The sequence below is a fragment of the Chanos chanos genome, chromosome 3, assembly GCF_902362185.1.
Source record: "Chanos chanos chromosome 3, fChaCha1.1, whole genome shotgun sequence".
Classification (NCBI taxonomy): Eukaryota; Metazoa; Chordata; class Actinopteri; order Gonorynchiformes; family Chanidae; genus Chanos; species Chanos chanos.
Window position 1 is genome coordinate 24,814,325 of NC_044497.1, and position 68,064 is coordinate 24,882,388.

General features: G+C 40.4%; 3 protein-coding genes and 1 long non-coding RNA gene across 4 annotated transcripts in view; 2 read left to right on the top strand and 2 right to left on the bottom strand.

Annotated features, from left to right (window-relative positions):
* Window positions 1–15,903, bottom strand: part of c1qtnf12 (C1q and TNF related 12) — a 17,862-nt gene extending 1,959 nt beyond the window's left edge. Inside the window, exons 1-7 of the mRNA XM_030770060.1 lie at window positions 15,695–15,903; window positions 10,593–10,595; window positions 4,964–5,068; window positions 4,511–4,622; window positions 3,930–4,111; window positions 2,488–2,596; window positions 816–909 (exon numbers count right to left, since the gene is read on the bottom strand). Coding sequence (XP_030625920.1) covers window positions 816–909; window positions 2,488–2,596; window positions 3,930–4,111; window positions 4,511–4,622; window positions 4,964–5,068; window positions 10,593–10,595; window positions 15,695–15,865 — 776 coding nt within the window. The 5' untranslated portion in view covers window positions 15,866–15,903. The remainder of the gene's footprint in view (window positions 1–815; window positions 910–2,487; window positions 2,597–3,929; window positions 4,112–4,510; window positions 4,623–4,963; window positions 5,069–10,592; window positions 10,596–15,694) is intronic.
* Window positions 15,904–23,591: 7,688 nt separating this feature from the next.
* Window positions 23,592–30,535, top strand: sdf4 (stromal cell derived factor 4). Its single transcript, XM_030768780.1, has 7 exons — window positions 23,592–23,767; window positions 24,314–24,665; window positions 25,722–25,858; window positions 26,163–26,276; window positions 27,423–27,581; window positions 27,862–28,037; window positions 28,921–30,535. The coding sequence occupies exons 2-7, from the start codon at window positions 24,358–24,360 to the stop codon at window positions 29,095–29,097; spliced, it is 1,071 nt and encodes a 356-aa protein (XP_030624640.1). The 5' UTR covers window positions 23,592–23,767; window positions 24,314–24,357; the 3' UTR covers window positions 29,098–30,535.
* Window positions 30,536–37,795: 7,260 nt separating this feature from the next.
* Window positions 37,796–46,531, top strand: LOC115808597 (uncharacterized). The gene is made up of 5 exons (XR_004025213.1): window positions 37,796–38,180; window positions 42,897–43,047; window positions 43,688–43,785; window positions 44,041–44,103; window positions 45,214–46,531. It is a non-coding gene; the product is annotated as an uncharacterized LOC115808597 (long non-coding RNA).
* A 2,394-nt stretch (window positions 46,532–48,925) lies between these two features.
* On the bottom strand, window positions 48,926–57,540 carry nckap5l (NCK-associated protein 5-like). The gene is given in 11 exon segments (XM_030770034.1): window positions 48,926–49,156; window positions 49,378–49,515; window positions 50,348–50,673; window positions 51,253–51,331; window positions 51,497–51,629; window positions 51,799–54,965; window positions 55,192–55,278; window positions 56,749–56,868; window positions 56,993–57,031; window positions 57,242–57,310; window positions 57,415–57,540. Coding segments are annotated over 11 exon segments (4,515 nt in total).
* Between the last annotated feature and the right edge of the window lie 10,524 nt (window positions 57,541–68,064).

Here is a 68,064-nt window from a genome sequence, read left to right on the forward strand (position 1 = left end):
ACACTCACTCTCTCTTTCTCAGTGAAAATACACCTTCTTTAAGACTCTCTCTCACTCTCTCTCTCTCTCTCTCTCTACCTCTCATTTCTAACCACTTTTTCCTCAAAAAACAGCCATTTTTTTTATTTGATGTGTTAAGGAGGCTTTTTACATGTGCTCACTGGCCTAAGCCACTGAAATCAGAACCACATGGTCTTCATTCCACAAGAAGCCCAAAGAAAAATACTAATTATCACCGTTGATGTCTTTCTGTGAGTCAAACATGAATTTATGTAGATGTGGATGCGGTCTATGGAAATTCAGCCCAAATCTACTATTTGACCATGATAAAAACATAAGGGGAAATTATAGAGGCGACTAAATTCCCTGCAAAAATTGCTATGTGTCAGCTTAGACGTCTCCTCCGAAATGATCGTGGTAACAAATCAGACATTATCACATCAGGTGGTTTAGAATAGCCAGCAGAAAACAGAATCATACAATGTCAGAATCAAGGCCTATGAATTGTAAAAATAGCTCTGACTACCTTGGATAATAACTGTTGTTACTGTGATGTCAGCACACTCTCTTTGCATATGACATCATAATAAGTGTATTCTTTTTTTTTTCCAGATGTTGAAGATGTCAATCCTATAAACAGCGTTACCGACATGAAAACCCAAAACCAGTTGAGTCAGACATCGTTCTTTAAAACCTCATCTTTACTAAAAGCTCAGCTCACTCCTTCACACCATTCTGACTGTGTTTCAGAACCAGCGATTGGGCTGTACCCTGGTTTGGCTGATCAAAGCTGTGATGATGCAGGAGTAACTCACGTGTATCTATGGCAAAGGGACTCGATGCAGATGAGCACTCGAACATTGTCTCTGGCTCGGAGCTGGTTCTTTGCCCTCTTCACCTCACTGTGGTCTGGCAAGAAAACACACTGTCACCTCCAGGTCAAAGGTTACCACACCTATACTCACATGATACTGGGATTCACTGTCAGCCCAGTCATTTGTGCTTGAGTGTTTTGATCTATAGAAAACTTCAGAACCAGTGTAGGGTTTGGGAGGAATTACAGAGGACCTGATTTCTTGACTGAGCAAACATATTACTGGTGTCTCAGTTGTATAAGCACCAAACAGTACAGAATAGATTCAAATTCCATTTCAGACTGATCGATGGAATGCCGTTCCTGGAATTAACTGTAACAAAGGAAATCTCTTTGGAATCCAAGCACTGTGTGGTCTTGAGTCGTTCCAGTACTTGTTTGCTCAGGATTTGTCAGACTTGTTAGGCAACAGTGATGTTCTGATTCCTTCGGCAACAGGGAGCCAGTTGTTTCTTTTTTTTTTCAGAACCTCAGAGCTTTTGGGGGAATTTTGCATTGCTGGTTCTGAGGGGGTGGTGAGGGGGTGGTGAGGGGGTGGTGGGGGGTGTGGTGGTGGGAGTGGGGGTTGTTCTCCTGTGAAAAGATGGATGAAGTCAGCAAGGTTGCCCCTCCTCCCCTAGTGAGACTGTCGATAAAGAGGGATGAGCTGTGTGCATTTTCCGTCATGGGGGCAGCTTTTTCCCTTTCAAGCTGGTGAGAGATGGACCCCTTGGAAATTTAGGGTTCCAAGGAGTCTAGTCCACTCTTTCACAGCTCTCCCTTTTTGAACCAAAGTAATGCAGCTAGTTTGAATGAAGAGAGTTGGAGTTATGGTTCGCTGCAGAAATCAATGTTTTAGCCAGATTTTGTCCTTGTTGTAGTATAATTTGATTAGTTCCAAGACCATCATTTATCACAGAAACCATGGGATTAACTCTGTCTCTCTTTCTCTCTTTCTCTCGTTTGAAGGTGTCAACACGAGAGCTTCTCCCAAATCTCTCCTTTGCCGCACCTTGTCCGTTCGAAGTGATTGCCATACATAAACTATCACCCATGACTGGGCCAATCAGAAGTTTGACACTTAGTTAATGACATAAAGTTAAAGAGGTTGGGTTAAAAGCTGACTAGGGCAACATGCTGAATATGTTGGAGAACACAACAATAGACTGGGGAAAGTCTTTTCCGGTCCAACAGGTCTATCTCTATGTTTGAAAATGAAGCCATCGCACATTTGATACTGACAGGTGAGAAATTTTGAATGGAAGAAGTCCCTTTGAGTGTGAATTACCAAAGATTCTCATATGTAAAAAAAAACAAAAAAAAACTACTCTTCAGGAAAGGATGTAAAGCTGCCTTCATTTGATTATATATTGACATATTTGGTGGATTTCAAAACATAAATAACAGGAGACAGTAAATAACTAAATAAAGTATTAGTCTATAAAGAATTAGTGTATTAACATAAGATACTAGTAAACTGTATAGACAATTATTAATTATGAGTATTCAGCTGTCCAAAGTCAGTATTGGTAAGTCAGTAAGAGCAAATTATCTCCTCTGTGATATTCTCACAAAATACTCAGTGCCATGCAGATATTTTCCTGATAAGGGAAATAAAAAAAAACCCTCCTTACCAATATGAACATTGGCAGAAAACTGATAAATTCCTGTGATGGGTGCAGTGAATCGGCCAGTGGACTGGTCCATCCCGGTTCCTCTGAGAAAGGCACCTTTGGCAGGAGGCTGTTGGTATAAAGCAGGTGAGAGTTATTCAGGGTGACAATGAATGCCAGACACTAAACAGAACCCCCACCTACCCCCATCTCCCCTCCCTGTCTCTGTCTGTCTTTCTCCCTCACACAGAAACACTCTGTTTCATTGATATTCAGGTTTTCAAAAGTATTCTGTAGTAATCCAAGCAGTGAAATGCTTCAAAAGCATATTTTAGTGAAACGTTAGAATACCCTTAAATATGGGTCTCCCACATATAACATTACTAAATAAATTAGTTTGGGAACTTGGTTTGGAAGACCTTATCCCCTTAAACAGTCAGAAATATGCAAGTATCTGCCAAGAATCCTCTTACCCTGATGATCTCTGCTCAGTGGACCTATGGTAGGCCACATCACTATGTACCAAAGCTTCAAACCCACCAAGAGTTCTCTGGGCTTGTTAGTGTTCTTAAAAATGTCTATTTTAACATTTTTTTAGTGTGTAGTATTTGAAAAATGCCATCAACCCACAAGTACCAATGCTGCTTCTCCAGTGTCTTTTCAAGTGAAACACTAGGGAGAGCAGCTTTATGATAGCTCTGGCTGTTTTCATAAGGGACCTATTTTTCCATGCCTGCTGGAGGGAGACACTTTACAAATCACACAGATTTTTCTCGCTGACTTCCACTGTGCCCCACTGTCTGGCCTTGCTGTGTTAGCCTCATCAGACTGTCATAGAGCATAGCTCTTCCATGGCTTGCCGTTTCTTCAAACAACGTCTATTTTTACCCATGCCTCTCCTTGTCCAAGTCCCAAACAGAGTAGCTTTTGTGCACAGCTGAGAAAGTCATGTGGCATGTTTGAAAAAGAGGAGGTATTTCTAAGATGAAGGCACTGCTCGAGGCTTGGTTTGGTTCTGCGCTCAGCTGATGGGTTGATCCTGTCTGTGTTGTCACTAGTAACTAGACGTCATAGACCAGTCAGACTGTTGGCAGTCATTGTTGGTTGTCACTCAGCTGAGAATTGAACATGCACAATGAAGGCTAAACATAGTGAATGATCTCTGCAAAGTCAATGAGATTCCTCCTCTTTTTTTTCCACATGTCACCATTATGCAGCGAGGAGACAGCCGAAACCCTGACAAAATAAGTCTGGTTGAAATGATTTACATATAACTGCAAACAGTTGAGTGCTGGCAATTACTGCAGGCAGAGAGAGACAGCTGTAAAAGGTTTTCTGGTGCCTCCCACAATGTCCTCCACATGAGGCGGATTTAATCAAACAAACTGACTCAATGCTTTTGCAGGGGGAGAGAAATCTATTGAAATGGGGACCTCGCACACACCCTTTCAACAAACCCTTACCGTCTGGAAGTTCTGCAGCTCTGTTAGAGTTTTCTTATCGATGACCACTGGGCCTCGGAGCTTGCAGTGGAAAGCCTCCTCGATCCTCCGGTGAGAGGTCATGTCCTCCAAGGCAATCAGAGCAGTGGGCAGCTGACCAGAGTCACTGGAGCGATCCACCGCTGCTCTTCTCTCTGTGGCTTCTGATCCACCAGAACCAAGTCAAACAAATTCAACAAAATAAATAAATCTACACTTACTACCTCAGTGTCACACTCCTCATACCATGGCTTTGGTGTCAACCACTCAGAGCAGTGAGTGACTACCTGTAAGGTAATTCCAAGCAGTGAGTGAATTGGAAACTTCTGAATACATCTCTGATCATGGCCAAAAGTTGCTAATAAACCATAAAACAAACAGCAGGCCTTCTGTTTTTTGAGCTATTTCTGGGGGAACAATAAGAGTGTGGAAAATTACTGGCGATAACCCAGAAATGACAGTCAAAACAAAGAGACTTTAGTGTGCACTGTGGGACATATATAACATATGTAATATAAAACCACACTTACAATACAGCTGTTCTCTAAAAGCTGATACCTCACCTTTGATCATCTCCTTAAATTCCTGCAGTAGGACTTCTTGAGTGACCTCTGCCCCAGGAGCCCCTGGAGGTCCCTGGGGTCCCGGTGGGCCGGGAGGTCCGGGTGGTCCAGGCTGAGATATAAAAACAAATAAATAGTAGAACGGATTGAAAGTTATGGCATCAAAAGAGACTGTGTGGAGAAAGCACTTGAAAACTTAACTGCTGTGTCTCCAAACATGCCATGACTTGATGTAACACATGATGCATGCTTTGGTATAGTGTACAGGATGTTTATAGAGAGCTTATGAATTCATTGCTAGCCAACCTCCAAAGCAGAAATGAATCATGTTTTTCAAATAATGTCACACTCATTCAACCACGAAGAGTACTAATCTGTTCTGTTCGATGGATGGTACAGTCGGCAGGATTGTGTATATGATCAAATGGAATAGGAAAGGGAATTTTGCAATACCAGGGGACGCTTTCTCTTCCGGCACTTTGCTGGAAAATTGCCAACAGGTCGCTTCACAAAGTCCATCCATGATCCAAGTGGGTCTACTCTCTGGTTCTCAGAGACCTGGCAACAGAAAACATTGCTGTTTACATTTACTTATTCTACATAACTATCAAATGTATGAATCAGATGCCTTTGGCATGAATTATTAATTCAATACAGCCAATTCTTAACAATAGGCTATGAATGCTTATAACCTGAACGATGCAGAGTACAGTACAAAAATGTGGATAGGGTAGGCCTTTGTACACATATTCTGAAAATATTATTCTTTTTTTTTTCCTTTTTTACAGCTGATCAAGTTGTATTTGCCCTGTTATTAATAAAATACAGAGACTTAATGATGGCACATTGACTATGAATCAAAGAGCAGTAGCAACTGGAAAGCCAGTGTTTTCCAAGCAAAACAGCATGAGTCAAATGTTGGAGATGTTGGCACTTCAAACGAGATTAACCAATCTATTGGAGTGATTTAAAGCCAGTTTGCTCCCAGGAGGCCAAATATTGACTTTAAAACTGTTGTAATTTTTCAGAAATTGGAGTCTCCAAGGAAACAATTAAGCTGAACCAAATCGGGCCTCCTCGTGGGACACTTGCATGTGGTGGAACCATTCCCAAAATGAATGTGCCCCCACCCCCTTCCTGATCTATTTAAATGAAGAATAACTGAGGAAATTTGTGATTTTCGATAATGAGCCTCACATTTTTTTTTTTCATTCATTTAATGCTTTTTTGCTGTCTATGTTAAGGTCAAGGACTAAATGGATGTGTACTCCACAGAGCCAACACTCTTATACAGTGAGATTCCCTTGAACAAGCTAGTTCTCAGAACAGACGTTGAGTATTGAATGGAATGGTTTACTCAAGCTAGTTCTCCAATGGTACAGCACCCCTGAGAGAAGAGAGTGCTGGTTGTTTTGATTGATCAGATACAGAGTTTGGATTCATTCTCCCATTAGTATTGAATGCAAGAGTATTGCAACTACGTAACAAAATCCGATGAGTCATAATTTCTGCTTACCAACCTTCGTTGGAAAATCTTGCCTAAAGATACTATTATATGGTGCCAGACATCGGGGCAGGTTACATTATGTGCCTTCTCTCAGTCTTTACTCTCCGTATGCAGTAGCTTGCCAAACACATTCAGTCACATTTTCTCTCTTGACAGCTCTCCCCTTCTCTGCTTAATTACTCTGCAGCTCGCTCAGGTGCTACGTCAATTTTAGCCCAATTGGGTCTCTGAAAAACAAACAGGCTTTCTGAAATGATCTCTCTCAGTACATGAGTGTTTCCATGAGAAGCACAGAGCTCACAGCTCCAAATACCGCCCCTGCCCACCCTCACTTACCCCCAGCACTTACCAAAAAAAAGAGTAACCAGAGAGTGTTTACGAAGGTGCTCTGTCCTTTCTTTGTCAAATAAAAAATATGTGATTTGTAAAGCATATTTCAATGACTGTAATGATCCACAACTCTCTGCCCCCCTCCACCCCCACCCCCACCCCCACCCCACCCCTTTTTTAGTTGACATTGTTTCACTTGGGTGAAAAGTGAGGCTGAGTGAATTCCAATAACCACAAAAATGACTTAAATCCACCAAAAGCGTCAAGTGACTGCACTCAAGATAGAAAGAGAGATAGAGAGAGAGATAGAGACAGTCCGTGGAGGTGAGTTGTCTGAGGCGGTGTTTGTTTAGATTTGGCAGCAGTACTCGGATCACTTATCTGCTAAACTAACACGCTGCTTCTCTTCACACAGAGACGTGCCTCTTGTTGAACAGCAACAAAGTAACCCCTTGTTTTTCTTTTTTTTTCCCCAATACACTGGAATGAAAGGGGCTCATATTTTGGTTGGATGACTCTCTCTCTCTCTCTCTCTCTCTCCCTTTTTTTGTCCCACACCCCCTTTTCATCTGACAGCAGACAAAATAAACAACTTAACTTCTTCACGAGTCTTTCGCCTGTTGGACATCTGTGTGTTTTTGTGGTTTCTTATCAGTTCGAAGACAGATAAAAGACATGTTGATGTAGAAACTCTAACACTGCAGAGGAGAAGACTTCAGATCTGTCATAGACAGTGTGTTAGACAGATTATTGGTCCATACATTTCTCTTTGCTTTTCAACACTGCAACGCTATCTACATCTGAAACACCGGTTGCTTTCATGTACCATGTCTCTGGGAAATCAGTTTTAATACCCATACAGCCTCTCGCTACATTGGCAAGTTTGAATAAGTCTAAGTCTTCGCCAGAGCAACTAGGAACACTACTAATGTAGTAAACAAGTTTGGAAAGAGTGTAGAGTCCAAATCCGTATGCTTCATATCTTCCACAGTGGTTGGCACTGAACAGGCAAACTGAATCCTGAATTCATGGGAAGACCCACCCTGACCGTTCTGCATTGAGAATCAAATGGGAGACTGGGCATAATTTTGCCAAAGTAGGGGTTAACCAGTCATGAATGGCTGCAGTAAGCTCCAGAATTGTGTAACTGAAAACACAAGACTACCCTTTCTTCACAGTAATAATGTAAACCATCATATTATCCTTTCAACACCACAAAACACAAATCAGGGACTTAATGCCGTCTTGATCTCCCCTGTCTTGATGTGTCAAGCTATAATTATACGAAAGCAATGCCCCAAGTTAGTAAAAAGCTAATAGCCATGCCAGGAAAGACAAGAGCTTTCATTTCTTTTTCTTTCTTTCTTTCTTTCTTTCTTTCTTTCCCAGGGACTGAGACTGCAATGGAGAGTTGAGAACTTAAAGGAGGTAATAAGGGTGTCGGTACATTAGGGGCCATTTTTTTAAAGCCAAACCTACGGTCAGTTTCAAATCCAAATGTTGGTGTAGCGCTGAACCATTTGGACTTTGCAAATATATCACATGCCCAAAAAACTGCAACTGAATACCATAACTGAATGTACTTTACATTTAATTTGACACTTTGGGAGAAAAATCCTATCTATAACAAAATGTATTATTTTCTAAGCACGGCACCGTTTGTATGCATTTGTAAGAGCAGACTTTTCTCTTAAATCCAAAAGTCAAAGAAAGGAATGTTAAGAAATGCGAGGGTTTTTATATCATTTGTTCTCACTGAGGCATTGAGCAAACACAAACCCTCCATCATACTTTTAAATCAACATAGACTCCAGCATTTTTATGCTGAATGAGTCAGTTGACTGGGCAATAGGGAAAAGGTTGTGGGTTCCCTTTGACTCCTGCAGCTGTAAAGCCAAATATGCAGTAAATAATCTCTTAATGATTTCGAAATGCTGATTATATGTGAAGAGTGACATGGACTCTTTTCCTGTACCTGAGGCTGGACATTGGCCCAGACAAACAGGGTCTGATTAGTAAAATAAATAAATAAATAAAGTTTGATTCAATTTTGTAAGGGAAAACACAAATAGACCTGTAATTACAAAGTAATTATTGCACATTCCTGCGGGATGTGACCTCAGCATGAGTGCAATCAGTCATCTTTTTCATTTTTGGGGTCACACACATAACAGAGCTACAAAATTTCATCAGGTCACATTTTTTAAGCAACAGATCCATGTTACTGTAATTAGAGTGTAGTAATATCACCATCAGTGAAGGCTGCATTTTAGCTTCAGTTTCATATTCATTCTCTAAAGAAATGGATTCTTCCGTTGCAAGACCTCCAGCATCTAAAACATCTATAGCATTATGAGGGGGAAAATGTTGGGAAAAGTATTTATTTTAAGTAAAAAAACAGAAGAGACATTTTTTAGGTTGTTTTGGTTTGGCGTACACAAATAGAACCATGAAGGCTTGCATTTTGCCGTGCCAACACTCATGCAGTCATGAATGTTGATGGAGGTCATCTCTGTTTTTCGTTTTTTCTTTTCTTTTTTTACTTCTCTTTTCTTTTCTTTTCTTTTCTTTTTTTATTAAGACACCAGCTTAATATCCATCAGCTGTAAAGCAAACCGTTTCTGTCTTTTTTTTCGAATCACTAATTCTTTTCAATAACACAATCATGAGCAGGCTATTGACTGTTTCTCTTTAAAGTTCATGTTTGCTCAGACTTTCCTCAACATGTTTAACTTTTGGATGGACATCACGCTAATTCTTCACAATTGTAGTTACAGTTGTAGTTATAGTTGCAGCCTATTATAGCCAGTTTGAATCAGGGTCACGCCCATTTTGAATGTTTGAGTCTGGTAATAATAGTGCCCATACACTGTCAGACAACCTTGAGAAAGCTCTTTAAGACAGTTCTATCCAACAAAGTGAATACAGAGAAATGGGAGGCCTAATTCATCAGACCTAAAGGACAGGCTGATGATGTACACGCAGTATGCAGGTGAGCTATTCCGTGACACTACGTGACAGACAGACCGAAACAGGTGCGGTTTCTATTCAAATGCGCTCCACGCTTGTATGGATGAACAGCTCTACCGCGACGGGTGGCCCATCCCTTGGTGACAATTCGGAGCCCCTAGTCATGCTACAATACGACTTGTGTACACCACCCTCTCTCTCTCTCTCTTTCTCTCTCTATCACGCTTTCACCTCTCCTCCACCCCTCCCTGAACTCATCACTCTCTGTTCCATCTGTTCTGCTTGCGCCTCTCTGGCGGGGAGCGTCCCTGGAGAACCAAGGAGCTACTGAACACTCCAGTATGCCAACACACGCCTCTGATTAACGCCAGCCTGTCCTTTGTTGTTCAGTTTACGGCCCTTGCTGGGGGAAAATAATACGTGCAAGGAGGCACAAAAAGTGAGGCTGATGGTACATTTTCCAGAACCTCAATTTTTTATGGGTCATCGAACAGATTTATGAGTTTGATTATATGCGCACACTGACAACCACACCTTCAGATCCTCACCTACAATTAAGCTTTCAGTTGATATCGAGTCATAATGGCTTTGAAGCCTGACAGAGAAATACAAAAGAGAAATTAACATTTGGCAGAACTCATTTGAAACGGAGTCATTGTTAAAAGATGGTGCTATTTAAAAGCTGAAAGCACTTACAGAGAACATTTTACTGAGGACTGATAAAAGAGAGGTGATACGTATTAAAACAAGAGAATTGTGGGATATTTTTTCACTTTCCTAACCACATTTCTTGAATATTTGTTTGGCACATGTTGTAAAGTGCTTTTCCTCACATTCTTACCAACTCAGCGAAACAGTCCGTGAACAGGTTTGTTATCGCTGCCAGAGAAATCGGGAAACCGGCCCATTAAACTCAGAGGTCACTAAATCACTGACCAACAAATACACTCGGGTTTAATTCATGTCAGAAAACGGAGTTATTTATAAAACACGTGGAAATATGTATGAGTCAGAACATGCTCGTAATTTCTTCTTAAAAATGTGCGTGAATTACATTGTGAGGCCTTGCATTGTTTTAATATCTCTCTCTCTATCTGCCCTTTTTTCCATGACGGGAGTTTCGTATAAACATTGTGTAGATATTTATGTGTGTATGCTGTGTACATTCCTGGCTAGTGAAGACATGTGAGTGTGTAAGCCATAAAATCTATTATGTGATCTGCTGAGGAATTATACTGCCTGAATCCTGAAGAGGATCTGATTGGCTCATCACACCTGCTTTATGTGCAAATTACAGTCTTAAGTTGGTTTTACTTAGATGCTCTTTTTTCTCCATCTCTCTCTCTCTTTCTCTCTCTCTCTCTCTCTCTGTCTGTGGTAGGTCAAATGGACAGTTCAAAGGGGCCTCAGATCTACCTTCCAAAACCTGACTACTGTCTTCATCAAAATAGGCCATAACTCCCTGCCGTCTGATTTAGAGATGAAAGACAGAAGCTGTTTGTAATTCAGTGCCATTATAAATGATGAGCCACACAGAAGAGAAGACATGTAAGCATACCTTATGTAAGTTATAAATGGTTGTATACGATTCACAATTATTTAAGTGAGTACAAGCTGTAATCTTGTTGGAAAGATGATAACCATAACATGAGCATGTCTCCAGACAACCGCAGGACATGGAAATGATCCCAGTCAGAACCCCAAGCTTAAGTGTGTCCTCTTAAGTCATGTCAGTAAAGGCAAAAAAAAAAAAAAAAACAGAAAAAAAAATCAAGTATGCACTTGAAAATACACTATTTTACACTATTTTGGCATCTGTTTGACTCTTCGTAATCTTTTGTTAGTTAGCACAAAAAATGTATCAAAGATTGCTCTCTGTTTTTGTTCATGTTTTTGTTTTGTTTTTACTTTGCATATGTAGAGAAATTATGTTTCACTGACAGATCTAATGGAGAAAAAAAACATGGCCAACGTATGCTGTATATAAGGCCAAGAGAGAGAGAGAGAGAGAGAGAGAGAGAGAGAGAGAGAGAGAGAGAGAGAAAGGCAGAAAGTTAGAGAGGGAGAGAGTTTGAAAGAGAAGGGAGAGAGAGTGAAAGAGAGAGAGAAAGAAAGAATGACAGTGACAGAGAGAGAGAGAGAGAGAGAGAGAGAGAGAGAGAGAGAGTCCCTGCAAACCACACAGCATTAAGTGCTGTACTGATCCAGACACAAGCTTATCCTGCACAGTTCTGAAATGTTTGAAAGTCAAAGGAAATATCACCCACGTAAGTCTGATTTACAGATTCTCCTCTATGGCTCTTACATACGTGAAATCTCATCGTCATACCATATTAGCCCATTTTTGTGTGCACTAAAGACGAACCTCGGATCTTATCCCTAAATGTAAACTTAACTCCAAGCCCTGGGCAGAGGTGACACTCTTTGGCAGAGAACACAATCCGACAGAACACTAGATCTTAGAGTGATTATGTCATTACCCTTCAAATGTGAGAGAAGAGATGAAAGGAATGTAAGCAAGGGGTAGGGGATGGGGGGAGGAGGAAAGGGGGGTTCGTTAATCCTCCTGGACGTGTCCTCTTTCAGGACCTTTTCTATAGGCCTTTGTGAGGGGCTTACGCGGCGTGCTGCCCCAGTTTTCTTTTTTTTTTGGGTGGGGGGTGGGGGGGGGGGGGGGTCATAACGCCCCTATCGGATGTCCCAGACCCGCCGGAGTCAGGCAGGACTGTGAATGACAGAATCAATGGGCTGGAAAAACCTCTGCCAAAGGGTCCTGAAATACCTCCCCACCTCTTTTTCCCAAGAATTACATCATGGCAGACTGCCTGCACTGGACCAGGGATGAAGAGCGAGAGAGAGAGAGAGACAGAGAGAGAGAGAGACAGAGATCGAGAGAGAGAGAGAGAGAGAGAGAGAGAGAGAGGGAGGGAGAGAGAGAAAGTGAAAGAGAGGGAGGAGGGGTAGGAGAGACACTCTGGGTGCAACATTGGGAGCGATCAGGAGACATCTCAGTGAGGTGCCCAGGCCTCCAACAGTCTGGTGGGTTGACCCAATGTCACCTCCTACCCCAACCCCCACCACCCCAACAGCCTCTGCTTTTTCAGAGCCCAGTAAGGCAAGATAAACAAATGAGGTAGTGAGGTAGAGCCCATGCGCAAGCTGGCATGCTGAAGCTAAATTGCAGAAACGTAACAAGTGCCAGCTTTTGCTCAGACAGTTTCTTTGGAAAGGACAGTAATTGTTGTCCACAAGCTCAGTGGAGCTCAACTGGCCATGACGAGGGGCTGCTGAGGTGGAGGTGGGGAGAGGGAGAGAGAGAGAAACAGACAGAAAGAGAGAGAAAGAGAGAGAGAGAGAGAGAGAAGCAGACAGAAAGTGAGAGAGAGAGAGAAACAGACAGAAAGTGAGAGAGAGAGAGAGAAACAGACAGAAAGTGAGAGAGAGAGAGAAACAGACAGAAAGTGAGAGAGAGAGAAAGTGTGAGAGAGAGAGAGAGAGAGAGAGAGAGAGAGAGAGAGAGAGAGAACGAAAGGGGGAAAAGTTAACTGGGAATGCCAACACAATGGGTGGGCTGAGGAAAACCAAATGCTTCAGTGGAAACCCTTATATCCAAACAACGCTGCAGTGGTAAACAAATAACGGGTCAAAATAGCAATGCGTTTACCATGACCGAGGCACTGTTGACAGAGAACCACAAAAATCTCTGTATGATTAGAAATTTGACCATTGCAAATTCTTTTAAGGAGTAAACTGGCCCTTCAGTACCTCATGCTATGGTATAGTGCCATTCAAGAGAAGAGCATCTGACTTGTTCGTATCCATCATTAATCTGTTCGCACCATTTTTATGGTTTTCACATTGCAAGTCATCTATCCAGTAACAGAAGCAGCTCTTTTTCCAGACCAGTGTGTCTCCTTTTAGCTCTCTCCTACCACTGTCTTCTCTCAATCCCTTTCCTTTCTTCTGAAAGCACTAGGTCCCAGTCGCTAATACTATCTAAGAAAGGAACGGAGAGCTCTCACTCCTTAATTTTATGGAGGAGGAATTTGTTGGCGCACTCACACTGTGAGGACTAATTGATGCATTGATCAGTCTCTGAAACACACATTCCAGAACATTCCAGGCATACCTCAGGCAGTCATCCATTTAGCTCTTCACACATTAAAAACTGGGGGAAAAGCAAGGGCAAAAACACAGGTCAGCCATTGTTTTCTTGAGTTCTCAGACAGCTATAGACACATATTTATGTTTACATATCCCCAGTCATGCCATTTGATCTCTCATGCACACAAATGGAAAATCACCAAATGGAAAATTACTTTTTGACTTCAGGACAAAAGTATGTTTTAGCATCACATTAGCAAATTTGCTGGAAGATGTTTTTTGATTGTGCCCTGTTATGGTTTGAATGTCAAGGAATCTAAACTTAAATAGTTTCCATTCCACATTTCTCCTTCCTAACAGCATTGTTCTTAAATGTTGTGAGCTTCCTTAATAGGAGGTTAATTGTTACACTAATGTAACACTATGTTACAGCTCACCTACCTGTAACAGCACACAGCACTTTTCACTGTGTTTCTTTTCACAGAACGAGAAACAGAAAAAAGAGAACAAGTGAGTGTCATGACTTAGTTTCATCCAGCTTTGGGCACTCATTAGGACTGTATCCACAATTAGGTATAACATTTGACATCTCATCCCCATTAGATTTGGAAATAAATTTGTTCATGTTTGCAAAAAAAACGTAAGCAAGGGGAAGGGCACAGGTTTTTTCTACATCTGACAAGCCAGCTGGTGTTATTTTGCAAATTAGAGAATATTTAATAATCAACATCTATTCTTGACCTGCCATAATCACTCACTTACTCTCACTCATTATCTAAGCCGCCAATCCTAATTAGGGTCGCAGGGGGTGCTTGGAGCCTATCCCAGCATTCATAGGGCGAAAGGCAGGGAAACACCCTGGACAGGTTGCCAGTCCATCGCAGGGCAGACACACAGACAAACACACTCACACACACATTCATACCCAGGGGCAATTTAGCATCTCCAATTCACCTAACTGTGGGAGGAAACCAGGGCTTCTGGAGGAAACCCATGCAGACACAGGGAGAACATGTAAACTCCATACAGAAAGACCCTGGCTGCCTGGCTGGGAATCAAACCCGGGACCTTCTTGCTGTGGGGCAACAACGCTACCCACTGCATCACCATGCCGCCCCTGCCACAATCAGTGTCTCCATATTTAGTTAAAGGAAGTGGTATCTTCCTCGCAAATTGATGAATAAAAACATGGAGAAGAACAGTGATGTTTTTATCAGCAATAAGACAGATGTTAAGACATGCACCAGGAAATTATGCTACCCCTACAGTTGACACAGACCCAAATTATGTGTATATGAAATTATAAATGTAGTCAGTGCCCTTGGCTAAGTATACATGTGTGTCTCATGTAATGCTTTATCATTCTGAGTTAAATTTGATTTTTTTCCCCACCAGTTGGAAGCCTACAGCCTCTTACATTCTTCTCTCTCTGTGGGGTACATACAACTTTTCTGTTGTCTCCTCTTTTTGCCTGTTAACAATTGGGTGTATGGTATATGTTTAATGGTAAAAGAGACATACAGATAATTTTGGTTTGATTCATGGTAAAGATAAATAAGAGACAGTGGAACATCAGCTCTGCTCTTCCCAAAGCAAACGAAAGTTTCAGACAAAAGCTTCTATAGTTACCGACTCATGGAGACCCAGTTGGTGATTTCTGTTGTGGTGCATGATGTGAAGTACGCAAGACAGCCAAATGCAACCAAACTAACGATTTTTTTTTTTTCGCAAGGAGTTTTTAGACTTGTTTACATGCACATTTGGGGAACCACATTCAGAACATAACACAAGCACAATTTGTTGAACTGGGGAACAGTCTACATTGCAAAGCACATGGCCTACGGCAGGCTTAAATATCTAAAAATTGTTTTTGTTTGTTTGTTTTTTAAATCCACTTTCTGCTTATGTTTCCAATTCAATGGTATTTAACACGGTGACAAGACTTTATGTTAAGGTGTTTTTTCCAGACTGAAAACTCTACAAACCCTTTGGGGACTGCTGGCATGTGTATGCAGTGTGGAACAAATGTGGAACGTGTTCTATACATTAATCACACTCTTACACCCCAGATCACAGCACTCCCAGACGGTCAAGAAACCCACCCATGAGGTGGACAGTGTCAGTGTTAGTACCGCAGCTGGACAGTGTGACCAGCATGTGTTTTTACCCTGGACAGTTTACTGTGTAACAGCATTTGTCAACCCAGGAAGGCTGAAAGAGGGAAAAGTGAGAAAGAAGAGGAGAAACAGGAGAAGGAGTATCACTGGTGTTACCTTGGTGCTCCCATCCACCTCCTCACTGTTGGACAGGGTGGTGTTGAAGGCCTCAGTGTGCTGCAGAGGACTCTCCTTTGGTCTCTTCCTCACCTTGCGTCCGTCCGCCCCTCCGCTGATGCCCTGCGTGCAGAATAGCAGGGCCACCACAGTCATGTGCCAGCACCTCATCTTCAGCCTAATGCCACAGAGGAGTTCCTGACGGATGAGTCTCAGAGGAGGGCAGGCCCGAGCCCGGTTCAGAGAGGAAATCAGACCCGAGGCTGTCAGAATTTATGGCTGACCCCAGAAAAAAAGCAAAGCAGAAATGGGGGGAAAAAAGCACAACCAATGCGGCTATTGGGGAATGTATACCACTCAGAGTCAACGTAGTGATGACCGATGCTACAGCTTCTCCCCCTCCTTACAATCCTCCTGATGATCAGTGGAGCGTGGTTGGAGAGCAGGGTCCTCCAACAAGGGAGCGGCGGAGGCTTACTCTTCTAGGAAAAGTGTCAAGTGGAGTAGTCCCACGGAATGACAGGCCGGCACTGATCTGACAGCAAATAAAGCCATTAGTGAGATTTTTCACGCTTCCTACCCTGTGGGGGGTACAAAAGGGGAGAGGAGGGGCCACGGGTACAGGAGAATAAAAGATGGACCAAAGAGGGAAGGTGCACAGACTTTTCTCTTTTTCTTTTTTCCTCTCTTTCTTTTGCACTGGCTCGCTCAGACCTGGAATCGGGTTTTATCAGCGCTGCCGGTTGTGATGCCGTTGAGTTTGGGGCTTCTCTGGTGAAAACCGTTCAACCCTCCACTATCCGGTCCTCACATGTGGTTCCCACTTGAGAGCGAAGTGGGAAAAAAAATCCAGAGGGAGCTAGAACTTGGAGACAATCCAATTTTCTTAGCCTTTGGCCTTCTTTCGTCTTTCTTTTTTTCCTTGCAGGAAAAAAATTGGTCCCCCACAGCAGTATCAGAGAAAACTTCAAAGCGGGAGAGCATTCGAAAGGGGGTGAATGGAGTGTTTTCCCCAGACACCCACTTAATGTGCCCACTGCTCACACACAGTTCGCTGGCCTTAATTCATTATGTCCTAGTCAGGCAAGCTGACAGAAACACATGCGTGCTCTCCTCCGAGTGCAGACTGACTGAACTGTGTGTGGTAGCTTCCTCTCTCTTGGAGCCTGATCTCTTCACCACTTTTGCTTTTCCCTCTCTCTCTCTCTCTCTGACTCTCTCTGCCACTCGTTCCCTGACTAAGCTTGCAGGAGAACTCCCAACGGTTTTATCACACTCCCCTTCTCTGTCTCTCTCTCTTTCAGCTTCTCCCTTCCTCCTCCCTCTCTCCCTTTTCTCCAGTCTCCTGGCCTCTTTTTTCCTCATCAGTAAATTGGCTGCCCCACTGGAGAGCTCAGCCCTGTTTTATCTCACATATAAAATAGTCAAGCCCTTAAGCTGCACAAAAGCCAAGGAGCACTGCTTGGCATGCACATTCACAGGCAGGCAGAATGGACATGTACGTGTATGTGTGTGTGTGTGTGTGTGTGTGTGTGTGTGTGTGTGTGTGTGTGTGTGTGTGTGTGTGTGTGGTGTGTGTGTCTGTGATTTTAGTTTTACTCTGCCACAGCAGTTTTGTACTATCTCAGCGCTTGAGCAGACTTGAAATACCCATGAAACATAGCCTTTGGCAATCTCTTGTGTAATCTGATAGTTGACAATTTGCCATAAAAGGTTGAGCATCAACACATACCTATAATGTTTACAGGAAGTGTTGCAATTTTATCAGAAATGTCTTGACTCTAAATCAAATTAAACACACAGGTATGTAATTCTTTCAGAGGCTCCTCCCATGGTACCAAAGCTGTCATACTTTAAATTTATGAATCAGATGATCATTTTAACCATTTAAGGAAAATGGACAACTATGCGCTCCAGAAAATGAAGCACATACTCATGATAAATTGTTAGCTGTGTGTATAATTGTGAACACTGTTTAAGTTATTGCTAAACAGAGCAGATTCATCTAACAAGTGCATTCTTTGTATAAGAATAAAGATACAGGCACTAAAGTATAATGTAAAGAATGTAGAGAAATACATCTAGGCATAAGGACTTTCATATAAAATTTAAATTAAACTGAAATGACGTAAAAATGTCTACATTGTTGCTCCTTAAGAGCTGAATTGAAACTGTTGCACTGAGATGTAGTTTCTCTGTGTTGTTATTAGCGCTCTACTTCCCCGTAGTGGTTGAACATGGAACTATATTAGACTACATTGAGAAGATAAAATAGAGAAGCCAGCAGAGATTACAACCCCCTACATTTGACTGTCACCTTGTGGGAACAACTGGAGGGAACACTGAATAAAATCAATAAACAATTGTCTAAAGAATTCATGAAAAAGTCATTTCCTAGATGTATGATTAAAGTAGTATCAGTCTTGATTTAATCAATGAGTATTGTTACAAAAAGCTCGTCTTTAATAAAGGCCACCTTTTTTTCCCATATTGAAGACAAGACAGCAAAGATTTAAAAAAAAGCTCCTTAAAAGTCAAAACACTGGCAAAACATATCTGAATTTTTAATATCTTTTCACCCAGCTATGGTAATGGTTAGGCTTGCTGTCAGCCAACTCATCTGTACACGCTTGTGATGAATCCCTCTGATTGGCTAAGTGGTTATTCCCTGTGGAATCTTCTTCCTCTGTCATGGCCCATGTGGCACAAACTGCTGAACAAAGTACAACCCAGGGTTGGGTGATACTGCCATTTTTATTTCAATATCAGTCCCAGCATTTTATATTGCCTGCATTAACACCCATTATTAACACTCACAAACTGTGTGATTTATGTGATTTTGAACTGAAAGTAAAGTTAATTGAATTAATTTGATTTCCAAATAATTTAAGCACAAATTAATTTACAAAGAAATTAAATTTAATGGCAACCATTGAGTGCACCTGGGGAAATAAAGCAATTATAATGTTCAGCATTTAGAGTCCGGCAGCCTTCGCTTTCCTTGTGCACACAAACGATTTGGACCTGGATCAACTCAGCCATGCATCTGTCCAAACCTCAATTTAAATGTGTTGCTGTTGATAACTTAGTAATTACAGCTGTACATTGATAAATCAGAATATAGCTTGTATGTCAATATATCATAAAGCTATCTGGACATAACCTTCTTCTCACTCTTTATGAAAAAGCATCAGTGAACTCATTAAATCATAAAACACACACGCCTGTGGCCTGTGCAGGGTTAAGGTTAGTGATACTGTGCTTCATGTTTACTGGAAGCCATTTTGTGTAGTCTGACAATTTTTTGCCTTTCAGATTGAATGCTTTGCACTACGTAAACCTTTGCTATCTGAAGTGAAAGCTTTTTTTTTTAATCTGTGATTTCACCTAAAAGTTATCTACTGAGTCCTTGAAAATATTAGGCACTTGCTACCCTTTCACTGCTATTTGATATTTTGAAGTAATAGGTTGTCTCAGGCCTTTTGAATTATTCTAACTTAACTTTTTCAGGTTTGCAGTGTGTCTGGGGCAGCAGTTGAATAATTCTTAGTGACACTTTAGTCCTTTTCCAATCAAATAAAAATCACTGTGCGCCCACCAAACTCTGCTCAGTGCTCCAGCAAATAGTGAGAGGCAGTCATTATTATTTTGAAAGTAACATGACTTGTAACATTAGATCAGTGAGTCTCCCGCAGCAGCTTAGATTATACTAAAGTTGAATTAGCAGTAAAGCTTCAGTCAACCACTTCCTAACTTCAGAATCGGGCCATCGACCGGTTCATGGTACATTTAGATCGATCCAAGGGTCTATGTGTCGATGTGGTCGTAGTCGTTTCCGATTCATATCTGTGAATCGTTACACCCCCACTATCTATCTATCTATCTATCTATCTATCTATCTATCTATCTATCTATCTGTTTCTGTGCGTCTATCTGCCTGCTTCAACACTACATATACTTTAAGAGCCCTGTCTGTTTGTGTTTATGGGGTTTTTTTTTGGGGGGGGGGGATTTGCTTACCCACAGATCAACCCTATCCACAGTTATTTCATGAAATATCCAGTCAATGAAAAGATTTGCCTCCTCATCTGGTGTCTCACAGACCAGTGTTATTGATCAGGTTCGTCCTTCTCCTGTGGGGAACCCATGACAGTAACTGCTGGGTGATGTTACTGCTGTCCTTCCTGAGGTTGTGTCCTACTCACTTTCCTGTCTGTGCTGGTTTGGCCACCCTATCCTCATGATCTGTCCAAGGCAATCATTGATGAGGGATTGGATCTCTCTGTGTATTGTGTTCTGATCTGTAGAAGAGAACAGATATAACATCCACATTGAAAATTCATATCTTTTTCCTGGTTGACTGATCTCTGTGTTTTATTGAGTCAGATGAATCCTGGCTTTCCCCATTCTGATTTGTCCTATCTCATCAGCTGTAGCCATGATACCACAGATAAGCATGTGACAGATGTCATCCTGTACTTCTCTCCTGGGAATGTTGGTGGTTTCAGTCTTCTTTGGTCTTGTCTTTGTTGTGTGTTTTTAAGGGGGGGGTTGCTTTTTCTTGCATATGTTAATGACTACAGGAAAGGACTGTGGTCCATAGCTATTCAATGAATCCTCGTCTCTTTTATGGCATCTCCAGTACCACAACTTCTCTAGATAGGACAGTCTCATGATGGCATTAAACCTCATCATGTTTTGCTGGCTGGCTGCTTTGTTCTGCCTTTGTGTCCAGTTATTCAGTGAACACTCACTTTCATCCTTTTCCTTTGTACCTCTCCATGTTCTTCCTGTCATTCATGTATCACGTATGATTTTCTTTAAAAAATTAAACAAGAAATATTTCAATTTGTTTGGTTTCCTGTGTTTCCCTAAATTGGCTCACTCTTTGCAGCAAAGAAAGTTTTTTTTTTTTTTACATAATGTTTAATATCGTCTTGCGTTTTGAGGGATGAAGAAAGACAAAGCCAAGCTGCCTGGGCTAGGTCAGACACTACAGATTAACACTTGACAGGTGAGATTCCACATCAGACACATCAGAGAGACTGTCATGTGCTCAGGAGACATGTTACAGACAACACACCTCAGATAAGAAGAGAGCTTTAATAAGACTCTCAGTAGCAGTGCTCACACTGAAATATCTCTTTACTAGATGCAATGAAATGTTTAAATGTTTAAATTAATGTTTGTCTGAGCCCTTAGCTGCAGGAGTACTCAGCAGTGTGACTTCCAAGTGGGAACATGTGTGTACCTGCTGACAATGCTTCATTGCTTTGGGAAAAGATGCATATTGTATCCTTGACAGAAATGCATTCAGGTCAGGTTAGATAAAAAATGTGAAGACTTTGTGGCTGTCAGTGGCTAACTGATGACAAAAAAGCACAAGCTAAAAAAAAACAGCTGTCTGCAGTAACGGGTTTTCCTGAAGCATTGTTCATTGTTGGTCAAGCTGCATTATGTTTCTGCAACATGTAATTTCCTCAGAATTTTCAGTCTTACTAAATATATCGCTGGATATTTTTACCTCACTAAAGTAGGACACCAAAACACAGTATGAAGTAGCATGTCCTCCATCTTCCTTGAGTTGACAGAATGAGAATCTGCAGCCCTGCCAACCATTTTCTACTGGTCACAATTCCACAAGTCTTGATTTTACAAGATTAAAGATCAGCATGAAAGGAAATCACTCTGCCTCCACAGGACATCATTTTGCTTTCTCACAACACTTTCCTTTCAAGTCAATTGACCATTTAGCCAAACAAGTGTCTTGAACTGGGTGCAACTGCTGTTAAAGAAGCTAGCACAGGCCTGCTGGTACTGAACTACTGAGGACAAGGCTTCTGTAAGCCAAATTCAGGTCTGGAATGCAGCCAGAGAGAAAAGGTCAGCTTTGCCAAGTCAGCACATTAGACGATGTTACGCTAATTTGAATTAATGTGAATGACAATCGGCTGCCCCTTGTTGATAGGTTTGCTCTCTGTTGGTTTGTTTTGGTTCTGTGTCAGAATGGTGCAGGTGACCTGAGGCAAGAGGGCTGGGGTGCAGATGCCTCTCCAAAAACGACCTCTCAAGGTCGTACGGCAAGAAAAAATCTGCAAACTGTGCAAGACCCTAATCCCTGTGAGCGAGCCCAAGTCCTAACAACATAGAGATTTGTTTCTTAAACCTTATCCAGTCTTTGGCTAAATCTCAGCCATACAGGGTCTCAGTGGTTTAAACAGCTGCATGAATATAGTCAGCACTCACCAGTTATTAAATATGGTAGCTGATTTGTGAAAACAAACAGCCCATTATCTAATTATTGAGTTGTGTTCTTTGAGGTGCTTTAACTCTAAATACAGTGCCTAGAAAAATAACATTTTGCAGACATTCATCTAATCCAATTTCATCAAATTTAAAATGTTTATTTAGTAAATGTGACCTGTTTCAGAAATACAGGCATGACTTTGATATTTATATACAAGCCCATAAATTGCTAAGGAGACTCTTGACCAACCATGGCTTAATGCTAATTGGAGGTTCATTTTTGTCTTTGTGGACTGTAGTGTGGGGTTGTTTATTTTGATAAAATTCAAGTCAAACTTTGCAGAAAAATTATAACCAGTTATGTGACTCAGTGCAGAGCAAAGATGTTGACAGTAACACAAAGTCAACAGAAGCTTATCATATTTCTAAAACAGTATAAATAAATGAGAATAGGAAGATGGGGGTAAGATGGTGGTAAAAATACGTTGAGGTACAAGACCATCAAAAAAAAAAATCTGCACGCTCTTCCTTACCACAGAACGTAATTTCGATACACTCATCCAGACCATACCTGCGTTACACTTTTGAACTAAACCCCTTAAAACACAAAAACTGTTGTAGCAACATTGTGACTCCTATAGATATGCAGCTGTTTTATGTATCTTAGATCAAAATTTCACAGTTGTGCCCCTGGAGGTCCACTGCACAGTTCTCTCCTTGTTCTAACACCCCTGTTTCAGCTGGCTATGGTCTTGATAATTAGCTGATGAGGTGACTCTGGTTTGTTAGAGCAGGAAGAAATTTAAATCATGCAGTGTCGTGGACTTCCCAGAACAGAATTGGGAAATACTGCTTTGGACTATCTGATAGCATGGTGAAGCCATATCTTTTTTTTTTTTAACATTCATATGACATAGATCTTACAGAAACAACTGTGAGCCATACTAAGAGTCCTGTAAAGTCATAACACAAAGCTTTATCAGTTGAGTTAGTATGAAAAACAGTTTCAAGGAGTGACTATATTCACAGGTTCCAATTTTGATTAGCACCAGCCACATCTCATGAAATGATGTCCAAATACTGAGTTTTAAAAAGGATTTATTATAATCCATTGCTTTTGACTGTATAGCCCAGACTCCAGGGATTTTATAATGTCCTCATAGCATGTAATTTTGTCCTGCAAAATCAGGATACACACATTTGTTATATCTCTTAAATTTAAATCAGTCATTTAAATGACAAAGTAGCCCACACACTAAATATCCGTTGTCCATCTGTACCAAAATGATGAATGTGTGTTTCCGCCACACATTCTGAATTCTGATCACAAATGTTCACTAACATTTCCCGTGAACATACAAATGCTTCGTAACACATTTCATCAATTGCTACAATATCTATAATAATTACAGTATTATACAATGTAAATAATTATTACACATCTCATGATGCTACAATGATACAATTTTCTTATGAACCTGTGTTCGACAGCTATTGCCAACTGGGACTTTTATTTTAAAAATTAAAAGTCTTCGCCCGTTCGGCCATTTTCAAAGATCCTTATTAGCGATGTCTTCACATATCTGATCTCAGCCCTGTTGAGTTTGTTGATGTAGCTTTAGGAGACAGAGATAGGTTTATGCCCTACATTCTTCCCGTACGGACACGTGTACAGGAACTATTCGACCCGTAAAGCTGACAGTTTGATGTCGGTCGACGTACAGTGTACACGCAAACCGCATCGAACCAGCTAGCCACTTAACAGACAGATCTCTTTGAAATTTGTCATACAAAATTGTCAGCCAACGGTACAAGTTAAACGAACAGGTGGGTCATAACGAAATGCATAGCAGTCACCGACACTTACTTTGGTCCGCTGTGTGTCTGTTTGTCCAATCGACTGCATTGGTAATGTCAGATTTTGTCGGGTATAACATTTTGTAATCTAACTATAGTATTACGTTTTGTAGGTGTGTGTTAGCAAAGGTTTGCTACGTAGCGTCTAGCTAACATCCAGTGTGAATACTAATGTGTAGGAAACTATCAGCGAACTTATCAACTACATTCGTCATTCATCAGCGATCGCTGTGTCATTACAGTTTGGCCTTAATGCCATCATTGGCAGCTGTGTAGATACAAAAATGCGTCGGTCAGTGCTTTTAAGAGAAAGGGAAAGGTCAGTCTACCGAGAGATAACGCTAGCTTTATATTAATGCCCGAGCTAAGTATAGTTAATTATGGCCATATTTGTGTAATTGTACTTGTTATGGTTGTGAATTCGTAGCTTGTATGTCAGCTTATTATTCAGTCTACAGGAAAAGCCTTGTAACCGAATCAGGAGGGTGAGTTAATAGCGTTTTCCCCCTCCGACAGTTTCATCTTTCACCTGTCTGGGCTTGTGGTCGAAACGGGAGGCCATGGCAAACCAGAGACGAGCTCGGTGCGGACACCTCTGGACTGCATCCCTTGCCCTCTGTGTGCTTCTCGTCGTGAAAGTGCACACGCGCCCGGCGAACATGTCGGCGCTCAAAGACAAAAATCAAGACAGCAAAGAGGATAACGAAATCCTGCCGCCGGACCATCTCAATGGAGTAAAGATGGAAATGGATGGACACCTCAATAAGGACTTTCATCAGGAAGTGTTTTTGGGCAAGGACATGGAAGAATTCGAGGAAGACTCTGAACCTAGAAGAAACAGGAAGAAATTAATTGATATCTTTACAAAGTACGTCTCTTGGATCAGTTTTACTTTCATTTCAGCTAGATTTCACTTAGTCTGCTGCAGTTTGACATTCTTCTTAATTGTCTACAGTGAAAGGGTTTAATGAGACCAGTGGTTGTTGACTGCAGTTCATCTGTTTCTGGCTTATCCTGTCACTTCAGCTCTGAGTTGGTAAAACGTGTCCAACCCAAATAGAAGAAAAGCCTATGTGTTTGGTTGTATCGTATGTTGAGTTTCGTAAAAGGAGTATGATATACATCAGTAAGCACAAACTATTGGAAAGAACAGAAATACAAGGCCCCATCTGAGTGTTAATAAAGGCGATGGTGACCATACAAGATAATATTTACTCTTTTCCTTACTGCTAAATTTTCAAAATTAGGTTAATATCCCAACAAATGTGATTTAAAAGACTTAAAAGCTTTCCAGCATAGGCCTATCCTTTTATCTGTGCGTAGACCACACCAAAACAGAGCCCAGAATTTACAGACCATAAACAGGGATGTTTCAGTTCTAGAGTGTAGATTAGACCTGAACACCACACCATTCTTATTGAAGATTTATAATCTGATACCGGATGAGTACGTGAGAAATTATAGAATAGTTTAGCATCTGCATATGTGGGCCTGTTAAACCCAGACATCCTAATCATCTCTTCATCCATGTTCAGTGATCGACTTAGCTGCAGATTATTTCTCTTTATTATCATAATAGAAGAAGTACTTTATTTGTCATTCACACACACTGAGTAGTGAGCGGTGAAATCCAGCCTCTGCATTTAACCCATCCTAACATCCTAATATTTCTGTTGTTTGATGTTGCAAAAGTTATAACCTTTATGTTGATTTGTTTGTAACTCAGTTTCATTAGTTGATATTCAGGCTTTGTTGTGTCCCTGAGTTAGTGTTCATATTATAAAGATAAAATGTCACTTTTATTCCCCTCAAACCAGTTGTGTCATCAAAATGGGGTCCAAGTCCATATATTGTTATTAGTTTGTTTGCTGAATGACTGTGCTGATGTGATGGTTTTCGTGTCCCTCTGTGTCTTTGTGTTCAGAGTGGATTTCAATAAGGACGGGAGCGTGAGCGCTAAAGAGATGCAGCGCTGGATCATGCAAAAGACGGAGGAGCATTTTCAGGAAGCTGTCAGAGAAAACAAAAACAGCTTCCGTGCTGTTGACCCAGATGGAGATGGTAAAGAAGTCAAACTCAACATTGTTTTGTTTGCGTGGGTTTTTTTTTTTTCTTATGGCATTGTGGTTGCTCTGAGAACTTTGTTATTTCTTTAGCACACATTCTGGACTTGCTCTCCATCTCTTAGCAGATTCTTTTGTTATATATTTAGTACTGATATATTTCCCATTATTGTCTGTAAGACTGAACTCTTCACACATATGCCTTACAAATGCACTTTTACCACTACTTTATCAGCAGTCCTTTCTAACTGAGTCACTATTCTTTCTTCTTCTTTTTTTGTGTATGTGTGTAATTCTCACAGGACATGTGACATGGGATGAGTACCGAGTAAAGTTTCTGGCTAGCAAAGGCTTCAATGAGAAGGAAGTTGCTGAAAAGATCAAGAACAATGAGGAACTAAAGGTGGATGAGGAAAGTAAGTGAAACAGGTTTTTTTTGTTTGTTTTTTTGGTTTCTGTCACCATTGACCATAACTTGACGGTGTAATGCATCTCGTAAGAAAACTGCCCCTCCTCCCAAGTGAAGTCTTCAACACTAGCCATATGTAATTTAACATGCTTTAGCTTGTTTTTAGGACCTGAAAAAATAGCAGGAAGAATACTGATTTTTTTTTTTGGTTAACATGTGTTCTCCACATTGTACAGAAGATGCATCAGCTAACTTAGATGAATGAAACAGCTTAACACTGTACCAGGCCTTTGTAGAGAGAGCGGCTCCTCCAAAGATTGCTAGACCTGTGTGTGAAGCAAATTAGACTCTCTGTCATATTGGTCCCACGGGTCTGCACAGGCCAGGTCTGCATGGTCTAATGTCAGATCTATTGTTTTGACCTCTGCAGCTGTCAGGTCTGCCTCCAATCTCCCGTGTTTGTTTTCTGTGTGTACAAAATAAAAGCGTGATCTGAGGTGGTATTTTATACTAACAAAGCTTATAATATGGCTCGAGTAGGCCTTCTGCTTCAGCAGGAAACCTTTCATCTGTAATCATGTGGGTTTTTTTCACCATTCTTATGATGCTGTCATGTTAGAAATGGTGCTAATCTGGTTACTTGGAAATTACTGTGGGCTTAAAGAAAAGAGAACAAATAACATGCAAGAATAAGGAGTTATAAGTATTGTTAAATATTATAAGTATTATAAGTAATGTTTTTAATCTATCTAAGTTTTAAACTGTAGCATTGGCGAGTCAGTGAAGACAAACTGAAGTTCCTCAATCACAAACCAAATGTGTTTTGCGTGCTGCTTTTTCTTCCCTCCTCCTTGCACCTAATGGTGATGCTTAAAGGTTAAACACATTCCTAATGCTGTCTTATGGTTTGGCTGTAAGTTTGTGTTGTAATCTCATTCATGCCATAATACTGAACGCAAATGTATACACATGTAGGAAATTACGTTTTCCTCACATTCAGCCGTGGCCCAGCAACTTAGAATCTTCTCAACCGTCAAATATTATGACCTCTGTGTTAATCATTAATGAGTTGACTTGGCTGTTGCTGAAGGATCCCCTCATGTCTGCTGTGTTTTACTGTGTTTGGTTAACCGTGTTACTGGTTCCTCCACAGCCCAGGAGGTGCTGGAGAGTTTGAAGGACCGCTGGTTTCAGGCAGATAACCCCCCTGCAGACCAGCTTCTGAACGAGGAGGAGTTCCTCTCCTTCCTCCACCCAGAGCACAGCCGCGGCATGCTCAAGTACATGGTCAAAGAGATTGTCAGAGATCTCGGTACGCTCCCAAAATCCCTCCTCCTGCAAAGCAATGCGACTGTTCTTCTAAATCCGTTTTTTTTCTTCTGCTTCAGGGCAAATGAAGAATGGTTTTAATGCACATTTAAAATGAAAGAAAAACATTTTCCAAACAGGAATAAAAATACAGGTTTTTTATCAGGAAAAATCAGAGATCATTTTATTTTATAATTATGAGCGTATCTGATTCCAAGTTTTGATAAAACCGAATTACACTTGGGCAAAAAAAGATAAAACAGATTACAAATGTTGTTTTCCAGATCAGGATGGTGATAAGAGGCTGACCCTGTCTGAGTTCATCTCTCTGCCCATGGGCACTGTGGAGAACCAGCAGGCTCAGGACATCGATGACGACTGGGTACGCGAGAGGAAGAAGGAGTTTGAGGACGTCATCGACGCCAACCGCGATGGCATTGTGACCATGGAAGAACTGGAGGTGAGCTTTCTGTGGGGGGTGTGGGGTCATAGCTGTGAAATGACAGTGGGGGCATAAAGGTTAGGGAGTTGCCCTAGCAACTGGAAGGTTCAAAGCTCAAGCATGGTTGGCTCACTGCTGATGTGCTGTTTCCCTCTGAGCCGGGTAAGTTGTTCAACTGCACTAACACCCCAAACAACTCACCTACCTGCACAATGCCAATGCTGTTGCCAGTAATTCACTGTCCGTGTCAGGTGTGCTTGTTTATGTCTAGGTTTGTAATATGTAGGTTTTAGTTTTTTGGGGGGGGTTTTTTTATTGTATGATGTAGAAGTTTTACCCTTTACTCAGTACTTTCTTTTACTCAGTACTTTCTGTTCTTTACCCAGTACTTTCTGTTCTTACTCAGTACTTTCTGTTTTTACTCAGTTCTTTCTGTTGTCATGTTTATTACTCAATACTTCTTGGGGTTTTTTGGGGGGGGGGGGGGTGGGGGGTTTAGCCTCAGTATTTATTGTGCGTTATTTATTGGTTTATGTGGTATTTATTTGTTATTTGTTTTATGTGGCACTGTGGTCCTTGTGTAACGCAATCTCGTTCCTCTCTATGTATGAGGCATGCATATGTGGAAATGACAATAAAAGTAGTCTAAGTCTAACCTTAATGAATTTAAATGTAAGCACCTTCTGTCTTTTCCTTTGAGCAAATGTGTACATCTGGCCAGTGATTGTAAAGTACTGACTGAATCTTGAGCCTAGTCAGCTGAGTTTTATATATATATATATATATATATATATATATATATATATATATATATCTGTGTGTGTGTGTGTGTGTGTGTGTTTGTTTAATTAAAAGCGCAATGAGATAAGCACTCAGCTCTTGTCTTCTGTCACTCTCACAGGAGTACATGGATCCCATGAATGAGTACAACGCCCTAAACGAAGCCAGGCAGATGATCGCCGTGGCCGATGAGAACCAGAACCGTAACCTGGAGCTGGAGGAGATCCTTAAGTACAGCGAGTACTTCACCGGGAGCAAGCTCATGGACTACGCTCGCAACGTTCACGAGGAATTCTGAGCGTCCTCTCTGCCTGGTCTGGAAAGGCACAACCTGGCCCAGCAGCCAATCAGAGAGCCCTGGGGAATCCCAGTAGGTCTGTGGGCTGATATGGCTGCCAGCAGACTGGAATGACCAGTCTGTTTGTACATATATTTAAGCTGTAAAAAAAACAACAAGTCCAGAAAAGTTATCTCTGCCTCTCTCTGTATCTAAGACCTACAAAGGCTGTTTGGGGGTTTGTCTTTGGTAATGTCACATGATCTACCCCTTCTGCCACAGTCTGCCTTCTGTTTTCCGATGCAAGCTTTTTTTTTTCCCCGTACATGTACATTGTATCTGCTTTTAGTGCATTCTAAAAAAGGCTATGTCACTTTTCATTTAATCTGAATATAATTTGAATGTTAATAATTATGGAAATGTATGTATATGAAGAATTTAGAATGGGATGGGGGGCCAATGGCTTTGTGGTTTCTATATAGTATAGTGGGAGGAGGGGGGGCCGGTGGGCTCAAGCAGTTCAGCAGGGGACTAATGTAAATAATTTTGCTCTAACATATATACTGTAGGAGTTTAAATGAGTTAGGGGTGATAGTCTTTTGTGTTTTTGTTTTGTTTTATTATTGTTGTTTTTCTTTACATGAATTCACATCTTCGGCTGTGGAACTGTCTCTCAAAAAGATCAAAGGTTAGTCAGTTGTCTGTAACATTAACAAACCATTCAGGACAAATGATTCGATTAGACCTGTGCAACTCACTCATGTTTCTAATTCACCTCATAGCTAAACTATTCTCATTGAAGTGTCCTTCACCCTTTTCTCCCTTTTCCCTCCGTCCTGTCCAACTGCCCTCCTGGAGCCTGTATGTGGCTACATTTAAGGGTCTGGATTAATACATATTTAAGGCCTTTTGAGGCTGATAATAAGATTTTTCATTGTTGTAAATACTATATTTTTTGTCAAAGTTAGGAATGATTTTAATTGATTTTGATGTATTGCCATCAGTGTGCTGAAACCCTCACAGGTCTAGGTTATTCAAATCCATTCATATTTTGTTTTTTAGGAGACAAAAACAAAAAAATAGACAATCTTGCAGTGATGCCATATCAGAAGTTAGAGGTCCTTTATTATACATAGAAAAGACGAGTTTATTTATTTAATATTTATAATTCAGCATCCAAATGTGAGCGGCTCTGTGTTGAGAGCATATCATTAGTGAGCGGTGATGTTGTTCTCTCTTCAGAGCTGCACTGAGCGTTAAATCAGGGACCATGGGTCTTTTACTCTCCGTTCATTATGTATGGTATTATAAATGTTACAGAGAAGTGGATTATAAACTAGATGACTGTGTGAGAGGATGTTGTGTGAATTTGGAATGAGTGACAGTAATGTGGTGGTACTATCCTCAGTGCTGTCTTGTGTTATTGATTTTCATTAAAGAGATGTGCTCCTTAACTGAATTTATGTTAGTATCGTAATATATACAATATGCTTTGGCCACGCTGCCTGTACACAGCTGATCTGCTGACAGTATTTGACATTCAACCTGTGGAAATAACACAAAGGAAGTGAAATTCTGAAGCAGATTTCATATTGTATTTTGTTATTAAGTCAGTTTGGGCTGCTGAATGTCTCCGAGCTCTCCAGTTCTTTGTATCGCAGACCATTCATGAAAATAATACAATATATATGTATATATAAATTTCCTGTCAGTTGTGTTGTCTGTGATGTTCTCTGATCATCACATCTGCCACATTTTGTTTTTTCACCTCACACACCAGCCTGTTTAGGGTGATAAATGTAGTTTTCTTTCACTGTGGCATTTCTCTGCCTTCAGTCACAGTCAGTGTAATCTCAGTCGGATCTAACAGGGAAGGTGGTACTCAGATCTATCTAGAAAAAATTGCTTCTTAGCAAGTAAAAATATGTCTGATCCTGGGATGATTTATTAATGCATAACACAGAAGAAAATTATTTTTTTCTCTTCATCAGAACCCTGTGCAATGGGTGAAAAACTCTTGTTAACCCTGTGTTACAGATGTCAAATTGTGTGCAATATCTTCCCATTACTTACTATTATTATAATAATTAAATTTTTATCATATTATTATTATATATCATAATATAATTATATATAATATGCAACTATTAATAATCACATATGAAAGAAAACAGGAGCCTACTTAAACAGTAAGTAGAAAGAGTAACACTTGCTGTGGTATTGACTGTTTTCCTGTGTCTGTAATAAAATGCATGTTGTAGTGTTTTTCTGTTCTGGAGGTCCTCGCACCTGATTTGTGGCATTGTTTACGTCAACATTCATGATGGCAGTGCTGTCTCAGTCTGAAACACGAGACTCCCACCTGTGCAGGAGGATGACACACTCTCCTTTGAGGGAAGCTGAAACAATACCTGCTTTTCAGTTTGGGAACAGCCAGAATAACCCTGCTGAACTGAGACATGAGACTCCAGGCAACTGATTCCATTCTGCTGGTGAGGTATTCACGTATGAATACACAGACTCACTGTTTCATCCCCCTCAGGACAGCATGAGCTGCGTGTGAAGGAAAACGCACTGAGTGTAGTTTCTGTCTTAGCCGATGACATTGTGTATTAATGGGTTGTCACTTTCTTACAGTGGCAACATAACAGCCCCACAGTGGTAGCTTACATAAACTTGGTTCCTTCTGTCTTCTCAGGCCAACACTTGATCTTCTGTTGTATACCCGTGAACCCATGTGTAGCTCAGCTATGAACTGTGCTCAGAACCAAGGCAAAGACACTGTCCGTCTAAGGGAGGATGCGGCAAGAGCTGCAGTATAGTCAGTCATTCAGTGGAGAACATACAGGGCAGTCTAGATTTTTTTTTTTTTTACGTGGGATAAAGTTCAGTGACATCCTCAGACTCAATGAACTAATGATTCCCCTCATGTTTCACTCATTCGTTTGTGGACGTGTGTGCGGATGTTTGCCATTTGCCTGATGCCACTGTCTCCAAACATCATTTTCTCCCTCACTGAGGACCACAGGAGAGATCTCCCAGAGATCAGCCCTGGCTTCAAAATCTATTGGTAGTCTACAGTAATTGGCAAGGCTAAGGCATTGTTTTCCTGTTAAGGCACATAACCAACTGTTGTATTATAGAGTCAGCACAGCATAACTTATGGACATGCAGCCGAACAGTTCTGCATGTCTCACCGCCTCTGTCTGAGATAGGCAGTGGTGCATCTACTCTATAAGCAGATAGGGTGTAGATGTCCACGGCCACACATTTTCCCAAGAGATTTTCCAAACATTTATTAGGTTCATTGGGGGCCCATGAACTAACTGTCTTTGTGGGATCTGGATATGGTGGTCAGGATTGTATCTAACTGCACTCAAAGACATGGCTGATTTAAAACACCTCTCTTTGGAAGATGGCAATTTAGCAAGACGCCACCTTGAGCTTGGATTGGTTTAGGATTGACTGATTTTTAAGAGAAACGTAACAGAGGTGCTAGATCTTTCTTGTTTCTCCTTTATATATCCAGTGGTAGTGTTAGTGACAAAACGATCTGTGACACAATACTTGACAAATAACAATTTTCAGAAAGTGGCAGGGGAGAAGACTACTGCTGGGAATGATGAAAAGCACCACTGTATAAGGTGTTCCTCTGTGAATTAGTCTGGGAGGAGCAGCCAGGTGGTACACCCGACATGTCATGCAGCTGGAGAACAAATCATCAGAAATGCAAACAGAAAAACATGTTTACGTTAGATGTCAGTAAATATGCTTTGACTCCTAAACCAACTATTTATATAGTTTCAACATCCAAAACCAAAGCCTCTGAACATACCTAAAAAAAGTGTTCTGTTTAAGATAAGTGAAAATGGGTGAGTTCAAAGTCTGGTAGTTTTTAAGACCTCAGAACAACAGGGCCTCTGTATTCTGAAGCGTGATGTTGTTACTGATGCTGTTTACATTTCATAAGCCTTGTATATGGAGCTGAATCATTCCTTTGTTTTGACAGATTTTGATACATGTGTCTGATTTGGCCTGCACCTGGAAAATGAGTAGAATAGAGCAAGTCACCCCCCCACCCAAAAAAAGAAAAGAAAACACAAAAAGCATGCAGAAAAGCTTTGAAAGCACATACATGTGCACAATTATGGAGGACTGAAAACTGCAGAGTAATTTTTACAGATGAAGAGTCCTGTCTCTGCCATACAAATCATATTTCAGTATACAGTCAACTGAAAGAATGAAAAATGTGGTTAATGGTACAAGACATTGTTAATGGTATTTTAATTATATATTTTAAATATATTTATAATATATTTAACAGTTTTTATTAAATGATCTATTATTTAAAATGGTATATTTAGGGTTTTTTTATTATTATTAATCTCAACAGTTCTCAAATGATTTTACAGAAACCATCTTCCTGTTTTGGCCACAAGGTGGCACTAAAACAATGGAAAGGAGCTTAACAGTATGCAAAGCTTGAGTCATGTCATGTCTCCAGCACAAATCATGCATCTGCACTCTGAGAATACAACAGTCTGATATACTTCCTATATGGCATCATTTAAAAAAACAAAAAAACAAAACAAAAACAAACAAACAAACGAACAAAAACAGCTTCTGAAGCTTCTGTTTCCTTGTAGACCAATGCCCCAATTAAACCGGGCTGTCAAACACATGCATTTCATTGCCATCACTACTGCTCTGGTGCTTTGGAAGAATGTGTAAAACACATGGAGCACCCTTAACGTGTCTGAATACACGGTGTGACAGTAGATTCCCCTGTCCGCTCAAAGAAGTGCTTGGCTCCTTCACTGTGCTCTACGAACCGGGTTAGGGTGTGGCTCAGTACAGTGAGAGCAGACAGACGGGTTTTTTAGCATGATGACTGCTGAGGAAACTTTTTCAAGACTGCAGTTATGTAAGGAGACTCTTCCAACCCCCACCCCCCACCCCACCCCACCTCCGTGTTTTTGTTTTTCTCAATGAGCCGACCCCCCACCCCCGACGTAGGCCCCACTAGCTGTCCACAAGGCCCCTTTCCTGGAAACAGAGGCTAGCAGAGGCCACTCAGGGGCAGCAGCAGCACTGGATGGGCTGGGAGGGTGGGCTGGTGGGGGTGGGAGATATTGACGGTGGGTGGGGGTCTTCTTCCCCTTCCTGCAAATCACATGGCTCCAGACTTGAGTGTGAGCCCTGCACAAACCTCAGATTTGGCCAATCTGAGTAAGTCTCTCATTAACGCCGAGTCGTCCGGCTGCGGGTCAGCGGGTGCATGGTCTGTACGTCACTAAGACTGGGTGGGTCGGAATCGGCCTGTTGTTGGATTTACATGTGTTGGTTCGCATCTGTGTGTGTGTGTGTGTGTGCGCGTACCTGCTTTCGCTTTTGCACGTCTTAGTTGTTAAACTGTTACTGGCATGTGAACTTTTACATATAAGACAAGGTGAATTGTAAGGTGAACTGGAATAAAAATGAACTCATTTGTAAACATTTGCCCAGTAATGATTTCATCATTGAAAGTGAAGAACTGTCTAGGTGGGAAATGCGTCTAAAACATTATTTTTCTGTGGCTGTCACTGAGTTACTACTCACTGAGAGATGAACATGCAGTAAATGTGCACAATAATTTGGGTTTGACAGAGAAACGAAAAATAAAAGAAGCAAATTATTAATAGCATTAACAAAATCCATGTTTTACAGCCCATCTCTGAGCATTTTACTCGTAGACATAATGTAGAAGTCCTCATGTAAAAGTAATATATACTTGACAAAAATGTGCCCATGGTCTGATGGCTTGAACATAGTTCAAGTTTACTTTCAGGAGGTTTACTTTTTATTCTTCTCTTTTTTTCTTGCACTCAACAGTGAGTACTCAGTGACATGCTAGAAATAAAAGTATATAAGTGGACAAGTTAAATTAGAGTGCAGAGACAAGGGAGGAGGACTGAGGTGACCATTGACACATATGGTTGAATGTCTGTAGAATGAGTCAGTGAGACTTAAACAGGGTTTACCATGTCAATGATTATTAAAATGCAATTAGAGTTAAAAAAAAAAAAAAACACTTCGGCGCTGGGTCAATTCCATCCTTCCCTTTAGGTTTATTTCAGACTCTTACGATTAGAGCTTATCTGGGGATAATTTCCTTTAGCAAGAAGCTAAAGCTAGAGCTAACGCTGTATGGTATCAGAATGGCAAAGTCCATTTCAAACAAGAAAAATGCTTCTTTGAACAGAGAACCCATGGCTGAGAGGAAGAGCAAAACAACGAGTTTTTTGTTTGTTTGTTTGTTTGTTTTGTTTTGTTTTGGGGTTTTTTTGGGGGCGAGGGATTCTCCCATTCATGCTAATTTTAGTAATGACTGTGGGTCCATACAGTTTGGACATTTCTAAAGCTGGGAATGTAAATAAGAGCTCTGTGATTACTTGTGTGTTGGTTTGTGGTGGAGCTGTGTTTTCAGTTCAGATGAAGGCATACAACTTCATTGTGTAAGCCTTCTCCGCCATTCATGCTCCGAAACGTTCGCATACCACTCTACGTGCCTTCATCCATCATCCTCATCGTTTTGAACACATACCCTCTGGCTCCAGGCTCAAGGTTTCCCCAAATTTTCCATTGGTTTTGAATCCTGGGAGGACGGGGGTACTTTGTGCAGAGATCACGGCACCCTCTGTCAACAGACGATTAGTTCTGGTGAGGAAAAAAAGAGAAAAGAAACAGAAAAAAAGATTAAACTAACATCATGTTGTATTTTCTTTTATAAACTATGTTAATTAATGGCATTATGGCAATATGGCAATATTTATCTGCCATCTGCCCTTCACTGATTCTGTCTTGATCTATGTGTACACCTTTTTCTTCCTCCCTAAAGTGTGGTGAATCTCCTGCATCTTCCATATACACTTGGTTGAATCTGCTGTGCAGCAGTGCACGTGTATGTGCAGTTTTGAGCAAAATGACAGAGACACGCATAGTCATTTAAAAAAATGAGAATAAAAAGAGAGAAATAATCATGAATAAAAAGCAGTTCATGTGAACTCTTTAAAGCTTTAAACATCACTGTGTTAAATACTAGCATTTTACTGAGTATCTCAACATGTTCTTATTATCAAGACTAAACTGGGTCTTAAACAAGTATCTTAAAATAATATTCAGAGACATTCATAAGTTTTCTGGTACCATCAGTGATTGTGAAATGCCGTGTGGCTTGGCTGAAACGGTCAGTGTGTTAGAGAGTACTGCTGTCCTCTATTACCCTGCACTGCCTGTATTCCGCCACTGAACTAAATTGTGAATTATTTCAATTTTAATTTTGGAATTTGCTGTCTGACCGAGTTCAGGTTGATCCAGGATATTATACTTACAGAATTAAACAAATGATGGAAAAAGATTTACATTCAGAGTGAAGTATTCTTGATAATAAAATAATCTGTGAACAGAACAATTGGTTAACATTTTACTTTTTTTTTTTTTTAAGCTCCAGATTTTGCCTCCCTAAAGAGCAGTCCCTGTGGTTAAGTTGGGCTTTGTCAGGTTTTGTCCTGAGAAATGCTGTGCTGAGCCATCTTTTCTTATACATTAAGCATAAGACAGGTGTCTTATGACTTTCTTTTCACCCCTTCCTTTCTCTCTCTCTCTCTGTCTGTCTCTTTCTCTCACACTAGTTCACCGGTCAACACACTCTTATGTCATTACTGCACTGGTTGATTGTTGGCCTGGTTATGCTCCAATTCAAGTTTATTTGTGTAGTGGTTCTTAAAATCAAAAATGATCTCAAAGCAGCTTAATAGAGGTCAGTCTATACCCTAAACCCCTAGTGAGCAAGCCCTGGGCAACAGAGGCAAGGAAAAACTCGCTAACGATGCTTGTGACACCATTAGGGATCGTAATGTTTATGACTACTGAAATTTCAAAAATTCAAATTTCAGCATTTCATAGATGTATAATGATTAGTCTAGTCTGATCTAGCCTAAATTTAATCATTTTATTACTTGTCAGGGTAAAAAAAAAAAATATATATATATATAGAGAGAGAGAGAGAGAGAGAGAGAGCGATATAACAAGAATTGAATTAGTTTACCAAAACAAAATCACACCTAAAATACAACATAGTAACTATTTATAATAATAATAATAATAATAATAATTGTAATAATAATAATCGTCATCATTATCAGCATCCTTATCAGCATCATTACGATCATAATAATATCATCATCATTATAGGAAGCAACCTTAGAGGGCCAGTTGTTTATCGCCTGCCTAAAGTTTCTCAGTAATTGAAAGAAATCTTACACTGTAACGACTTTATGGTGACTACCACATCGGGCTCATGACTTGCGACAAAACCAGCACTGGAATGTTTTCAGTGTGGAGTGTGCAGAGTAGAGAAGAATGTTTCGGTAACTCCCACTTCCTAGTGGTCCAATCCGAGACGACCAGCTGTTTCAAGGCGCCCATGAGGGTCGAGCAGAAGCAAAACAATGTACGTATAAATAATATACAAGCGTCGTAATATGGATTTTCTTCTTTCAATATACATTAATTTTAGATTTATGAAAATTCTACTAACTTGTTTTGTATTTCTTTGGGCACATATACCAATTTCAGTGGGTTGTTTATCCATAGTAAGGGGAACTTGAAACCGCCCACTTGCCCCATGTCCTCGGTTGTTTTCCCTCTTTCGCCTGGATTCTCCATGTTGCTGGAGTACAAGTGAGGGCTTTGCCTAGGCAGGAGGGGGTTGTGCATAAATATACAAGCGATAAAGTAAACTGAGACGCGTAGCCAAGAGAATAACTAATAAGAGAACAAAACAAAATGTCATGCCCCTCCCATTTGAATAAGAATGAAGGGCGGGAATAAATAAATATCAAAACTGAATAATTGTTATTTTTGTCAAAAAAGGAAAGAAAAAAATTACGCCAGGAGGAAAATTGGTCTTCTTGAGGATCGCTGCCAACCAGTGTAGCCAAATGTGGACCACCTATTTCGGTTTGGAGAACTGGCTTAATCTCCAAGCCTGTTCGTGCGTTAGATGGAAAGTTCTGTCACCACTCAAGTGCAGAAGGAGCATATTCAGCTGTCGACAGTTACAGGTACGCACTCACACGAGTGAAATCGTTATGTCTTTTTGTCATTTGGAGTCAGTGCACATCACACTCTGATTCTGCTTCGGAAGCTTTTTGATAGAATCTTAGGTTTGACTCGAGCTTTGAAAATTTGACAGATGTGCTTGTTGTAGCCGATTAGGCGTGTATGTGAGGCAACGCGGCTATTATATAGTCATAACTGCGCATGCAGTGTTGCATAGTTGTATTGAAGGTTTTCCTCTGGTTGTCCTGAACATAATTAAGCGAAACCACCGTTGTTCATGTTTCGACGCTTCCAAGATTTGTCGACTTTGCAATTTAATGAAATGGTTTACCCCTGTCTCTCTTTTTTATGGAAAGACAGCATTTAATCGCAGTAGCTGAGCATAGCAGTCTGAAATTGTTTTCATAAATTTGAAACATCGCTTGTAGAATCACATTCTCGCTTTTGGAAGAATATCTGACGTAATTTATATTTTTTACGAAATTTTTAAATGATGTGCTTAACCGTTCCCCCTGTGGTGCAAGCTTTTGATTGGCTGCTGTAGACCAACTGTGTTGTCGTCGTCGTCGTCGATGTTGTTGTTGCTGTTGTTGTTTGTGTTTATGGTTCCCTTTTAGTAGCGAATATTTTACATCTAGTATTCGCTGCAAACTGTTCACGAATACACAGAGCTCCTGTCAGGAAAAATATAACTGTTCAACCTCCAGATGTATTAAAACAAAATGTCACTCGAATTATGAGATGTCACTCAGAGAGCTATTGAAATCTTTCGCGTGTAGATTCTGTAACATACTGTCAAGCAAAATGTGTTTATCGTTATATAACTTCAAATCGGATATTGATGTACACTATGTGAAAGACCAAATAGCGCTTTTTACGATAAAAACCGAGCGTAGTTTAACCGAAGAATTGCAAGGTGCCGCGGTGGAATGTACAAACACACACCCCTTCGCACACGCCCTCCATCTACTGCCCATTGAACGCGACACTAGTATTGTCGCCTCTCTGTTCTTGAAATAAACACATTAGACATGAGAAAGGTTGGAACTGTGCAGGATTTGTGAACATCCTACAGAGAAAGCATCTCTTTTATTCCGTTTCAGCTGTACTGTATTTATTCAGAAATACTGAAGATGTTGATTTTGTAGATAAATCTACACATTTATTTAAAAAAGCTCTTATTATTGACGTTATACTAAATGGCCCCTGCGTTACAAATTTATGAATATCGTGCGTATGTTCTGCGTGCGTTGCAATGACCTATATAGAATTGGAGTGTAGCATCCTTCTGTTACAAAGAGCCGTTATTTCATTCTTTAAGTGTCAAAATACTGCCAAAATCATTGTTTCATTTAAACCTTGTGGAGTTTAGACGATTCGTCCCTTCTGATTCGCCCCTTACCCCATATATACGTTTCCTTTTTCACTTAATAACACAGAAGATGAAAGCATGGAGCAGCCTGTGCATCCGCGATTTGCCTACTGTTTTTAACGGAGTTTTTTTTTTTTTACCTTGACGATCTCATTCAACACGATTTAATGTGTAAGTCTGGGCTCCCTTTTATTTGTTGGCCATAATATAGTGACACGATAAATTGCATATTGTTGGTGAACACGTCTTTAGGTTAATGTCTTAAAACTCTTAAGCAAATTCATTTACGTTTTTTGTTTATAGTCTGGTGGAGCCTAGTCAAAAATGTTTTCCAGCAACAGTTATTAAGTGTCTTACCTATAGGCTACGCAATAAAATAGTGTTATGAAGCTTAAGTTGTTACAATTCTTCTGTAGGTCTGATTGTTCGTGAAATTGCTCATCACTGGCGTAATGTCAGACTATTTGAGGTTTGTCAGCGTAATGGATGACAAAGAATTTTAATTTAGTATATTTGTTGAACTTAAGCTTCTGACCGTAGGATTAAAAAATATGTAATTTATCATATGCCCTTTCATGACAAATCTGAATTTCACGGGCAAAAGTCGTATATATTTTGTGAGTGTAAAAATCGTTATATTTTATTTTAAGGGTGTACGCAAGAACACATCTGTCTGTTTTCGTCACAGGTTCTTCTCATAATTTTGAAAACAGGCATTCATGGGATATAGCGTGACTAGTCTTGGTAACGTGGTAATGTGTAACGTTACAACTTGTTTTTTTTTTTTTCTTTCAGTAATCATGATTAAACGTGTTAATAAAGACCATCACAAGACAAGAAGACACTTGATAAATCTTGCACTTTATTAATGAGACAAGCAGAATAGAACAGCTATTGCTTCTTATGGAGCCTATCCAGTACCTATAACCTTATCGACAAAGAGATCAGAGTTGTTGCTTTTCCAACAGCACGTTTGTTTAAATCATCTCTACAGACTGTGACATCCTCAGTTCAGAGTGCTGATGTGAGAGTACACATTTACATAGTCTCCTCCAGGACATTGTTTAGGCCAGTAGTGAAGGAGAACTGTTTAGTGAAACAGAATAGCAGTATCGATTTTACGTCATGGTTGGGGGAATTATTAAGAAGAAAACATTGCATATAGACCATCCTGTAAAGCAATAGCTTGCCTTCTTTTTTGTTTTGTTTGTTTTGTTTGATTTTGTTTTGCATTCCAGTGTTTCCTTTTGTTTAATTTCCTTTCATTGTACTTCCTGAGGTGTGGTTTATGGTTCAAAGTTACTAGTGCATGAGTTTTTATCCAAACATCTGACACTGAAGTTTTTAGTTTTTTTTAAAGAACCTGCATCTGTTGTCACTTTTGTAAGACCTTGTATCACGTTTGGATTTTGTGTGGCCAGTAGGAAGATGTGATAAAGCACGTTGCAGCTACTTTGACACATTCTGAAAATTTACTGATTTGTACAATCTCAGTAGGAGGTACACAGTTGTTCTTTACATAAAACTGCAGTGACTGCTCTGAAGAGGTAGTTATGGATATTATGACACAACAGTCAATGGTTCTTCGTAGCCATATTTAATGACTTAATTAACTCTTTCACCACACCTATATTGTCTGAATGTAACAAAATGTTTTTGCCACAAAATAAAGAAAAATTGTGAAAACGACAGGCATGTGCTCCTAGCAGAACCTCAGAATGTTCTTCAACTGGTGTACCATCAAAACCAGCTCCCAGACCCCTCCCTCCCAGCATTCACAGAAAGCTTGTGTAATGTCCTTCAATCTGTGTGTGTGGAGAATAAAGCAAACCATTCAGTCTGTATGATCTCAGGGCACATCCTCTTTCTCTCCCTTCCATTTCCTGTGCCCTTTTGTTAGTGGAGCTTTATCAGTGAACGTACACATAGATAAATACAGTCATGCTGAAAGATGACACAGTCTGCCATTTTCTCTTCATCCTCTTTCCAGTGCGCCCTGGGTTTGTGTGTTACATAACATGATTCCTATGGCTGCATAAGCCCCCCAGTCTATAGAAAGCAGAAGAGAGAATACACACGTGTTTCTAAACGCATGTCATCTCTTCCTGTCGTTTATTCCTCCACAGCCTGTGAAAATACAGTAAAACCTGAACATTTAGAGCGAAATTAAAGCCTGAGAATGACTGGAGATGTTTGTTGTTGTTGTTTTTTTTAAATTTAAATAAAACATAGGCTGCATGCATTCCTTTTCATTCAGCAGGCGCGTCCTGACAGTTTCTCGTTTCTGTTGAACGCCAAACAAACAGAGATTGACATAACTGAGAGCTGTGCGCACTCGTAGCAGTGCAGATTCCAGCGGGGAAGGAGTCAGCATGCCTTGTGAAGCTTTTGTCGCAGATGTTTTGAAAACACTGGTGGTGTCATAGTCTGTATGCAATGTTTATGGCGTGTGTTTGGCCTAGGGGCTCAGTCCAGTCCAGACTCTCCTGTGATGAGAGGGCTGGGAGCAAGCTCTCTCTCTCTCTTTCTCCCCCTCTCTGTGTGTCTGTGTTTTCTGCGCTGTACTTACGGCAGAAATGTGTGGGCTTTCCCGCCCTCTACGATTATATAACATGTACCAGCCGTGGCCAGCAGCTTCATTAAAAACAGATTTTTCAGGCAGCCTGTGCCATCTCTGGAGAAGGATGTCTGAGTTAAGCAGGCCATTTCTAATGTCTGCAACAGCCTCTATGAATGAGGAAAACATGTTTTTTTTTTTATTTTGTTTTTGTTTTGTAGTAGTGTTGGGAATAATTGCATTAATAAACACTAAACCTGAGGGTAATATGTGTTTAACATGTGGACAGTGGTTGGAAGTAATGATTTTTGAATGTTTTTCTAAACCAGGTCCTGATATAAATTGATTATAAAAATTCGGCTTCCAAACTTCAGACATGACTGTCAGTACCACACATGCATACTGTATTTAGTTATACAGTTTTAAAGATGTCAATGGGCTGATGTCATTTCACAAAAAGGGATTTTAATAACAGCTTTTCTTTCTGTTTCATTTACACTTTTGATTAAATAAGTAATAAACCAACAAACAAACATATGTAAGATAATCCTTTATTAGTCCCACAAACAGGGAAATTTGCAGTGTTACAGCAGCAAAGGGGATAGCGCAATAGCAAGGAGCCTCAGTAAAAATAAGCAAGATTTGGGTGTGTGTGGTCTACTGGGAGCAGTGTTGACTGTAAAGTCTTAGTTCTCTCTTTCTCTATATATGTAGAACTAAGACACTGAGATTCTTCACTGTCTGTATTTATATATCCAGTATATTTCTGATTTTTTTCATCTCTCACAGGAACAGGAATAATCCTTTGTCCTAAACACTTGCAAGTTGAAACATCCCCTAAAAACTCAACAGCTATTTATAAGCACAAGATGATCAACAGCCACCGCTGCCTTCCCAAGATGCCTTGCTATGATTCAAGGACAAGAGACCCACTTCCCAGGTATCTTCCTATTTTCTGTCTCGTTACATTAATGCACTCTTCTAACTGAATATTTATCTAAAAAACAAAACAAAACAAAAAAACAGAGTATCATACTCTCAGATGCCAAAGTTGTATAAAAAGTCACCTTAACATAGAGCTACACGCAAAGAAAGCAGAAAACTCATTTTTCTTCTCATACTTGAAATCTTTTGCTCACTCTTAAATACGTTCAATTAATTATATGGGTAATATCCCCTCATTGTGGACTCGGTTGTATCTCTTGAGGAAGAGTCGTGTGAGGAAGACTGGTGTGGTTGCATTGCCTTTGTCTTGCCTTTTCTGTCATTAGCAAACCACTGAAGGGCAGAGGCTCACCAGACCAGAACAGAACTGAACAGAGCTAACTACCATTGGCCACTTGTTTTACATGTTAGCTGTTGTAGGGTTGACTTTGGGCAACACCAGAAATGTACGTAATAGTCACATCCTGGTTTTGTCTCCACAAGTTGTGGAGCAGATTTCTCTAAAACCATTACGAATTAGAAATGCATGCAACTTCTTTCTGTGTTGATTTATTAAAATGTTGAATCCAGATTGGGCAGGATGTTGCACATGACCCCTGTTGATGACCTGTTGTTGACCTCTGGCGACCCTGCAGTTCCTGGGATGCTGTCCTCCACCAGCGTGGGACCTATTGGCAGATTTGTTTGGTCATAAATGGGGCGAGATGGGACCCTGGTCCTCAGCTCCATTCAGGTGAGATTCCCTTTCACTGTAGTGCTACAGTAAAACATAAGAGGAATCTCATTAAACAAAATATCCTCCAGGCTGCAGTACATCAGCAGTGAAGCCATGTCCTTTGACATCGAGCTGATGAAGAAAAAGACCCAAACACTCATGTCATTCCTTCTCTGCCTTTATTTCATGACGTATTGTGTTCACATTGCAGTGTAAGGTTGAAAGTGCTCATAATTATGTTTAATGTGCATCCGCTCTGATTTCCTTCCTCAGCCCATTAGCGAAAGCAGATCTCAGCCTTCCTGTGAAAACAGAATGGAGAGATTCACACGTCAGGTAAGCCCGGCTGTGAAATGCCTGTTTGTGTACGTGAGAATGTAAGTATATCCCTGTCAGAGGGGCTGTGTTATGTACCAACCTCCCTGAAACCTTCCAGATCTGATATGCCTTCGAACAGATTGTGGATGTTTATACTGAAGCATGGATTATGTAGGCCCTCTACTGGACAGAGATGGAATTGCTGAGGTTTAGATTTGAGAGAGGAAAAAAAGGAAAAACCTATTCAGATAAAACTTAATGAAAGACAGAGTTTGGAGTAGGTTTGTTTTTCTTTTCTTTACTTTACTTTTTTTGTAATTGTTTCTTGCTGTGGATTCACCAAAGTAGTCTGTAATTTGTTGATGAATTTTTTCATTTGCTGCTAATCATACATCTTTAAAGATCTACAGCTGGTTATTGCCGTACCTCATCAGAGAGCGTGTTAAAGGCTCTGGCCTGGTTCAAGTAATCCAGGATAGGCTGATTCCCACACGCTCGGCCTATTCTTGATTACTTGTTTCAGGAGGGAGCCCCGAGCTGCAGCGCTGCAAACATCACATCTCACTCTTGTTAGCACTGGAGGCAGGTGTTTACTGGGACAATATGTGTAGTCATATATAATAAGCATTGTTTGTTTGATTTACTTGTGACATGTCAGAAAAGGTGAAAAGTTTTTTAAAATGAATGTGTTGTATACAAAGATTTATGATTTCTTCGCCTTCTGCGACAGAAGCAGGATGAAATGATATTGATGTGGATATACTGGGGAGACTGTTAAATGTGACTGCTTGATCTGGTCAGGGTAACCATAGACCAGTCGCAACCATCTAATAAGTGACTCCATTTAAATAGCTAAAGTTACAAAAAAAATTGATTTGTCCTCTCATAGTTTCCAGGCTTTGGGAGTCTTGCTATGTAAGGTTAGAGCTTGGCCATCTCCTGTAATCCCTGTAACTCCAACACTGAGAATGTGATAAGTCTATCTATCCCTCAGTTTTTTCCCCAGTCTTTCTCTTGGCTGTAGGCTAGACCAGTTGTAAATGACATTCATAGGTAAGCATGTGAGGGGCAAGTATTTGAACTGTGAAGTTTGGTTTCCATGTTAACACAGTGAGGTTTTCCCAACAGGTTCCCGTGTTGTTGTGGTTTGAAGATGTGAAAGAAAGGAGACTAAACTGCTGGACCTCATAACTGTTTTCAGACTCAGATCAAGCTGAAGATCAGGTTTCACCGTGGACTGGAGGAGCTTTGAGCTCCATTAGTGCTGGAATGCAAGCTGATCACCATCCGAGCACTGACATGCAGTTTTACCCAGATGTTCTTGTTTGTTTGTTTATTTGTTTGTTTTTGAGGCTGCGAACTCCGCCCAAGTTGAATAAATTAGCTGTTAAAAGAGCTGTTTTACAGGGCACACAGGGCTGTGTACATCATGGTGTTGACTTAATGGGTTCATCAAGCAGGCATAACAAACCCGTCTTGGCACCTGCACAAATATGTAGTTTTTCTTCATGTTCTGCTACACCTATGTTCTTTCCACAGAGCGCTGAAGTGTCGAGAAAGGGGTTTGAATTTGCAGATATATTTAAAAAGGATTGTTTATTACCATAGCAACAGTATTTTGTCAATAAAGTAATTTGTACTCATTACTTTCTTATTTTCTTATTGTATTTTCCTCAAAGCAGGTCTCTTACGGAAATTCCATTTGAACTCACACACATTAATACTGACTGTGGAGTGTGACAGTTTTGCACACTTAAGCAACATCCTTTTAATGAGTCATGGTTACAGGGCCCTGTGTGTTTCAGTAAGGGCATTGCTTCAGCTCTTAACCTCTCCCAAATGTGTGACTTCCCTGATCCTCTTGCTTTAAATATTGACAACATTCAGCATAGTCATGCTCTTATTGATGCTTTAATCATCGTTTTTTATTTTTTAATGGATTTTATAACTAGGTGGATTGAATTATTTTAATGGAGTATCTTTTTGCCAAAGATGTGTATTGAAATCCATTGTGAGCCATGATGGTGTGTTCTTTTCAGATAGTCAGATTGTGTTTTGTAAGCTGGCTTCTAGAGTAGTCTGTGATATTTTTGTGTTTAAACCAACCTAATAAAGCTAGGAGGAGTGCATTAAGAACACTCTATGACAAATTCTTGAGGTCATGCTAATGTTCTTTCTCAGAACACACAGTGATGTTCATTGGCTTTAGTTCCAATTTATTTCTTCCTGAGAAAAACTTGTGGCATTGTGTTGAGTTGAGCACATGAAAAATTCATATCTGACTAAAATATCAATATTGTGTGACTCTGCTAGCCAATTTGAAGTATTAAGTGTACTGAATCAGTCTGGTCTTTTGTCAAAACTTTCCTCGGTACATGTGAAACTTATTCATTACCATTGCATGTAAGCGTTTTGTTGTTGAAAGATGAAGGTTATCTATCTATCTATCTATCTATCTATCTGTTATTTTTCCATGTCAGTGGATGCAAATTTTATATTGTTTGAAGCATTGCCAATATAAGCACCTCTCGTAGCCTCACAAACTTTTTGTCAACAACAGTGAAGAAAAAAAATCAAAACCACTTAAGTTTATGTTCCACGTTTGGCCACAAGGGGCATTAGATCTTAACAAACCGGGTCAAATGTAAGGACAAAATTAGAACCAAAACCAACACACTAAAGACAAGAAAAACTATATGAAAGATTTTATTAAGTTACATGAGTGATGACAGCTAAAAGATGTTATTTAATGATTGTGGAAATATGTTTATGGCTTTTGTGGAACCAGATAGCACCTTAACATAAAAAATGTACACATATATTAATAATTTTGTCATAAAGTCTTCTGTAAACATGACAAAGATATTTAAAATATTTCCAGGAAAAAAAAAACAAACGGTAAAAATAAACCCAGGAGTTGCTGGAACATGGGCTGTGTCAGAAATCATTCATGCCAAAAACATACTGCACCGTATAAAAGCTTGCTGTTGTGCTTCCAAATACAGGTAATATCATAGACATCACCTAATATGTTTTAACAGTCATATCTACAGAATAGTTACTGGTACAAATAAAAAGAAATTGCTTTTTTGTTAGGTTTTTTTTTCCTTTTCTTTTTCTTTAACTTAATCTTTAATGCAAATTGTGTATACTAATGCTAGTACATTTTGCCAAGTCTCATTTTACACGTCACCAAATGTCCTCCACAAAATGACTTGACTGAAGTGGTCAGTGTTAATGGACTGTTCACTGACCACATCTTTGTGGACTTGTTTGGTCAAGTAACAATGAGTAAAAGTGAAAATGTCTGTAAATTTCTCCTTACATATAAGTTGTGCATGTTTGGTATTTGTAAGCTGGAAAAAGAAGCACTTTCTGCAGATTTACATCATAACACAGATGTTACGGTCATGAGCTAGACTGCAACATTCTGCCCTATGGCATGTTTGAGAATCACTGGTGCTTTTCATTTTCAACATACCATGGCTATTAGCCTTTCAATAACCCCCTGAACAACCCTGGGACTGGCCTGCAGGACTTCAGCTGCTCATAGCTCTATATATCTTTGGCTCACTCTGTGAGCCTTGCCTGAAAATGTAACTGAAGTTTGCCGAAATAATAAAGCTCTGCTTTTGGATAACAGTGCAGTATTGCGGAGAAACAAGACGGGTTGTGGCCAGGTGACATTCTTTTCGTGGAGCACACGGTGCTACAGGGCGCTTAGGGTTTGGCCCCGCCCACTTTTATTGGACTCATTAGACAGATAGCCCTTAGGGTGAGGCTGAAATATAAAATTAGGATTTAGCCATTTGGACATTCTCATGAAATCAACCAAGCAAAAAAAAAAACAACCTTGGAGCAGAACAGTACTACCACTGGATTAATGTACAGTGCAAAAATTCTCATTCAAATCTAGAACCTGAAATCTGAATAGAAACACTGGAGCCACGAACTCAAACACACACGGCCTGGCACATTGAGTGAATAATTCACAGAGGACTAACATTTACAGATTTAAACAACAAAAAAGTGGTCTTGCTGACCATACCAGAGGAAATAAATAAATAGTTAGAAAGTCAAATCCACTTTAAAAACAACATAAGTGTGTTTTATAGATTACAAAGCACTTATCTGATTGCTTATGTGTTATTTCCCTCTGCCTGCAACAAATAGTGAATCTCACAGAAGTTAAACTCGCGATGACAGACGTTATACAACAAAACATATGCCTTTTTTCTTTTGTTTCTTTTTTCTTTTAATTTTTCCTTTTTTTACATGAAATGCACATGTTAAATGAATATCACTTTTCAATGGCCTCACAAAACTATTTTACCAAAGGTTGTGCACTTGTTTTGAGTAAAGAGCACTTTGGGAAAAAACGGAAGACGTCTGAGATGAGATGAATGGACCGGCATCACTCAGAACAAAACTTGCTCCTGTAGTGATGACTATGACAGGAAATGACTACAGTACTACTACATTAATAAAAGAGAGAGAGAGAGAGAGAGAAAGAGAGAGAGACTGCATGCAACCAAGTAAAGTGTTATAAAAAGAGGAGCTAAGAAAGTTGCTTTACCTCAGGCAAATTAAGGATTTCCATTCCTTATTGTGTTCTCAGGATCTCTTGGATACAAAGATGTCACATTTTGTTTAAGTTTAGAAAATACAGTCTGTTATAACTGTGTCAAAAAGGGAGTGATCCGGTATATAGAAATGAAAAACGATATTCCTGGATTTAGCAAAAATTAAACAAAACAAACAAAAAAAAAAAAAAAAGAATCATCAGTAGCGGGGTTGAAAAAAGCTACTGTTATCAGCATTCACACAGTAATGTTATGTCTCAGCCTTGACTCCCGCAGGAGGAGAGACTGTCATATAAGGAGTCACTGAGGGACTCAGGAGTCTCTAGGATCTGGGGCTGACTTGGGGAAAGAGCATCATCAGGCCTTTCCTTAACCGTCTCTGCTCCCATGTCTCGGTTCGCAGGGGAGCGACCCTTCCCTCTGCCAGCATTGGCGGGCTGACAGAGGCTTTTCAGATCACCCTCGAGACCAACAGATGGATCACCAGTCTTGGTAATGAATGAAAGAAAGGAGACACATCAATCAGTAAGAGAGAATTTTGAACTGTATGAAAAGGCGTGGGGTGGAGTGGGAGAGGGAGCTGAAGCATTCTTTTGAAGTTCTCATCAAAGTAATAAACGGTTAATATTTATAAATGCTTGTAGTTAGAATCTGCAGTGTTTTGAGTAGGCTAGTTACTGCTGGCACATCTCTGTAAAGATAAACTCACCTTTCGAAATGAAGTCCTATGGCTGACCGGATCCACTCCCTCTCGGAGCCCCAGGTATGTCTCTGATCGCTCACCTTTGGGGAAAGTCCAGTTCTTTGTGGGAGCTGCATCGGCATATGTCGCAGAAGAAGAATAACACTTTAAATTATTAAAGCATTCAAGTAACTCTGAAAATAATAATAATGTTTTATTATAAATTTTATTATAAAATAATACATTTTATTATTTTATAATAAAAGAGACTGGAATCTATAAACTATTTAACCAATAAAAGAAAAACAGGCATTACTATACATTTTACAAACTGTATTGCATATTTTACTGTGGCTGATATTTTTATCAAGCAAAATAGTACGATAACATTAACTTCTCTAATACATTAGCCCTATTTTATGAGTTTGTTTCTGAATGATTTATCAGAGAAGACAACAATTAGAGTAGAGTAATAAATTATTATTATAATTAGTAATAAAAAACAAATACTGCCCACCCACACAGATACACATACATACACACACACACACACACAAAGGCCATACAGTCAGTGGTGTATATTTGATCTGATGCTTAGTTTTTTTTTTTGTTTTGTTTTATTTATTTGAGGGGAAATGAAGCACTATGTATATCCAAAGTCAACATTATGCATTGATACAGAAATGTCAGAAGGAAGCTGACACCCTTCTAATGATTAGAGTGGTGACAGAAGACATTAACCTGGACCTCATGACACCCTGCTGAATAAGGCACCGCATGCCACTGTCAGCTCGGTCTCATGAACCCGATGGCTATGGTGAGGCATTTCAGCTACAAATTCTTCAGACCCTCTCCAAATTCAACACTTCAACCATGGCATAGACACTTAAAGTAAAAAAAAATGGAACTTGGATCTTAGAGTAACAAAGATGTGTTCCATTGAAAAATTCAAGGTTTTATTTCCTAATTCAGAATTTGGTACATATCAGTTTGATACATTGTTTCAAAGAATACCTTCATGAATGAGGTTGGTAATCTGGTTAGTTGAGCTTTCCCTTTCCATCACATCCTTGTTGAGATCTGAGGAATTCTCTTCAGGTCCCAAAATATATCCTTCCTCTAGAGAAGAGAGCTCCTTTTCCAAGGTCTTTGCTTTCTGTGGATTCCTCGTTCCTGAGCCATGTTTTCCCTTGGAAGCAGAGGAGTCATGGTCACTCTGTGCTTTTATTTTGGGGATACTCTTGCTGGTAGCATTAGCGCTGTAGTCAGGGAGAGGGAAAGTGCCAATGCCACTGTCAAGGGTGTGTGTCGAAATGGCAGAGCCTGAAAGAACAAACAAGGAGGGCTTAGTGTAAAAAGACCAATGTGTTATATGCTCTGATCAACATCAATTGAAACTTTAACAATAACAGAGATACAGCAACTGGAATATTTGCTAAACTGTCAATCAAAAATTCTCAGATCAATAAGCATGTAATCCCATGTGCATGTAACGCCCATGTATGTGTCATATAAGGTTCCTCTGAATGTCACATACATGACAGAAGATAATCCATTGCTTGAAAACACAAACTGCAATTACCCATAACACAGTCTATTTTAATCCCAGTGCCCACATATTGACAAAAGTCAACCATGGTCTTATCCATGGACTAACTGCAAAATGACAAACACTATCACAAACATGCTCACAACTGTCCAGGGCACCCTGAAACTCAAAAACCATGGTTCTGAAGGGTTGGTCATTAAGCATTTTTTACTCTTCTGTTGACGTTTCAGAAAGCTGTTCTTTTAAATTTTAATGGTAGCACTGTCTGAGCATTAAAACATCTAGACTTTGGTCTTGAAGCCTGTCTGGATTCAGGCTTTTCAAACAATTCTCAGTACTAAGGTAGCAAATACCTCCAAAATGCTGATGATGAATGGACTCCGGCAAGTTCTCATCCGACATGACTTCACCTTTGCTCACCAAATTCGATGTCTGAGAGCAATCAAAACAATCATGCAGTTATGTATCACTGAATCATATTCCAGTGAACTTAAATCTATAAATGGCATTATACACACACATATTTATCACTGACTGACAAACTTGGATCTATAATAATCATCAAAGAAAAAGTGTTGGAATGTTTCAGAGTTCTACCTTTCCTATGTCCCCAGTGCTACTGGTCTGGTTAACGATGCTGTTGTTCTGGCTGAACATAGGCCTAGATTTGCAATCAAATGAGAGGCGTCGATGTGCCATACCATTGTTCCCGTTGTCTTTACCGTCAACCCTTCCAAAACAAAATCAAAATACACCTTTTATACAGCAAAATTTATTTTTAAGAAATAAAAAATTTAAGTAAAAATCTACAGATTATCTACAATTAAGACAAGGCTTTTTCCATATGAGTAAAAGAAACCTTGCACACAGCTGAATGCAAACTTAATGTTTTTATTCACCGGTTAAGTAGTTGTTGCATAAAGTTGTCTGATGGCACTCCTCTGTACATGACAGACAGGTGTCCTTGAGACTGATCCATAACCACCTCACACGAATGGCCTTTTCCTTGTCTGTCTAAGCCAATGCCATTCACATATGCTCGTTCTTCCTCTAGGGCCTTGTGCAGGTCTTCTGCTTTCTCCATCAGCATGGAAATGTTCAAGCTTTGCCCCTCTGACTTAGTCTTGGTTCCCACCTTAGCATCCTTGCCAGCAGAAGATATATTCAACTTCCATTCTTTCTTGTCATTGACTTTTGACGACTCTGGTTTCCGACTAAGTGCTGGCAACTTGCTTTTACGCAGTCCAAACCAGTTTGCAATACCATTGGAGGTTTTCTGTTTAACCTCAGAACCTTGCCCCTTGTCTTGCTCTTGCAGTTTAAGTACATTTTCTTCAATACCTTTCATAACTTTCTGCTCAATGGCTGACTGGGGGCTAGAGGCAGAGTGCCTCTTATCCTCAATTATATCAGTAGGCTTTGGTGACGGCTGAGGGAGACTTTCTGCAAATGAAGCAATTTTCTTCTTATTTGCTCTAAGCTGACTCCTGTCCTCGGATTTAGACAAATACTTTTGGAACTCTTGCGTGGGTTTCCCATCTCGGTTTATGGACGGCTGAATTGTTTTTGTGGGTGATTTAAGAGGGTATTTGTTGGGGCTGGCACTTTGGGGACTAAATAATATTTTCCCATTATATGAAAGGTTTTGAGATGTTGTGGATTTGACATAGCTTCGTGAACCTTGCGATACCTCCACGTTGGCGGCTAGTGTAGCTGTCTTGGATTTAGGACTTTCTGGCTTCCCAAAGAATATTCTAGATGATGGTGTATCTGGTTCTGCTTTAGAGATTGTGATGTTGGATGGAATAAGTTTGACCTCTTGCTCATGGGACTGCAAGGAACCAGGATGCTTAGCCATAGAGCTTCCATCAAGAGAATCTGTGTTATTAGAGTGTCTATGTGCTCCTGAAATGCAATCAGGATTTATTTCAGCTGTTTCACTTCTTTCACGTGCTGGTGATACTACACTTAGCTGAGGCTGGCCCTCTGGCTTGTTCAAAGACTGTGAGGAAACTGATGACTCTTCGGTGCTTCTTAACTTGCCAAGTGCTGCAAGCCTCTCTTTGAATGAGTGACTGGATTCTCCTGAGTGTCGTCCCACACCTGTTTTCTTGGGAATAGGTGGTGGATCATTCCTTTTAGCAGCATCAACAGATTCTGAGCTCTGTGTAGTGTCATCTTTATCAGTCTCATCTTTTTCTTGGTCTCTGCCTCTCATGATGTTCCCAATGTTAGATAGAGTCTTGTTTGAGGAGGATTTATTAGGTAGATCGCTGTAATTAACTTGTTGCAGCCATACAGGACTGTCAGGTTTCTCATCTTGATCTGATGCATCAGAGGAAAGTGAAGGGACCTTCTGATTGATATCTGACAGACTCTCAACCATAAAGTTTCCTTGCTTCTCTTTCATCTCTTCTCTGTTTGAACTAGTGTAATGGATAGACGAGCTCACCTGTTCAAGTAACTGAGATACCTCAACGCCACAGGGGTTGAGGAGGTTTGAGACATTCTCATAGTTTGGAACTTTCTGGGTATTCTTCAGTGCATTAGAGGTTTGAACAACTTTGGCTCCTCGACCAGCTTTAGGTATACTGTATACAAGTTCTTTTATAAGTGGTGTAGGAGGATCATCGGGTTGTGGTGGAGAAGTTGGCGCAGAGTGTGCAGAGGGGTAAGTCTCAGATTTAGAGGATGGTGGCTGCTTCAGCCTCTCTGTTGTAGTGGCTTTACGAGCTGCAACTGGTGAGTGGTGGATCTCATAATTGTTACTCCGACAAGGAATCTTTGAGTTACGCGTTAACTGTGGACTAAGGTGGACAGGATTAGTTGTCTGTGCCCGTTCCCCAAGTGCAGGTATCTTGAGAAACTTGAGAAGCTTTGAGGGGGAGGCCTTGACCTCACTAAGGCATGACACAGGGTTGGGGCTAACGGCAATCTTTGCTCTTGCTAAATCCTGTGGAGTGTTGTCTTTCATAGGGACAGAGATATCATCCAGGACTTCTGAAGCAGTGTGATTCTCACTGGGGGAGAATAAAAGCCCTTTGTGAGTGGGTTCACCACTGTTTAAGTCACAGTATGCTGCCTGGAAGTTTTCTTTCAGTCCAAGAGTTGGCAGCTTTGAAGCCCTAGAGAACACTCTGTGATCCCTCTCAGTGTCTATTTTAAGCAAGCATTCATCATCTCTTATGACTTTCTCAATGCTCTGGGGCACCACTGGGTTTATGTGCCTTAGGTCCTTTTCCAGCTGAACAACATTAGCTGTAATTTCTAAGTGCTCATTACTAACCCCTTCCTCACAGATGTTGCCAGTCAGCTCCTTGGGCAATTGGGAATCCAGCAAAACACTATCTGCCATTCTATTTTTATCTGTAATTTCCACGTCTTTAAGGGACTGAGAATCAGCGTGAGTACATTCAGAACTTCGGTTCTTATCTCCGTCTGCAACAGACAGGTGAAGATAAGTATCTGGAGCCACTGATGCCTGGGGATCCTTGGATAGATCATGCCTGTTCTCCCCTGGGAGGGTGGATGCTTCACTTGACTTCCTGTTTATGAGGGGCTCATCAGCACCATGAGCAGGCTTGACAAGGCCCTGCAACTCTGTGTTCTCTTGATTATCTGGCCGAGCCAAGTTGAGGTTATCGATGGTTAAGGGGTTTGAAGTGCAACAGTTGTGGCTATTTTTGGCGAAATCTATTGGATCCTTGTTGGATAACATTAGACATGTGCAACAGCTCCCACACTTGAAACCATTATTCCTTCCGCTGTTCACATGCTGATGTGTGCAGGATTCTGAACAAGAACTGGGACAGGAGTAAATCTTGGGGACACTAGATCGTGATGAGCTGTCCCTGCAGGTTAACACGGCTTCTTTAGACATCAGGACCTGACTATAATCACACAGTGAGGGGTGAGAATGGTGGAACATCAGAGGATCAGTCTCTTCCAGCTTGCGGAGGACTTCTAGTATATGTGCTTTCTTCTTCATGAATGGAGACAGAGCCTCTATAGATGTGGCAGAGGCTTGAGCATCAGGTAAACAATTTTGTGTGCATTCTCCATTACCCTGTGGTGGTAATAACACAGTAAACCAATTATAGACACATTACAGAAATACTTTGAGGCTGATGTGGGATATTAAGGAGATGTTTGGATGGTATTTGGACAGTTCGGGCACTGACCGGATGGTGGCAAGGCAAATGGAATTTTGAGAGCCAGCTAATGTTCAGACAGGTTGACACCACTGATGCACTTAAAGAATTTGACCTTTTAAAGGCTGAGTATGTCCTCACCTTGATTTGTGCACTCTTCTGGGTCTCTAGCAGCTTGTTAGCATCACTGTATTGAAGTTCGACAATATGTTCCAAGCAGGGTCCAGACTATATAGAGATTAAAACAAAGTTATGCTTAAGGAAAGATCCACTGAATTTCCACATAGAACTACAAAAGTTAAAAAATAATGAAAACCCTAACAGACAAAGGAAATGCCCAGATAGAGGCATGTAGCACTATTGTTCCGCTAGAAAAAAAACATCTTTTGATGTCTTATTGATGATGGAGGAAAATTAAATCTCATATGACATTTGAATAGTTGATAATAGTTGAGTTGGGCTGAGATCTAGTGACCAAGACAGCTTTGACCTATTGATATATATCATTTTCATGTTTGTCATATAATTCAGTGACCACTTGTGGATGGGGAGGCATTTAGATCCTGAACAAGACAACTACCAAAAGGATCGAAATGTTTCACAGTAGGATAATGGGAGATCACCGAAAATAGCTTTGTATTCATTGGCATTTACCTTGCCATCTGAGGGGTGAGTGAACCTAAACCACATTTGGAAAATGCTCCCCAGACAAAGACAAGGCTGCCAGAGCCATTCAGTATGGGAGACAAGCCCTCAGTCCTGTAGCTTTTCTTCTTGGCATATTCAACACATGTACTTCTCTGATTGCAGGGAACAGGGTGAAGTATGAGTCATCTAACCATATGACCTCTTTCCCATCACTCAGTAGACCACAGTATTTATTCTTTGCACCACTTTATTCACTAACATGCATTTTTAGATGTAACAAGGAGTTTACGCATTTCAGGCTGATCAGTGTATGCTTCACTGTTCACTGGAGTTCTCATCGGTTCTAGATGAATCTGCCAATCTGCCCTAGTTTGATATTTGCAGTGATTTAGAACTGCTTGTCTGTTTTTTCCTACCATCTCAAACCAAAGGAGGCATCACGGTGGAGGGGTATGCGAATTCACACACTCAACACTTGATTCTAGTTGATGTCTTTACCACAGACCTCTATGATAACAAGCTCTGCCATAGCCACTGCTCCTTGTGAAACATGAGCGAGCTGAGCAGTCTTCACTACTGAGGTCTCTTTCAGTCACTGAGAACTCTTACTCCAGCTACGGTAGCCCAAGTACTGGGAGATGGGCCTGACTGCCATTTTAATTCAAAGCTTGATGGAATGTTAAATGTTTGAAGTCAGGAGTCACACGTATGTGGCAACATTTGCTTTCAATATACTGTGAAACCATAGCTTACTCATCTGTTTCCTTTATTTTGGCAGTGACCTGAGCTTGCAATGAACTGTAAAGAGAGCTGAGCTGTCTTCATTGCTGAGATCAACATGCTACTACAATCACAATAAGGAGTTAGTCTATTGATTCAATCTTCTGAATGAGATAATGGGACAAGCTTCAAAGTCATGTTTTGAAAGATGTAGGCTACTACGCAAAACAATGCAAATGGTACAAACAGTTATCACAGTATATATGACTTGACATAGAGAGTAAAGACAAGCAGTTAGTTGTAATTTCTTCATTTTTCTCAAAAATATACCTGCAGGTGGACACATGATTGACTGTGGAGTTTCTCTTGGAGTAGTTCACACAGAGTTCGGTTCTGTCTCTCCAAGTCAAATACACGCATCTTCAACTTAATGCATTCCTCTCGAAGATCCTGCAAAGGGCAAACACAGGCATACATACAATATGGGTTGTTAGCTACTACAATAATACCAATATTAACCAGCAGGGTTAACATGTATGTAAAAGAGATTTGAATTTAATGGGAAGTACTTCACCTTCTGGTTGAGCAAAGCCTGGACAACATGGTTGGCCACCTAGTTAAAACCAAAATTACACTGAATGATTTTTGCATGGTACAGTAAAACATCTTTAATCTATATTTACAAAGACAAATTCAGTAAGTCTGTGTAAGAACAATATATTTGTCAAGACTCTAGTAAAGTAACTGAGCGAGCAGGGAAAACCTTAACAATCACTCTGCTGTAGGGGAGACATGTGTTACATTCTGTGTGTCCAGATCTCACCTCATCCAAGCATCTTTCATAGGCTTCTCTTTGACTCTCATTTGCCAGAGAAAGAGCAGAGTTCTCAGCCTGTTTCAAAATAGATGTGAGGTATTCATCAGGCATATGAAAGAGATAGGGACGTGCAGAATCTGTTGGATGTGTGAGGTATTCCGTAGTCGATTCTGACTCACCTCTAGTTCTCTCACTCTCTCAAGAAGCTCACTGCTGCTCTCTTCCTCTAAGTAAGATTCAAGGTCCCCTTCCTCAGACTCAAAGTCCTCACTGAACACTTTCTGTTGTGCTTCTTCAGACATCATCTTCACCTAAAGAATAACAAAAAACAAAAGTATATACATTATTACTTGAAGTGGAAGAAAACATAATTCAGTTAAAACTACTGATTTTACAAGGATTGCCCACCTTAGAGCGGTACACTGGTGAACTGCTTTTTTAAAAGTTCTTAGGTGAAAAACAACACTAATGTAAACGGCAGAGGATATCTAAGAAGTTTGTGGTTTTACCACGTAAAAATGTGGAAAAATTAGACAACGGAGTTAAGTTAAAAAAAAATCCACAAGTTGAGCATCACTTTTAAACATCTGCTGACTGCTTTAGATAGATCCTGATGTGTAAAATACTGACTGAGAGACGAAGAAAGTGTTGTGTGATTGCTTGTTTGACAGCCAGGGTTTCCATAGCAGGCCAGCCCTGGATTAGACTACAGGAGCTTATTAGTGGTGTCATCAGAGAGGATTAGTGTGAACTAAGAGTTCTAATCGCAGTAGTAGAGGTTTGCCAGAACACAACCCTCTAGCTCCTGTTTAGCCTCTCTCAGTGACAAGGGCACGGGAAATGTGTATCATGACCTAAATAAGTTTATCTGAAGAGCAAGGACTCTTTGCTGCTAACCCCTTAGGAAGAAATAAAAGGTCGCCACAGTATGGAACCCTTTTGAAACCAACAGTAGTCTGACAAAGAAATTAGGTTAAGCTGGCCTACTGCAGGTGTTGACGTATGCTGGCACCAATGCTGTGACTTAATATCAGCGTAACATGTTTTATTTATAGTGTTGCCATCAAATTATTACAAACTATAACCTTGACCCCATACTGGCAGGGTCCTGCTGGTCCAAATCCAATCTTCCCTGTGGTCACAGGGTCATAAACCTGACCTTGATATATAGCCCCACAATGGAGATAGCCAACATGTATCCTATTTCAAGACAGTAAACATAAAAACAATATGCATGTTTGGGGCTTTTGATTGAGTATCATATTATATTGCGTACATTAACAGCAGCCACGGAACATTCCTACTTTATATTGGGAACAGTGAAACACTGATTACAAACCAGACTGACTGTGACTCATTTCATCAAAAAATATTTCCATAAGCCACATACATACTAACTGCTCTAAAAACCTGCTTGAAATATTTTCATAACGTTTCATTTCAAGATGAATTTACACAAACTTTAATACATCTTTTTCCCTGTTAGACACCTCCATGCCTTCTTTACAGAGTGGTAGGTCAGAATTCATTGTAATTATTTTAAGGTACTTGCCTCAGTAAAACGCATTAAACTGTATGTAAATGTGATAACATTCATCTCTATAAATGTTCTAACGTGCAGCTATTCTACATGACATCGTTGAGTTGATTTTTACCGATTTTCTTATCTATCCGTGGTTTATTTTAGTCTCAGAAAAGAACAAAAACAAAAGCAGAAATGATGAGATCAAAAATGTTTAGGAGAGATATGGATCAGAACACACTTCAATTCTCTTTCTACTGACAGTGATGGTGCTAGGAGCAAGACTTAAGGACAAACCCAACAGAAGATGCACTGTTCCCCTCTGACACTATAGTACCAGGATACTCTTTCCACCAAAAGATGAACGGACCAGCTGTAGGAAACATTTCAACTGTGAATTAAGGCAGTGCTATGAATCCAACTCACATAACACTAGGATGTTTTAATATGTTTGGTAGCGGCTCAGAATATCACAAACATTTTATTGGCATGGATGGATAAAACCCTGACTATGAGTAGTACATAAAACAATACACGACAAAAAGAGTCAAGAGAAAAATGGCTAGCTTATTGAATATACACTGTGTGTCTCTGTTTGTGCAGTGTATATTCAATAAGTGTGTGTGTGTATATATATATATATATATATATATATATATATATACACACATACATATATAGATAGATAGATATAGATAGATATAGATAGATATAGATATATAGATATCTATACACACACACACACACACACACAATGCATTCTTCTGAATCCTTCTTTTCTTGAATAAAACATTAAGCTACATTTTTTTTTAAAGAAAATAGCCCTAAAGGCAATAGAGGCTTTAAAATCATCTTTGGTCAAAGCTGCTCAGTACTCATCTAGAATCAATTTCACCATTAACCTCACAGTAGACGGAAATAATGAGAGAGAAACATGATTGCTGTTATAGCCCGTCTTCCGCCCATAACCCCACTAAAACCTCTGTAATGTCACATTAGGGCAAAAAGCAGAGACAAAGACTGTCACTTCCCTGTGGAGTTAAGTAAAAATTCCACACACACCAACAGCCTTGTGCATCTTTCTTTTTTTGTCTCTGAATCACTGGCAGCAATGAAAAATTAACAGATGAGTAGGCCAGTTCCTCTGAGACAGGAGCTGAGATGTCTCATTTCAGGCGTCTGGAATCATGTTGGCTGTGCCACGCAAGCAACTGGTCTAAGGAGCCAAGTCAGCTTCATGGGATTCCCCTCAGCTATCCCGACTAGAGCGACGTCATAGTTAACTACCATTTCCATCGGACACATCAAGGACACAACATTGCAAATTCCCCTAAAGATCCACTAAACAATTTTTGGCTGTTACTGTGTTTGACCCTCACAACATTACTCACAGAGCTCTATCTGCAGGACACTACAACAGGAATACAGCCACGTTCACATCGAGTCATTTTGTCTGTCTAGCAATACAGACCCCCCCCCCCCCGCCAATTAATTCAGGTCATCTGCCTCTTAATTCTTTATTTTCCATAATGCATCACTGCCCCTTTCAGTACAACACAGATACCTTGAGTACTGAATGGCAAACCCATCATAGGTGACAAAATTCATTCGCAAGATACCACTGACCGTGAAAAGCACTGTCAGACACTGTCAGAGCAAACACTGGATGAAGGGACATGAATAAGAGGACTCCATAACCATACCTGCAAAGTGAACAGAGGTCTTGCAAGTCTGGGAGTTCACCTAAGATCATTTTTGATCAGAGCTAAAGCATTAAATCTTCACTTCCACATAGTCTTTAGGGAGAATACAACTAATCCTTTTAGCTCATGTCAAGGCTGAGTGGGATTAGCATCATTTTGCATCTGGCCAAACTCAAGATTTGTGCTCCAGTTAATCGGGGCCAGTCTGTGCACCGGGGCACAACCTGTTTTAGTGTGAAAATCCATAGACAGTGATCTGCTGTCCTGACTTTTGTTGGATAAACACTGCAGCAGCTCAGGAGCCTTAGGCAAGCAAAAGATCGGGTGCCACGGACTCCAGTCTGTGTCACAACTGGCCAATACTGTTGTTCGATGCCTCCAAAAAAAAACAAAAAAAAAAACACTGACTAACACTGCAATGAACCAAAAACAAGACCAGGGGGATTTTCAGTCATTTATTTTTTAAAAAGTAGGACAATTTTAGCCCACTTATGCTGGGGAATGTGATTTAGAAAACATGTTTTAGTGAATCATTGTGGCTACTGACAAACAGGTGATTGCTCATATCTAAATGATATATTTGTTGGGAATGAGGCTACCTCAGCTGCTGCTGAGAGACTGCGGCTTTTGTTCAGCTGTAAAACACAGATGCATTGCTCTGGACCTTTACACTGAGCCCCATGTTTCTGAGTCACTGGTTTGGTATGATGCCCAGAGCGGAGTCTAATGTATGTGACTAAGTCTAGAAATGAAACCTTGCTCTGCAGACTAGACTTTCACAAAGCTTCTGAAGTCATGCTAGCCGCACACTCCAGGCAATGCTCCTCTTGGCAGACATCAAACGATAAAGTCCTCTCTTGTCTATCAAAGTGGATGATGCCGACAGAGGTTTTCTGAAAGTGGGCAAACTTAGTGACATGACTGAGAGAGACGGGTGTTAAAAAATCTACTAGGTCATCAGAGAACAGCACAATATTCTATTGTGTATGTTATGAGTTTCCGGAAAGAAGATCTAGCTCCTCAAACCATGAAACCAGCCAGGCGTCATTCAGTTGGTTGACTGGGTGAATGGGGTGGGTTGGTCCAATCAACAAGAACAATACACCAACGTTCAGGTGATACATGGTGCACGAGCATTACCTAAAAACAGCTGTGACCCTACTTGTGTGTTCTGGCAATGGAGTCTTTTGAAGGTGCTTTCCTTTCAAAGTATGACCACATAGTTCTTCTAGAAGAATGAAAGTCAACACAAGGATTTATATTCTTTTGGGTTAAAGCTCTTTGGGCTAACCAGTGCTTCACACAGGCCTGTGTATTGTTCCACAATAAAACAGATTTGAGGTTAAGCCCTTATATGTTAATTCCCTTTGTTTGGCCTCATCTTGCGGAGCATGGATGTCACAACAGATGCAATTCTGCGGCAAAAGGACATAAAAAATAGTAAATAAAAAAAGAGGAAATAGTAGGCTGGTGGAGCTTCTGAATGACGGACAGGGATGGATTGGTTCCAGTTTAGAGGCAATTTAAAAGAAGTGGGTCTCACTGGGATCTCTGTAAACCACACTAGAAGCTCCGCCTCCATCCCCCACACTCTCAGTAGTTATTAAGAACCAGCCAATCCCCATCCTCTGAGACAGGCCCTGATTATTCACACCAAATACAATGGGCAAACAGTATTCAGGCACACTTACAGGGCAATTATTGATGGGTCCTCTGATTTATGACCACATAAAATGAGAGGGTATCATGAGAGAGAGAGAGAGAATGACTGATGCCTGTCCTAAATGTGGAAATGAAGGGAACGTATGTGTAAAACGCACGTTTTTCACAACACACACAAAACAGAAGAAATAATAGTCAACCACAGATTTCCATAAGCTTCTTTTTTTCCAAAAATCCCATCCTGAGGGAGTGACTATTTCAAATACAGCAGGAAGAGAAAAAAAGGAAAAGAAATAGGATATGTAGTTCTATCCTATTTAAGCAATCCCTTTGCCCCTCCGCTTTTGAACAGTATCATCTTGTTGCTCAGTACTATCGGACAAGTGAGATATGGGAGATTTATGGGCTCAGATTTTCCTCTGACTCCCTGATCCTCTGTTTTATTCCTCATCAACAGATAAAGCACAACTGTGGTGATTTAGCAGTAGTAAGTAAAGTCACCAGACGGCTTGTCTGGAGCAGACTGCAAGCTCATAAATTTAAATTGTTCTTTATCCTTCATCTTACATCTCTCTCCATCAAAACCCTCCATCTTTGATAGCTGTGCAGGTAGGCATTAAACCTTTCCTTTTTAATATATATGACCAGCTACCAAGCCCCTCCAATATGAAAACAAAAATCATGCAAAAATCTGTAAAGGACTGTTTTGACTGTGAAATACCTTTAGCGATATTTCATCTCCATGAACAACTGAGTGAATAGTAATCTTTGCAGCAACACTCACCTGATATCAAACAACGGCTAACAGCACAGCTCAATTTCAGTTACACCTCAAAACTCTTAAGGCCCTTTTCATTGGACAGATAGTCTACTATAGCACGTATCTCCTTAATTTAATTCTTCTGAAATGCTCTGGGCTCTGCTTTGACCAATCTAATACTACAGATGCTGTGCTAAAATAGAGATTTCAGGCATCTCTCTCTTTTGCTCAGTCATTTAGTTTATAAACTGCACCATACAGTGGGAACAGCGATATAAAATGGTTTCTGTTTTCTCCAAAAAAAGAGGACACAACACTAATTATACAGCAGGAAAAAACTCATTATCATATGTTTAAAAAAAAAACTCTCATAATTCATGAATATTTGATATGCTTACTTCTAAAGGTGTTGAGCTGATCAACATTGCAGAAAACATGTCTATACCTCAGATGTAGGTCATTTCCCAGTTTGATGTTTGAGCAAAACCATCAAAACATTTCACCAATCCATGGCACAGAAATCTTAACGTTCCCAAATTAAGTCATCAAATACCATGTCCAAAAATGCATAAAGTCACTTAACACTAAAATGTCCCTGTTGTCAAAAAAGTAAATGTGATTTAAAAAATGTGGGATTCACATAAAGGGTTCAAATAAGCCTAAGACTTTCTGGCACATCATTTTGACTTTGTGTCTTCGAGAGAAAATATTTTAACAGACATTACCTGAGCAATATCATCACATCCAGCTAAAGCATCTTGATGATCTGAGTTCAGGCCAAGCAAGCTGAAGCATATATGTGTGTAAGATCCAAAAATTCAGTGGGAGAGTCCGTGTGCCCATGCGAAAAAAAGGAGGCTTATTTCAGCAACCCAAGGTTCTATATTTGGGCAACTGGATCAAGAATCTCTCCTCTGCTCTAGCACTACTGGGTTTATCCTTAGACAAGTGCAGAGACTCTGTCTACACCGCCTGCATTGGTTTCCATGTCCTCCTATTGTTCCAGTGAAGCAGGCATCCTACCCCAATAGACCCAGCCTACTCCAACAGCTGTGGGCCAGCCCCCCACCTCTCCTCTGCCTGGTTCTCCCTCCTCCAACGGCTGCTGCTAAACATTAACCCTGCAACTGCTGGAGGGGCCATTAAAAAAAAGGAGAGAGAGAGAGAGAGAGAGAGACAGAGAGGGGGTTAAGTTTCAAAAGGGACAACACTGCACTCCACACAAAAGACAAGGACAGCGAAAGGATTTCCGAACAAGCTGAAGGAGAAATGGAGTTACCGGGGCAACTCAGCTGCTGTCAAGAGGCAGCAGCCTCCTCTTAAGAAGATTGTCTGACTGTATGAGACTTGGCTGCAGACGTGCTGATTGGATTGGGACGGCAAAGATACTGGAGCAGTCAAAGCAGTCAGGGGAAAAAAAAAGGACCTGGGCACTATCAGGCTATTCTCAGCTTGGTGAACAAAGAAGCCTCAGTTTATAAACTCTAAATTATTCTTGTGAATGATTTAATATGGAATTATCCTATGTTTTACTTTTGTATTTCTAAAAGGACTGGTCTGGGGTATGCAGGAGTGTATGAATTTTCAGTTCAAAGTCGTACATACCAACAATGTTAACAACTTGACAATTAAAGCTAACACCAAAGCGCCTTGCCTCAACTGATTTGTTTCCTTCTTTTTGTCAGATGGTTGACAGTGAGATGAAGATAACTCAGATAATTCAGATCCCCATAAGGGCCAAACTCACGGTCTCTTGTTCAACTCAACAATCAAACCCTTGTGCGTGTACTCAGCAGACGGCATTCTTAAAATATCGTGTTGACCACCACGTGGCCCGAGAGTAAACACTTCTCCTGCAATGTCTTGAGCCGTGAATGAGCCTGGGATTGGACCTCAGTCACAGTTTTTTTCTTTTATTCCTGTGTGTGTGTGTGTGTGTGTGTGTGTGTGTGTCTGTCTGTCTGTCCAACACAAACAATAATAGTGCGTTCACATGAAAGACCCAAATTGGATGACATGACCCAAATGGGAAGGGTCATATGTTATCCTGGAGCAAACAGTCAAAGGGGTAAGAACATTTTTTCACAATGGGCCATTGTGATCTCTCTAACTCCACTTTCACCTCTCTGCAGAGACCTGCCCTTCAGAGACATAACCTAATCGATGAGCTTTAAATCTAGCAGATGAGTTGCTAATTGTGAAAGTATAGGAGTTTGGAAAATCTGTAAAAGTAACTGACAGCCACAGCCTTTTGTGGTTGTTTATCATGAATTACAAGTGAAAATTGCTCAAATCTCAACAACTATTCATAAATAAACAAGAAAGTGAAATAAAACACACTCAAGCACATAAAGGTGCAACTGACAGCCCAGCCAAAATGTAGGATTTTGTGATCTGGATGGAAATTTTTTAATAAAATTAGAGAACCCAAGGGAGTGATGTAAGCAATTAGATTTTGTGAGCAATTAGATTTGAAAAGCCTTTTCTGATCTAACATGGGGATCTAGTTGAATTAAACTTATGTAAGTATAACAAGCAAACTTGATTGAATTGTCTTTATGGAAAAATCCAAACTCCTCTGATTGTAATGCGAGAGCAACTTATGTCTGTTTAAAAAAACAAACAAACAAAAACAAGAACAAAACAGGAGCATTTGCAATTTTATTCTGATTACTCAATTCCACACCAAAACTTTTCTCTCTCAGAAATCAAGAAGTCCCTATAAACCGTACATCACATACAAAGCTGGCTTAAAGTATTATAAGAGAAACCTATAAATTGACAGATGGTCAATATTCTTTGGTCGGCTTTCCCTTAAAAACCAGTTGGTGCTGGGGTGCAGTGGCGATTCAGAACTGGAGGTATAAATCAGACGGATGGTGCGAAAGCCCCCATTGAGGGTAAGACAGTTTAATGGCCTGTAATGTGTTCAATTCTATGTGGGGGGGGGGGGGGGGGGGGGGGGAGAGACAGGTCCACCTTTTAGAAATGTGACTCTGGCCTGGCAGGAGTCGTCGGCTACGTGACTGGCCCTTAAACTCAACTCTCTTCTTCTGCCCTCCAACTGACACTCATATTCAGTAATACCACCACTGGAAACTTGAGACTCTGTCCGTATTTGAAAGCATTAGCGCTCTCCATGGGCGTGGACTAAGATTCTAGATTACATGGAACACTGAATAATGCTGTTGTAAGGAGCAAGGCATTAGCAGTTTTTGGGTGTTTGGGTAATGAAGCTCTGAGACAGATGACAAATAATTACTGGTAAAACGGCCCTCTAGGTTATGCCCCTCAGTGAGTGTTCAAACTGTACCCTCAATAACAGCAAGCACAACAATCAAAGGGCTTGTGTGCTTTGTAAATACTCCTGTCCTCAAATGTAAAACAGCAGTTACAGCAGTAAAACACCCCAAAGCTAAACAAACAAAAAACAAAAGAAACAAAAATGTGCTTGATAAAGCAAATTTGATTTTTGAGGTCACAAACAAACATGCAAATGTTATGACTGCCAGACAGGGATGTCTGAGATCAAACCAAGGTAGAATCTTGTAACCATGGTAACCACCTTGAGTAAATGTCATACTGGCTACTGTATACAGTCTCAAAACATTCAGCCCTGCCACTGAAATACGATACAAGAGGCAGACAAATATACACTAAGTACATTTCAAAGGGGAAAAAACCCCATCTTTGATTAATGACAGGACCTTTCCAAAAAGCATATGCTTTGTTTCAAAAACCAGCTCTGTGAGCAACGTTGGCTCGGCATCTTGTCCTTGTGCTTGCACTGCAGTAAAGCGGAGTGAAGGCTAGACCTCTGTTCACTGCGGAACAAGCGACCAGGGACACAGCCACAAACATCTGGATAGCAGGCACAGCGGCTCAGAGCACACACCCTCTGGCACCCATCAACCAGGCCAACCCAGCCTGAGCCTTTATTACCCCTTCTTTCCTCCCCCCATCTTTTGTTCTGTTCTTTATCATCATCATTCACCTCAGGCAGAGTGACTGAAGTTAATGTGAGTTAATGTGCAGTTTGGTTTTCCCCTTATGAAAGACAACGTGTTTGATTGTGTCTCTTTCCATCCTTTATAACAATCTCGACATTGTGCTGGTGCCATTTAAACATGGAGTGTATGTGAACACACTGACTGAAAAGAGTTAACCTCAGCCATGAGACCTACAGGGTCAAAGTGCTTATGAAAGAAAGGTAATGGTATGGCTGTTTGTGAAACTATGGCCTGCTCTTCCTCTGTAAATGTCAAAGGGTTTTGTTGGAAAATTATCTGTTTTGTTTTGTTTGCTTATTATAGCTACAGAGATAATACTGAGCTCTTTCTCTACTTCCTACCTTCTGCCTCCAAGATCCCTGGCAGGCTGTACAAACATCTGACTACATGGTCAAGTATCATCCCAAACTCATCTTGGATGAAACAGAGCTGATGATGTTTTTTCCCTGTGAAACATTCTCCACTCCAAGACACAGCCTGACTTGGCCTGACAGTCTATGACTCCCACGCTGCCAAAACCTTGAAGCTCTGCCTGACAACTAGTTAAGTGTCTCCTGCCAAACTGCTGCTAAAACCATATTCTGCCTTTTTATCCTCCACAACATCAGGAGACTCTGGCTGTTCCTGACCTGCTAAACCAGTCATTTCCTAATCCAGGCTCTTGGTAATTAACAGTGACTAATAACACTCCTGCCTCTGGGCTACCGGCGTGTACCACTGCTCCTCTGTGACGCATCCAAAAACACGATGGAATGACTGGTACAGACCTACCAAAACTGTCTCATGGCAACCCTCTGCTCAGACTGTTTCAATTTCAACCAGCAGCAGTCCAGAAATTATATCCAGCACACAGTGAAACCAAAGATACTCCTGCAAAATACTATAAAGTCATGGGCCAGCAGCGGACACCCTAGCAACCGCTCGGACCTGTAACTTCACGATGCCTCTGTCTCTTTTTGTGAAATGACTGCAAATAAGGCTACATCCCATTGCCTTAAAGTCTTCAACCCACTGCGTAGGAACAAACTCCCAACAATAGTCAAGACTGCACAGTCACTAGCTACATTTCCATGTACTCTTACAAACTCTTCTTTTCACATTATACATCATAAACTCCATGTACCACCAAAAACTGCATCACTGCTCTTTCCATGCCGATATATTTAAAACTG

What these genes read in the sequence shown, in the direction of transcription:
- sdf4 (XM_030768780.1), top strand. Translation starts at nt 24,358, where the DNA reads ATGGCAAACCAGAGACGAGCTCGGTGCGGACACCTCTGGACTGCATCC. An exon ending in TTAATTGATATCTTTACAAA is followed by an intron (nt 24,666 to 25,721) that starts GTACGTCTCTTG and finishes CTTTGTGTTCAG; the next exon opens with AGTGGATTTCAATAAGGACG. An exon ending in TGACCATGGAAGAACTGGAG is followed by an intron (nt 28,038 to 28,920) that starts GTGAGCTTTCTG and finishes TCACTCTCACAG; the next exon opens with GAGTACATGGATCCCATGAA.